This window comes from Cyanistes caeruleus, unplaced genomic scaffold (genome assembly GCF_971803275.1).
Source record: "Cyanistes caeruleus unplaced genomic scaffold, bCyaCae1.hap1.1 HAP1_SCAFFOLD_94, whole genome shotgun sequence".
In the NCBI taxonomy this organism is placed as follows: Eukaryota; Metazoa; Chordata; class Aves; order Passeriformes; family Paridae; genus Cyanistes; species Cyanistes caeruleus.
Window position 1 is genome coordinate 1,195,016 of NW_028255897.1, and position 61,985 is coordinate 1,257,000.

At 51.9% G+C, this 61,985-nt stretch overlaps 3 protein-coding genes across 3 annotated transcripts; 2 read left to right on the forward strand and 1 right to left on the reverse strand.

Annotated features, from left to right (window-relative positions):
* The first annotated feature begins 11,192 nt into the window (after window positions 1-11,192).
* LOC111945038 (olfactory receptor 14J1) lies at window positions 11,193-12,158 on the forward strand. The gene is given in 1 exon segment (XM_023947736.2): window positions 11,193-12,158. A coding segment is annotated over 1 exon segment (966 nt).
* A 10,162-nt stretch (window positions 12,159-22,320) lies between these two features.
* On the forward strand, window positions 22,321-38,023 carry LOC147646549 (uncharacterized). The gene is made up of 5 exons (XM_086873361.1): window positions 22,321-22,436; window positions 32,217-32,371; window positions 35,695-35,773; window positions 35,960-36,961; window positions 37,410-38,023. The coding sequence occupies exon 4, from the start codon at window positions 35,974-35,976 to the stop codon at window positions 36,937-36,939; it is 966 nt and encodes a 321-aa protein (XP_086729487.1). The 5' UTR covers window positions 22,321-22,436; window positions 32,217-32,371; window positions 35,695-35,773; window positions 35,960-35,973; the 3' UTR covers window positions 36,940-36,961; window positions 37,410-38,023.
* Window positions 38,024-42,322: 4,299 nt separating this feature from the next.
* Window positions 42,323-46,097, reverse strand: LOC111946084 (uncharacterized). Its single transcript, XM_086873375.1, has 6 exons — window positions 45,877-46,097; window positions 45,452-45,523; window positions 44,756-44,854; window positions 44,198-44,305; window positions 43,395-43,569; window positions 42,323-42,867 (listed from the first exon to the last, which is right to left on the reverse strand). Exons 1-6 carry the CDS (start codon window positions 45,971-45,973, stop codon window positions 42,624-42,626), a joined length of 795 nt encoding a protein of 264 aa, XP_086729501.1. The 5' UTR covers window positions 45,974-46,097; the 3' UTR covers window positions 42,323-42,623.
* Between the last annotated feature and the right edge of the window lie 15,888 nt (window positions 46,098-61,985).

Sequence of the window (61,985 nt, forward strand, 5' to 3'; positions counted from 1 at the left end):
AGCCTGATCCCAGTTGCTCCCAGCCACTCCCAGTCACGCTGAGTGCAGTTCCAGAGACGGCCAGTATGGTCCCAGCATGGCCCAACTGCTCCCACTGTGATCCCAGTAGGATGCCAGTTACCCTCAGCATGGTTCCAGTTGCTCCCTGTTCCTCCCAGCGTGATTCCAGTTGCACCCAGTTGCCCCTAGTATAGTCTCAGTCGCTTCCCAGATGATCCCAGCTGCTCCCAGCAAGGTTGCAGTCATTCCCAGCTGTCCCCAGTGCAGACCCAGTCACTCCCAGTTGTTCCCAGTTGTCCCCAGCATGGTTCCCATTGTTCCCAGTGTGTTCCCAGTCATCCCCAGTATGATCACAGACACACCCAGTATATCCCAGTTGCCCTCAGCATGTCCATAGACATTCCCAGACAGTCCTAGTAATCCCAGTTAGGTGCTTGTTATCCCAGTATGATCTCAGGTCCAGCATATCCCCGTCAAGCTGGGATTCACTCCCTGAATTCACAGCCCCCCCATCCATGGGATCAACACCCCCCTATCCCACAGGTTACCAGGGAGGGGGAGCTCGGCCCAGATATCCTGTGGGGTTCCTGGGTTGGGTTTTTGGGGGTGATGATTGGAGAATGAAGAACACCAAGGCTGAGAAGAAAATGTCCTTTAGGGGGACATTTGGGGTTCCCAGTGGCAGCTGCTGGCAGAGGCAGCCTGGAGGAGCAGAGCCCTGTGTCCCCCAGGACCCCAAAGTGGGGAGCCCAGAGAGGAGGAGCGCCATGATTCGTGGGACCCTCAATTAAATAGAGAGGGGCAGGGGGGATTCCTTGGACCCCATGCACCCCCAAGAAGGGAATAAGGGGAGCAGGGACCCTGGGACCCCAAAAACCCCCTGCATCCCTAAGTGGGGAGATGGAAATGGGAGGAAGTTTTCAAATTCCTGGCACTCACAGCAGCCAGAAGAGGTCAGGGACCGAGTGGACAGGGGACCCACAGTACAAGTGTGACCCCCAGCAGCTGGGACAGGGGTGAAAACCTGAACACCAAAAGGGAGAGAACAGAGATGGAACTAGAACTCCTGGGAGGCATTTTCTGGGCCAGATTTTGGTGGTGTACAATTTTTATGTACCCCATGTCTTGGGCTGCAATGCAAGATTCAACCAAAAGCATGTATTCTCTCATCATCTGTTAAAAACCAGAGGAGCAGTTTTCTTTATCTCTTTCATCACCCAGCCCTCATAACTGAGGGATGTCTTCTGTTAATGGGCCAGCTGTTAAAACCAGGTGGGGCAGTGTTCTTTATCTCTTCCACCACCCATCCTTCCTCCAGGGAGATATCTTCTGTTAATGGGCCATTGAGTCTCTCTGCATGACTGATAAAATGACATCATCCCATTGTGAGATGCTCCACCCAGGGGGAGGAGCCAAGTATTCCTGCATGGATATAATCAGAGCATCAAAGCACTACAGGCAGTCTTTCTCCACTGGATTCCCAGAGGAGAGACCAGACCCATCTACAGCACCGGAACTTCAGAGGTAAGCTACAATCTTCTACAGGACCACTGCTTCAACAGAACCACATCAGTCACTCCAGGAGGACTGCAGCCACCATTTAATCAGACTGCTACCAGCACCCTGACCAACAGGGTATCAGGTTGTATTCTGACTCTCTCAGAGTGCTGTTTTTTTGTGTTTTTTTTTTATTGTACTGCTGCATTTTCATTTTAATTTCTTTAGTAAAGAATTGTTATTCCTATATTTTTATCTGGGATCACTTTGAAATCAAGATTATAATAATTTGGAAAAGGCTGTTGCTTACATTTTTATCAATTTCAATGGAGGCTTCTCCTTTCCTTAGTAAACACCTTTCCTTTTAAATCAAGACACCCCAGATTCCCGGTGACTTCTAGAGAGGGACTTGGACAGAGGGACTTTCAAACTCAACGTGCTCATTCTTTGTTTTCTCCCAAACCAGGATTTCCCATTCCCAAACCTTGGCTGGATGGATGAGAAGGCTGCAAGGAAGAGGAAGATCTCCCAGGACACCCAGGCAGGTGAGGAGGAAGTCAGTGCCCCTTTCCCCCTCTCTCCTGCTCCATCTCCCAGCCCAGCCTGGCCCCCGGCTGCAGGACAACCCCGCTGCCGACGCCGTCCTGCCGGGGACGCACTGGGGGGATCTCCTTCCCCTTCCCTCTGGCATGGAGGCAAATCCCATCCTCTCCTTGTCCTTCCTCCCCCAGACAAGGAGCTGAGGATGGAGACCAGGGAAGACAAATCCCCACGGCAGAACCTCATGGAAGAGGTCACTGTGAGCAGGTCCACAATGCAGGAATCCAACAGGGAGGAAAATCCCCAGAGATCCCACAGGAGGAGGGGCTCCAAACCCATCCCAGGGTGCTCTGAGGAGGAAAGACCCACCCTGTGCCGGGAAGGCGGCCAGAGATCCAGCCAGGGCTCTGAGCTGGTGGTCCATGAGCAGCTTCAGGATGGGGAGAAGCGCTACAAGTGCTTGGAGTGTGGGAAGAGCTTCAGCCGGAGCAACCGCCTGATCTGTCACCAGATGATCCACACTGGGGAATGGGCCTACAAGTGTGGGGAATGTGGGAAGGGCTTCAGCTGGAGGTCCCACCTCATCATCCACCAGCGCATTCACACTGGGGAGAGGCCCTATGAGTGTCCTGAGTGTGGGAAGAGGTTTCACAGCAGCTCCAATCTCCTCCTGCACCAGCGGATTCACACGGATGAGAGGCCCTTCCGCTGCCCCGACTGTGGGGAGGGCTTCAAGCACAACTCCAACCTCATCAGGCACCGACGCATCCACACTGGGGAGAGGCCCTACGAGTGTCCCCAGTGTGGGAAGAGCTTCACCCGGAGCTCTCACTTGACCAGACACCAACGGAGGCACCACTAAGGGAAGCCCTGTGAGTGCCCCAAGTACAAGAAGAGCTTTGTTCACTGCTCCAGCTTCATCCCACCTTGGAGGACCGACACTGGTAAGAGACCTGGTGATCCATGTTCCCTGGGATCCATGCTGGGAACACACCTGTACCTTTTCCTGCCCATGGCAAGGACATAATGTGAGATCAAAGAACATGAGAGTCCGACCATGGCCCTGTCATTATATTCAATCCCATCTCAGGTCGTTGCCAGGGGCAGGAAAAGGACTCCCTCTCCCTCACCAGAGGAGAAGAGTGTCCTTTCTTGGCAGGAGGAAATATGTGGCCAGGAAGAGCCAATAGGTTCTTTATTAGTTTTCCCTGTAAATAATTTGTCTTATCCCTTCTGTTATCAAAATTATTTCTGTTCATGTTAATTCCTCATCTCATGGCTGTTCTCAATAAATTGTTCTTTTCCCAGCATGGGATCTTTGCCTTTTGTGCTTTCCATGGGAGCTGGGAGGGAAGCGAGTGGCAGCAAGGTTTCAGCAGGAGCAGGAAATTGGGGAATGCCATTCCTGAAGCCCAGCCCGTGGAAACCGAGCATCCCAGCTGGTGCCAGGCCTGGTTGCCATGGCAGCAGCCTTGGGAGCGGGTCCCTGGCTGGGGGCTGCGGGAACCTCTTCCCTCTGGTGCCCAGGGACAGGAGTGGAGGGAGCGGCTGGAGCTGAGGCGGGCAGGTTTAGGCTGGATGTGAGGAAAAGGTTTTTCCCGCGAGGCTGCTGGGGCACTGAACAGGCTCCCCAGGGAAGGCTCCCAGCTCCAGGGCTGGCTGAGCTCCAGCAGCGTTTGGCCAGCGCTGCCAGGCCCAGGCTGGGATTGTTGGGGTGCCCTGTGCAGGGCCAGCAGTTGGACTGGAGGATCCCCATGGCTCCCTCCCAACTCAGCCAATTCTGTGGCTCTGGGATCCCATGAGCCTGGGGATGGGACTGGAAATGGTTGCCATGGCAACGGGCTCTGGCTCCAGGCCTGAGACAGGCACAGACAGGGGTTCCATGGAGACCTCCCAGGGGTTTCTGGGGATGCTGAAGAGCCGTGTGGTCACACAGAGTCACAGTAATTCCATGGTGACATCCCAGGCGACTTTGGGCTGCAAAGGCACCGCTCTGTCACAGGCACTCCCAGGGGCTCCACGGTGACATCCCAGGAGTCCCCAGGCTGCCAAAGAGCCGGGATGTCACATACACTCCCAGGGCTTCCTGTCACGGGCAGAGTGGGAGCTTCAGGCAAAAGCTTTATTTCTTTATTAGAGAAACTCCTGCTGAGTCATGAGGTGAAGAAATGGCACTTAACAGGCACCAGGGATCCTCAAACCCCTCTAGGCTGCCTAGACTTTTAAATTCTTTCTAAGAGAGGAGACTGGGAGCAGCTGGATTCAATCCCAGCCCCAGAGTTTGTTAAAGGTTTATGTGTGCTGATTGGACAGGTGGAACTGGACCGTAATGCAATTTTCCCCACAGGATTAACAATGGAATATCAGATATATTTATACAAATACAACTGTGACTGATTCTGGCATGATTAGACAGATTTATTTACACCACAGAGTAAATAAAGAAAAAGAGTTATTTACTCCACAGTAGAGGAGCTATAACAATTATTAGACTATAGTGCTCTAGGAAGCAATTTTGAAGTAAACAGGGCTTTGCTGGAGTTTTTGGAGCCCATTCCAGGCACAGCCTCCTGCTCCCGCAGGAACTGCCTTTCCTGTGCCATGGCCAGGGCAGATCCTGTTGCAGGAAAAGCCCCAGGCCAGCCCCAACCCAGGGAAGGGCTCGGGCACAAGTGCAGAGTGCCGTGCTGGGAGCTGTGCCAGGGAGAGCCTGAGGCACCAAAGGCACCTTGGCAGCAGCAGCTGCTTCCAGGCCATGGCCAGAAGGCTCCCTTGGCACCCCGGCCTGGTGGCCAGCACTGCAGAGCTGCTGCTTCAGGGCTCATTTCTGGCTGGGCTCTGAAAAGCCACTGCTGCTCCAGGAGCCTGACTGGGAAGCAATTTGCCCCAGCACCTTGGGGACAAGATAATAATGAACAAACATTTCATGCCAGCAGAGACAAGGCAGGGGCAGAGGAAAGGGGAGAGCCAGGCCCAGGGGACATGGCTGCAGTGGTGATGGCTGTGAGGTCAGTGCCACTGCAGCAGCCTGGCTGGCCCTCAGCAGACATTCTGGCCAGGAGGGTTGTGAGGGCACCCAGCACATCAGAGAACCCACACAACAGCAATTCCATCCTTGGGGAGGGGCTTTCACTGTGTCAGGTTGCACAGAGCTCCTGCTCTGAGAGCAGTCCTGGGATGGGGCATCCATTTCTCTGGAAAAACATCTGCAGTTTTGTGCCACTCTGATTGTAAATATTTCCTTCTTTTAACAAATCTAAATCCATTCTTGTTCAGCTTAATGATATTGATCCCTGTCAATGCAAGTCTTGGTAGAAAATAACTTTGACCAGTGTTTCCACTTTTACAGACCATGGAGAAGATCTAAAAATCCCCCAGGATGGGGTTTGGAGGCCTCATCACATAAGCAGCAGGTAGAGGCTGAGGGCCCTGGGCTGTGCAGCTGCAAGGCCCTGCCAGAGGCAACTTGTGTAGCCCTTTGGCCATGGCTGCTGGCCCTGGGCCTGAGGCCAGCAGGGGACAAGTGACCCTGGCAGCCCTGGGGCCTCATTGCCTCCTTGTCCCTGCTCAGCAGCCTGGCAGGGGCCGCCCCATGGTGCTGCCCTTGGCATTGCACATCCCCACATGCCAGTGGCCCGGGAAGAGCCCTGAGCAATGAGGGAGGGACAGCATCTGCCTTGCCAGGGGCTGGGGCTCAGCCCTTGGCCCTTGCCATTCCTGAAACACATCCAGCTTTGCTCAGCACCACAGACACCTTTCCCTTGCTTGTCCCCAGCTGCCATCAGGGCCTCCAGTCTTCTGCTCTGCCTGGAACCTGGGGACGCTTTCTCACTCGTGTCTCTCATTTCAACTACAAGAAACTTCAGTGTTTCCATCTGACTTGGAGCTCTTGAGGAGTTTCTGGAGCACACTCTGAGGGACTGAGTGTGATGCAAAGAGCCCCAAAGGCCCGAGAGGGTGATGAAAGTGCTGGTGCTGTGTCTGTGCTGCTGAGCTGGGCCGGGCTCCTGGCCCAGAGGCAGCTCCTGGCAAGGGCAGCGCTGCAGAGAGACAGCTCTGGCCAGGAGCAGCTCCTGAGCACAGCCCAGCAGGGCTGGGGCCCTGCCAGGGCAGCTCAGGGACACAGAGAGCAGGCCCAGACAGAGCTGCCAGGGGCTCAGCACTGGCAGGGGCTGTGGGATGTGCCAGAGGGGGCTGTGTCCCAGCAGCACCTCTGTGGCTGTGTCCTGGAGCCCCAGAGCAGCTGTGATGTCAGAAAGGGGCTGTGTGACAGCTCCGAGTGGGTTGTGTGTGGTCACAGATGGGGCTGTGACATCCCAGAGTTTGTTGTGTGAGGTCACTGAGCAGCTACGGTATCATAGAGGAGATCTGTGACATCACAGTGCAGGTTGTGACATTGTAGTGTGGCTGTATGACATCACAATGTGGGCTGGGTGATATCACTTAGTGGGTTGTGACATCACAGAGAGGACTATGACACTAGAGGTTAGATAGAGAATATCACAGAGAGGGTTGTGACATCACTGAGCAGACTGTGGCACCACATGGTGGTGATATGAAATCCTAGAGTGTGCAGTGACATCATAGAAGAGCCATGTGACATCTCAGGACAGGTTGTATGACATCACAGTGCTGACTGTGACATCAGAGAGTGAGCTATGACATCAAATGTTGCTGTGTGATATCACAGGAGGATATGTGACATCACAAGGTGGTTTTGTGGCATATAGGAAGAGATGTGACATCACAGAATGGTGGTGTGACATCCCAGAGCAGGTTGTGTGACACCACTGAGTGGGCTGTGACATCCCAGGTGGCTGTGTGACATCTCGAGGTCACTGGGGAGGTCACTCTGCCCCGACCTCCCTCACAGTTCCCCCCAGAGAAGTCCAACACTGCCCTTGCAGCAGCCTGTCTGCACAGAAACACTCCCAGGGCTCTCTGCATTTCCCTTCCCTCACTCTTGCCTCACTCACACACCTCCCAACAACCCACTTGGTGCTTTCAGCTGCAAGGAGTTCAGAGCTTGTCTGTCCTTCAGCAGCTGCTCTAATTCTGCCTTCAGCCAACTCTGGGGTTGTGTTTATTGTAGAACTCCCTGTGTGTCTGAAACATTCCTTGTGTGGCTCTGCCTTGGGGAAGGGGAACCTCCTTGGTGGCACCTTGGCCTTGGCACACACTTGAGGAGGGTGTCTGTTTTCCATGGGGAAACTCAGCAGTTTTAGATTGCTAAAATCAAAGAAGGAAAACCCCTCTTTGCCTGAGTGCAGCCAGTTCTGTGAGCAAAGCAGGTCCCAGGAGAGTGAGGAGAGACAGGATGGGGCTGGGGAATGTGGAGCAAGGTTGTCCCCACTGGGTCAGACCTCAAGGCACAGCTTCTCTGACCTGGCCAGACCTCCTTAGGACAGACCCTGGATCAATATCCATCACTGAATGCTGCAATCACCTCTGCTCTAAAGAGAACAGGAATAAAAGACACCTTTTAAATTGGGAATATCTATTTCCTAGAAGCTGTTTGAACTATTTCTCCATAACTATTGTAGGAAACTTTCCTAAGAACTGCACCAGACCAGAGGGAAATCAAGGCACAGCCATGGTTTGTTAGGATTTGCTTGATCCTAATGAGCCCCGTGGTGCATTTGGAGCTGAGCCCTTGAACCTCAGGGCCTGAGAGGAGATTGCACAAACCTTTCCAGGAGTCAAACTCAGAAGAAAAACCCAAAGTGTCTCCAAATATTAATGGGTACCACTGAGGTCCATCCCCAACACAGGCTCCTCATGGACTCCTTGGAGGAGAGAACTGGAGGCCAGGATTGCACAAAAACCTCTCAGAGACTCAGTGTGGGAAGGAAAATCCAAAGTAGCTGAAAAAGCCCTGAGTATCTCAAAGTATTGATGAGCCCCACTGAGTGTCAATGCAAAGCTCCCAAGGGACTCATTAAAGCAGATAATTGGGGCCAGGATTGCACAAACTTCTCAGAGACTCAGGGTGGGAAGGAAAAAGGAAAGTACCTTAAGAACCTGAAGTACCTTGAAGCATTAATGAGCCCCACTGAGTGTTGTTACTGACAAAGCCTCTCAAGGGACTAATTACAGCAGATAATTGGAGGCCAGGATTGCACAAAGCTCTCAGAGACTCCAAAGCAAAAGCCAAAGTCCTTTGAAAAAGCTGCAGTCCCTGGAGCATGAAGGAGCCCCCAGGGCCATTCCTGAGCAAGGCTCCCCAGGGACTCCTTCCAGCAGATCCCTGAGGCCACTGGCATGTGGGCTAGGGGGGATGCTGAGGGCAGGCCAAGGGGGTGACAGTGGCCAGCCTTGCTGGGGCTGTGCCAGGAGGCCCCAGGGCCTCAGGACAAGGTGTCTCCTCACAGCCCTTGCTGGCACAGCTTTGGCTGCTGTGGCCCAGGGCACCAAGCCTTGGCTTCTCTTTGTCCCCAGCTGTCATCAGTGCCTCCAGTTCTCTGCTCTGCCTGGGGCCTGGGGACACTTTCTCAGTCACATCCCTCACTGGGACCCATTAAAAGTGAAAGAAACTTTGGAGTCGGATTCTGACTTGGAGTTCTTGAGAGCTTTCTTTCCCTCCCTGTCAGGGACTGATGTTCAGGGCCTCAGCACAAAGCCTCAAGAGGCTCATTAAAGTCCTGCTGCTGTGTCTGTGCTGCTGAGCTGGGCCGGGCTCCTGGCACAGAGGCAGCTCCTGGAAACCAAGAAGAGCTTCAAAAGCACATTTCTCTTGCTGAGCAGCTCTTCTGCCAGCCCAGCAGGGCTGGGGCACTGCCTGCAGCCACCCTGGGCACAGCCCAGAGGCACAGAGAGCTTCAATCAGTCAGGGCTGGGAAGGTGCTGAGAAGTGCCTGGGGCAGAATCCCTGCCAGCCCTTGACACAGGAAGCCTCTGGCTGCAGGACAATGCAGCTGCAGCTCCTGGAGGCATCTCCTAAAGCTGGAACATGCCAGTGCCTACAGACTCTGTGAGTACATTCTCTGCCTGTCCCTTGTGCAGAGCAGCCAGTGGTGCCCAGGGCTGTCCTGCAGAGCAGGGTCCTGTAGCCCAGGGCGCTGTGCTGGGGCAGGGACTCTGCTGCCTGCCAGGGACAGCTCTCAGCCGGCCCGGGGAGCTGCTCCCAGCGCTGGGGAGAAGCTGTGGGGGGAAGGAGCCACCCTGAGCAGGGCAGGGGCTGCTGCTGAGAGGGGCTGTGTGGGGCAGGGCTGCTCCCAGCTCCAGTCCAGCCTGGGCACAGCTCCAGAGGACACTTCCCAAAAGAGGGTGAGACTGGAATTGCTGTAAAGATCAGGAGCTTTCCTGAGACTGTTTTCAATGTCTTGCTTTAAGCAGGGTGGGAAAGCTGGGATGATGACAAAAAGATTTTTGCTTTTTATATATGTTTAATATATTTTTAGATCTGTAAACTATTATTATATAGTTATAAAATGATAATCCTTAATTAACTCTATTAAACTACTATTATATACTTATATAACTATTATCATTAATTAATTCTGGTATGTTTCCTAACCTTTCTCTTAGATTTTAGAACTATAATCTCATCTTCTAAATAGATTTCTGAAATACTGTATAGTCTTATCATCAGGGAGAGGAGCTACAAGAAGAACATTTTGTTTTTTAACCAGAATATGAACAGTCATAACAGAAAGTGGGGCAAAGAAACCCTTGGACCTACTCCAGTGGGTTGACCCTGGGGTGTGTAACTGGGGCAGCTGAATCTCCTATTGAATGTTTCTGTTAAATATCCTAATTAATCAATCTTAATAAATTGTTGAAATAAGGGGCCGGGTGTGCCTCAACCCCACTGGGACACCTGGAAGTTTCCAATAAAGGTCTGGTTTTTACTTTACTGTTCTAACACTGCTGCAAAGGTTTGGGTTTTTTTTTTCTCTTTTGATTATAGACAACAAAGGGGATGAGAGAAGCAGAAGAGGAATTGTAATCCCAGAATCACAGAACATTCTGAGTTGAAGGGGACACACCAGGAACAGCAAAGTAATGTTGGAACATTTACAGAGATGTCAGAATTGTAAGTTTAAGTGCTCAGTCTCTGCTGGGAGCCTCCTAAACAGCCTAAATGCACTGCTCTGATATTGTCATTGGTACCTGGGGCTCTCAGGGAGGCTCTGGCATCTGCAGCAGCTGAGTCAGGCCCTGCCCTTGGGATTGCTGCCAGGCAGGTGTGTCCATGGGAATGGGGTGTCCCAGCTTCCCTGTGACCGGTGGGGCTGTGGGCAAAGCAGTCCATGGGAAAGGGGAATGAGCTGAGCCCCCTCCCTGAGATCCCATCATGGGCACACCTGGGGATCTCCTTGCTGTGTCCTTCCAAGCTCTGAGCTGCCCTCCTGGCTGCAAATCTGTGCCAGAGCCTCTCAGAGTTCCCTGAATGTCCCACGGGGAAGGGCAGAGATGCCACAGCTGAGGAAATGCTGTTGGCTCTGCCAAGGGAGCCGTGAGTGTCCTTGGCAGAGGAGGTGCTGAGCCCTTGCCCAGAGACCTATAGAGAGGGTGAGACATTCAGGGATCCCTCTGCTCTGGGCAGGGTCTGGTTTATGCCAGGGTGACAGAGGAGTGTGATTGTGCTCTGATTCCAGCCAAAGGTGCAAACCCAGGGCAGTTGGGATCAAGCCCATTCAGCCCCTCACCTTCCCTAAGCCACAGGGAATCCTTTGCCTCTCACATCTCTCAGTGGGAAATTCTGAGTGCAGCAGAAATGCTGGGGATTTCTGACCTCAGAGAATAGGAATGATCTCTGGGCAGTAAAACAATTCCTAAAACCAACTCCTGCTATACTTTAGAAGTGTGTGTGCAGATGGCAACAAGCCCTTCTGCATTAGGAGTGATTCTTCTGACAAATCCTGAATTTCCAGCCTTGTCCCTCTCCTGCATGGCCATAAACCCAAGCAGCAGGACAGGGATGGCTCCTGGAGAGCCCCCAGGCACGGGCCTGGCTGCTCCTGGCACACTCAGACAGTACAGCTGGAGCTCAGTCAGGGACCTGGGTGAAGTTTTCCCAGAGCAGAATCAAGGGTGGGTGAGTCCTAGCGGGATAATCTACAGGGAATGGCCCAAGTTTGGCTCAAAGCAGCCTCTCCTGACTTGCCACTGTCCTTTGTCCATGAACAGGTCCCCATGTGCAGCCACAGCAAATGTCCAACAGCAGCTCCATCAGCCACTTCCTCCTGCTGGCATTGGCAGACACGCGGCAGCTGCAGCTCCTGCACTTCTGCCTCTTCCTGGGCATCTCCCTGGCTGCCCTCCTGGGCAACGGCCTCATCATCAGCGCCGTAGCCTGCAGCCACCACCTGCACAGCCCCATGTTCTTCTTCCTGCTCAACCTGGCCCTCACTGACCTGAGCTCCATCTGCACCACTGTGCCCAAAGCCATGCACAATTCCCTCTGGGGCACCAGGACCATCTCCTACACAGGATGTGTTGCACAGGTCTTTTGTTTTGTGTTCTTCATCTCAGCAGAGTATTTCCTCCTGACCATCATGTGTTATGACCGCTACGTGTCCATCTGCAAACCCCTGCACTACTAGACCCTCCTGGGCAGCAGAGCTTGTGCCCACATGGCAGCAGCTGCCTGGGCCAGTGCCTTTCTCAATGCTCTCATGCACACGGCCAATACATTTTCCCTGCCCCTGTGCCAGGGCAATGACCTGGGCCAGTTCTTCTGTGAAATACCACATATCCTCAAACTGTCCTGCTCCAAATCCCACCTCAGGGAAACTGAGTTTCTTGTGGTTACTGGCAGTTTATTATTGTGGTGTTTTGTGTTCATTGTTTTCTCCTATGTGCAGATCTTCAGGGCTGTGCTGAGGATCCCCTCTGAGCAGGGACGGCACAAAGCCTTTTCCACCTGCCTCCCTCACCTGGCTGTGGTCTCCCTGTTCATCAGCACTGGTACATTTGCCTACCTGAAGCCTCCCTCCATCTCTTCCCCATCCCTGGATTTGGCCCTATCTGTTCTGTACTCAGTGGTGCCTCCAGTCCTGAACCCCCTCATCTACAGCCTGAGGAACCAGGAGCTCAAGGCTGCAGTGTGGACACTGATGACTGGATGGTTTAAAAAAACATTAAACTGCTGTCCAATTTCTCCAAATCACATGTAATAAAAGTCATGTTTGATAGTTCTGGCAGGTTGGTTTAATTTTGAAGGTTCTTTTTCTTTGTTTTAGGTTTTTAAAACTGTCTTCAATAAAATGTCATTGTCTGCACCATTTCTCATTTTGTTTCTTTCTACCTTCCCCAGGGCAACACACTGTATCAATGAGGGCCTGTGCTCTTGGTGGTTTTAAAGGAACTAAAGGATCTCCCAGCAAAGTTTTCTCCAGAGATGCCCCTTTTGTTCCCTTCTCTGGAGCTGCAGCAGCAGTGTCTGTGTGCAGAGCTGGGGGCAGATCAGTGCTGGCACAGCAGCTGTGCCCAGGAGCAGCAGCACTTGGTGTTGCCAGTGCTGCTCCCGTGCCACTGCCCCGCTGCCCTCCTGGCCCTGGTGTTGCTGCAGGGCCTGAGTGCTCTCGGGGCTGGGCACAGCCCTGGGGGTGGCAGTGCCAGGGCTGCAGCAGGGACAGGCCATGGGCACTGCTGGGGCAGCGCTGACGCCTCAGGGCAGGGCCTGGGGGCTCCAGGCTCCTTGCCCAGGCTCTCTCAAGAACACGGCCAGGCCAAAGCTCAGCACAGAAAACCCCCGTGAGCTGCCCCAGGGTGGCCGTGGGCAGGCTGGGGGCAAACAGCATGGCTGGGGCTCTGCAAGGTCCCTGGGGGAGATGGGAAGGAGCAGCAGAGCAGGGGCTGATCCATCCCCACTGCGCTGGACACCCCAGGGCAGCGTCCCAGAGCGTCCTCATGGAGCTGCCAACAACATCCCCCCTGTGCAGCCCTGGCCTCTCCCCCAGCTCAGAGAGGTGCCGCATCCTTGCAGGCACATGTCATGAATAAAATCTCTCAAGAAATCCACCCCGGATAAAATACTGTGTTTAGTTATGTACAGTTAATGTTCTTATCCCATTTGTAAACCTTGTACCCCTTGTTTGCTCCGATGGTTATTAGTAATGTTAATTACTTACCACTTTCTGAAGTGTTTTAAAGGTTCTTATGAGACATTCCTGTACCCTTTCCCCTTACTTCCCTGCTACCTTGTAACAGAGCTGCTCCCATGGGGGCTAAATCCAACTAACAAAAGCAACCCATTAGAAAGGTGTGCCACAGAACGAGGCAACTCCCATGGTCGCTGTGCCACACTAGAACAAAGAAACTCCCAGGAAGCTGTGTAACCGAGTAAAATGCAAACTAAGGCATGCAGGACACCAAAACAACGAGCTAACAGAGGAATAAAAGGACAAGGAAACATTCGAGCAAGCTATGACGCATCACCTAAACCTGCTTAGAAACCATCTTCCTGCATCACCATGACCTAAGGGGACTGGAAAGGACTGACAGCCCTAGACAGCAAACCAGGACGACAGGTCACTGGCTACTCTCATGAGGATGGAAGCCCCAGCTCTGCAGTGTGTGCTGCAAAGCTGAATTGTGTCTCCTCTTTGGAGCTGACAGTGTGGGAATGGCTGTGGTGCAAACAACCCCTTGGGCCCCCCAAACCCCAAGAGCTGAATCCTAACAAAGGCATCAAACAGGAGTCTTGTCTCCTGGCCAATTTCTTTCAATTACCATGTGCTGCACAGGCCGTGGCCGAGGGGGCCTGGACCCACCCGGAGCTCCTCCCGGAGCCCAGCGGACTCCAGCTCAGCGGGGCCGGCAGCGGGGCACAGCTTAGGCTCGGCAAGGTGTGAGCAGCCGTGGTCCGGCCCAGCCTCAGCCGGGGTCCCGCAGCCTCCCGTCCCCACCCGGTCACTGCTGGGGCCAGCCCGGCCCCGCCAGGCCGAGCCTGTGCGATTCAGCCCTTCTGGGACACAGGGCCAGAAAGACTTCAGCCCTGAAGCAGCAGGCTTTGAGTTCAAGCCTTGGGAAGCACTTGCCAAAGGCTTGATGGCAATTCATACGTTCATCAAGTCACTCCACTGAAAGTTATGTTTCTAGAATCTTCCCATGTCTCTCCCCCGATTGGTTGCAATTCGTCACAGTATTTTGCATCTTACTAACCCCAGTCTGTGTCTGGACCCATGCCCTCAGACTGCGCCCTCACACCTCCCCTAGATATTGTTGTGTCTGCCCCTAGGCCTGGTCTTTGCACTTTGCTCCTGTGCTGCGCAGGCTTTATGGGCCTCATCCCTACTTGATTTTCCTATTCCAGTTGGTTTTGGGGACTCCAGCGAACCCGCTCCTTTAATTTCCTCCTCGGTTGCCCGGGTGTCAGGGGACCCTGAAGCTTTAAGGATTGTTGTGGCCACTGTCAGCACGACTGCAAGGGCCGCAGTGCAGCGGGGCCCGGCCCGACCGGCAGCCGGGTACCTCCTCAAAGGTGGAAGCAAGAGAGAGATTTCCCTGGCTTGCCTGTATGCAAAATGTCAATCTCACAGAGGTGGATCCAGCTTTTTAAATGCTTTAATAGGTAGTCAGTTCCCACAGCTAGCCAGCTCTTGGATTTTGCTTGGCACAGAGGCAGCTCTCGCTTAGCAGCTCCTCTCAGTAAAATCATTTCCATGGGGGGCTTCTTCCCTGCTCACCAAATAGCAATTCATGCAAAAGCAGCACAAACTGTTCTTCCTGTCCTCCTATCTTTGCCAGAGAGTGCCTTTCAAAGGGATAATAATTGGGAGCGAGGGGGTTTACATTTTCCATTGCAAAGGAGCCTCCTGCCTCCCTTAGCAGGCCCCTGTCTTTCAAACGAAGACACACACGGTCTCCTTTTGCACCTTCACTTGGCCCCAGCCACTCCTGATCATTTGAAGGAGCGGCTCAGAAGAAGGGGCTGCAATCCCCAAGGCCTGGGCTGCTCCAGGCCGCTCCTGGTGCCTTGGGCTGTTGAAAAGGTGCCGGGGTGGCCTTTGTGACACAGGAACGGGGTGCCGGGGTGCCCTTTGTGACACAGGCACGGGGTGCTGGGGTGCCCTTTGTGACACAGGCACGGGGTGCCGGGGTGGCCTTTGTGACACAGGCATGGGGTGCTGGGGTGCCCTTTGTGACACAGGCACAGGGTGCCGGGGTGGCCTTTGTGACACAGGCACGGTGTGTCAGGGGCCGTGGTGACGCGGGACCTTGCGGTGCCCAAAGTCCATTGTGACATGGCAGAGCCCTGCCCCGGCTGGGGGGTATATAAAGGGCTTGTGGGGCCTGGGTCAGTCCCAGGACAGTGGCTGTGTCCAGGTACCTGTGTGCACCAGAGGACTGCAGGCACGGAGGAGGAGAAGGCGAAGCCCAAGTCCCAGCCCCCCAGGCCCTGGCCCGGCTCACAGAGAGCCCAGGCCTTGAGGGAGCAGCAGGAGGAGGCTGAGAGGGCAAGCAGAGGGAGGAGAGGAGCCGTGGAGTCCTGCGCTGAGGAAGAGCCAGAGCTCTGCCGAGGAGAAATGAACAAGTTCCAGCAAGGGACTCCAGGGGAAGCCTGCACTGAGCCACAGCTGTCCCCAGGAGAAGCCCAGAGCTGCCAGGAGCTCTCTGAGTGGGATGAAGGCCTTGAGCAAGAGCTGGTCCAAGTATGGGGGAGCTACTGGCATTTCCAGGACTGGGATGAGGGCAGGGAGCAAGAGCCCTCCCCAGTTGTCTCCGAGTGGGGCGAGTGCATGGAGCAGGAGCTGTGGCAGGCAGACAGCGATCACTGTCAGGAATTCTCAGATTGGGAAGAATCTCCTGAGCAGCGGCTGTCCCCAGGAGAAGGCACGAGCCGCCGGGCACTCTTGGACTGGGAAGCTTGCCGCAAGCAAGAGCTGTCCCAGGATGGCCAGGAGGTGACTGGAGGCAAAGCAAAGAGAAAATCCTCCAGGTGCAGCTGGGATGATGACAGTGATGGAGAGCTGGCTCAGGACAGCAAGGAATACTGCGACATCCTGTGCAGCCAGCTCAAGGCCTGGCAGCGGGAGGACGATGACTGGGATGAGGTGAGCGTCCTGGAGCTGCACGAGGAAGGAGAAGAGGCCAGGCAGCAGAGACGGGCAGATTTAGCCCGAGAGGGAATCCTGCTGCCTGTCCCTCGAGAAGCTTGGGTGGAGTGCCAGGAGCCCGAGCTGTGCCCGCAAGAGCAACTCTGTGCCGGGCCTGGCCCTCTGGCAGCACAAGCCACGGTGGAAGATGTCTCTGCTCCTGGGCAGCCGCTTCCCCACAGGAAAGGCCGCTCGCTCTTGAGGTGGGCACTGCAGGCACTGCTGGCACTGCGGGGGCTGCGGGGGCTGTTCCATTGCGGCACAGCCACAGGATCAGCGCCCGCTGCCAGCAGCGCCGGGCTGCAGATGGCGGCTGCCCCACGGCCTGCCCGGCGCCCCGAGGGAGCCGCATGGGCTGCCCCGGCCTGCGCTGGCCCTGCCGGCCGAGTCGGCCCCGGCCGCTCTGCGGCACCCCCGGGGCGGCTCCCCGAGGGCACACGGCAGCCCAAAGCGGCACCCAAAGGGGGACCCTCGCTGCCGGGGCTCAGCGCCGCATCCCGGCCCATCGTCCGGCCGGGAAGGCACCTGGAAAGTCATCGGCTCCCAGCGGCAGCCTGGCACCGCCAGCGGCACCCCTGCACCGGGTCCCCGAGGGCCACAGCCACACGGCTCTTGGCCCTTTGCAGGGACACTGGCTCCAGCTCCTCCCTGCTGGACTCCAAGGCCATTTCCTCTCCTCCGGAAAGGACTCCATGCTGATCCTGGGGCACTTTGGCCATGAGGAATGGACACAGACAGGAGGTGTTGCTCCCAGGACACAACGGCGGCCTGCTGGACTGCAACACACACAATTCTAACAAAAGAAAAGAAAGTTGTGTTTAGGAAGTAGTAGGAGGAAAGGAAAAAACCCCAACCCCCCCCGCCACTGAAACCTGCATAAGACCCTCCAGAAACCAAAAAATGATAAAGAATAAGAATAGGAATATTAGGAAGAAGAGGTAGAAGCTGAAGTAGATGAAGACGTAGTAGTACTTAAAACATGGAAAATTAAGAATAAGAATAAAATGTTGGAGTCTGGAATACAGAGTGTGTGCCCTTGTTTCTGATACTTAGTTATAAGATCCAGGTATAAGTTCCCCCAGGCAGGGCAGGTCCCTGGGTGCTGCCCCTGGCCCAGGTAGTTTTCAGATGGGAAAAACTATCAGAAGTAAGGTTTTAGAAGACAAAATGTCTTCCCTGCTGACAGCACCGTAAGGAATAGCTGCAGGGCAGAGTTTTAAAAACAGAGGTTGTCTTGACCTCTCTACAGCCTTGCATGGTGCTCAGCATGATAGATCAGGAGAAAAAATATTATAGTGGTGTTGTAGCGGCCTCAGGGAGACAAAGAGTTACATTGTCCCACCCCAAACCCCTTGAGAAGGGCGGCCCAGGAGTTCTGATTGGGTTTGAGTCCCTGAGGGGCTCTCCCTTGCTGTGCTTCTACTGGTCCCTGACCCTGAACTCCACCCTCAAAGGTGGAAACCCTCGGGGGTTCTGTCCCTCAAAACCCCTGCTGTGCCTCTGTTCGGGGCTCTCTGTTCTGGACCTGACTTTGTTCCCATGCTGAATAAATGGTTTCATGAACGGGAGCCCGTCTCGGTTGGTGTTTGATGCTGGTCCCCAGAATCCTGCTGCTTCCCTGGACGAGATCCTGGAGCTGCGGACTGCAACAAAGGGTATTGGATGAAATACACAAATTGACACATTGGGGGATGTAGGGTCTAAATGACCACTCCTTGAGGGAGAACATCTGCACAGGGGTTTATGATATAGCAAAGGCCATCACTCAGGGCTGTGTAACGTGTCAAAGGGTAAACCAACGAGTGATGACGAAACCCGTACCAGGGGGGAGGGAACTAGCGGAGAGACCCTTCCAAAATGTGTAAATTGATTTCACAGAAATGCCTCTAGGACAGGGATACAAACACCTGCTAGTGATCGTAGATCACCTGACCCATTGGCCAGAGGCTTTTCCCACTTGGAATGAAAGAGCGAGAGTAGTAGTCAAAATACTTTTGGAACATATTGTCCCCAGGTATGGGTTAATCAATAACATAGACTCGGACCAAGGCCCCCATTTCACTGCCCGTGTTCTCCAGGAAACCACTGAAGCCCTGGGGATAAAGTGGAGGTTACACACCCCATGGCATCCCCAGAGCTCCGGTCGGGTAGAACGGATGAATAAGACCATAAAAACGACCTTAACCAAGCTGACTCTGGAGACTAAATTAGATTGGATAAAATGTCTCCCTTTGGCTTTATTACAGATAAGAACCCGACCTTGAGCAGATTTAGGGGTATCCCCCTATGAAATGTTATTTGTACTCCCCTTCCTAATTACTCCTTACAGCACTGCCCACTATACTGAAGGGGAAGAAACCTCAAGGAGGTATTTGGAAACTGTTGTTAAAACTTTAGAAAACCTCAGGAAAAAAGGGTATCTCCCTCAAACTCCTCCCTTAGAGGTAGACACACACCATATCAACCCTGGGGATTGGGTATTGGTAAAATCTTGGGCTAACTCTCCTCTCACTCCAAAGTTTGAAGGACCCTACCAATTTCAACTCACCACACATACGGCTGTGAGAACCCGGGAAAAAGGGTGGACACACGTGACTCGAGTTAAAGGACCAGTGGCACCACCAGATGGGGAAGTAAACTCTGAAAAAGATCCCTCTAACTGGACTGTTGTCCCCAACACCAAGGACTTGAAAATAACCTTAAGAAGGAAACCCAGAGACTAAAGTCCTCAATCAGGAACTGGAATTACAACAGTTGTTGTTAAGTGTTCTCTTGGCTGCAACATTTGTGGTTAAGTGTTTCTTTAAAGTCTGTGAACTAATGTTAAGGTGTTTTCCAGTTGTGGTTAACTTGTAACTATTATTATTATTATTATTATTATTATTATTATTATTATTATTAGTTGAAAAAGTAAAAGAACCCCTCCCCCCCCGAATAAGGCTCCAATTTCCTAGCCAAGACTATATCCCTCCCTGGGCAGCTTTTCCCAAGACCAAAACCGACAACAGTAAAAAGGAGAAGGACAAAAAAAATAATAAAGCTGTAAGCCTTGGACCCAGACTCCCAAAAAAGTGTGAGGAAAACCCCAAGAGGCAAGACCAGGGGAGATCAAACATGGTTCCTGCTGGACTCTTGTGAGTCACGGACAGGAGGGAGCCTAAAAGGATCATCACAAGGCTCATGGTAGGTCTGGTGATAGCAATGCACCTCACCAATGCCATGGGGACAGACTCTTGCATAAAATGTTATTATCCCTTGTATGATGGGAAAAATCTAGGGTCCCTGGTAAGGGTCCACACAAATTTGAGTCCTTCTTGTTACAACAAATCACAATTAGAAGAATGCCAAGAAAACTGAAAAACATATTGGATTACCAGAAATATGGCCACTTTTAGAGAACGTCTTCTGGGAGACTGTCCCATGAGGGATACTTGGCTGTGCTTTGAAAAGAACGAACCAGTAAAAGGTGACCCTGATGTGGTAAAGGAGAAAAGAGTGGACATGAGCATGGGAAATGAAGAATGGGAAAATTTGAGTGGGAAGAACTTGTTCATTGATTCAGTTGAAAAGGAAGGAATCAAGCAAGGAATTAAATATAACTGATTGTTGGGTATGTGGGAGTACTAAAATGTCTGATATTTGGCCCTGGGAGGGAATTAGCTTAAAACCTCGAGAAATTTTAAGCTTAAAATGAACTGGGGAAGGCCAACGAACACCAGGGTATAGGAGAAGAGAAAAATGGGAATTAAAGGCTAAGGTAATTGGGGAAGACTGTATTCTACAAACTGGAAAAAGATATAGAACCCTGGTGGGGCGGATGGCATGCAAAAGATATAACGAAGAATCTAGGAACTAAATGGGTTCCCCCAGGAGCCCAACCTAAGATATTGATCCTTAGAGAAGAGGGAAAAAGGGTGCATTCATCACAAAGGATATAACCTTTATGAATGTGCAGAAAAAGGGATCAATCCCTTCTGGGGAATTAGAAGCCTATCAAAGCATTGGGAGTACCCCTATGAAGACAGGGAGGGTTTTTGGGAAGCCCCAGATGATTTCTTTTGGATCTGCAGGGATGCAGCTTATACACATCTACCAGGAGACTGGTCAGGTAGCTGCACGATTGGGGTGATAAAGCCAGCTTTCTTCCTGCTCCCAAAAGAGGCTGGCTCAGAGCTTGGAGTACCACTATATGACAACCTAAAGAGGCCGCTAAAAAGGAAGAAGAGGTGTGTAATAAGCACAGGAGGGACCCAGAATTGGAAAGGAACAGTCTGGACCCTGGAGGAAATAATAAGAACTTATGGGCCAGCTACCTGGGCCCAGGATGGGTCCTGGGGATATAGGACCCCAATATACATGTCAAACAGAATAATCAGGCTCCAAGCTGTAATTGAAATAACATCAAACAAAACAGCCCTGGCTCTTGATCATATAAGTGACCACCTCTCCCAGACCTGATGTACCTGGTGTACCAACTCCGACTGGCAGTAGATTACCTTCTCGCTGATGAGGGGGGAATCTGTGGGAAGTTCAACACCTCTGAATGCTGCCTAGAAATAGATGATAAAAGTGAAGTAATCTGGAACATTTCTAAAGAGATCAGAAAATTCTCCTACTTGGGGAACCAAGAATGGATGCCGATCCTGAATACTGATTGGTGGGATAGTTTCTGGTCCTTTAAGGGCTGGTGGAAAAAGGTGGCATTCATTGGTATAGCGGGACTAGCAGGACTGTTATTTCTTCCCTGCGTCATCCCATCTATGATCAGAACAATTACCTCAGTAATACAGTCTAGCAGCACGATCTACAACTCGTTAGAAATAACCCAAGAGAAGGGAAAAACTGAGATCCTAATGTTAGAAAGTTCAGAGCGGAAAGCAGCAAAAAGGGTATATGACCAATACCAAAGAATAAAGAAGTTTCACTACCAGGAGCCTGAAACAACAAATTGACACAGGCTGATGCCTGGTCAAATTAAAAGAGGGGAGATATTGTTATAAATAAAAATCCCAATGTTCAAATTATATGTTCATGTTTCAATCCCAGTTTGGGTCCCTGGATAAGGGGTTTTGGTGTTGTAAGTCCCAAAAAGGTTCACTGTTAAGGAGTTCATATTTGTTTTATTTCTTCTTGGTGTTGCAAGCCCTAAAAGGGCCCACTGTCAAGAAGTTTGTACTTGTTTTATCCTTGCATTTGTATCCCCATCCCTTACCCCCTCCCAACCCATCGGGTAATTTAGCCGCTGCTACCCAGGATAAACTTCCCCATTTCCCATAAAGACTTGCACATGGGTGCATATTAAAATCATATTACCACCTGGGAGCAAAGACAGCCCTGGACAACGAGCCACGCTCAGGGAACATCTGGAGGACCCCACTGTGGAGGCAGCGGGGACCTGGGGAGACTGGGTGTGCCAATCCCAGTCCAGCAAGCTGGTTGCCATGACCTGGGCAGGACTTGAGAGGGAAGACACCCCTAGACCTTTGAGCCTAAGACAGAGTCTCTGGGTGATCCTGGCGAGGATAGAGGCTCCGGTCCTGCTGACAGTGGATGATGACAGGCCTGCATGATCCTCCTCCTCCACATCGACCACAGGGAGCAGCGGCGGCGTGCACCCCGAGCCCCCACCTCTAGGCCCAGTTCTCTCTAATAAAGGCTTGTTAATGGGAGCCGAAGGTCTCCTGGCCCTTTAATTCACCGCACCTGCACTGCCGGGGTAGGAGGCACAGCTGGGAGGAGAAAGGGGTGGGGGGAAGCTGGTTTTAGGGGTATTAATTTACTTCTCATGATCCTGCTCTGAGTTTTCTGCCAGAAATCTCTCTCCTCCCCCACTCATCCACAGGGATTTGGGGCAGTTTTCCCTTTTTGGGAGAAATCCGAGCGATGCACTGAGGCACCTAATTAGAGGTGGGAGAAGTGAGGCTCCAGGGCTTCCCGCTGAGCCGGAGCCACCGAACACCCAGGGCAGGGAAAGGCGGGCTGGGAGCTGCGCAGAACTTTGTTTGTGTTGGGAGCTCAATGGCGGCTCGGGCCGGGCCCGTTCCAAGCCTGTTCCTCATCTCCGCCCTTCCCCTCACACTGCCCGGGGCGGGCCCTGAGAGCGCGGGGCGGGGCTGTGCCATGTGCAGAGCCCGCCACTGGCTGCGATTGGCTGCTTCTGCCGTCACTCGTGGCTCTGGCGCGCGCTGATTGGGCAGAGCGGGGACAAGCCCGGCCCCGCTGTCGCCCCCAAGGGCGGCCGTGGGGCAGGAGAGCCGCCATTGCCGGAGCGTCTGTTCGGGCCCGGTAGCGGCGGCAGCGGCCGGAGCCCGGTGAGGCGGCGGCGGAGCTCGGAGGCGGCCCCAGCCATCGCAGGTGGGAGCCGCGCTCGGTTCTGCGGGGGCTCGGGGCTCGCTGCGGGCCCGGGAGGGGGCGGCGGGGGGCTGTGGCGGGTGGCTTGTGCCGTGGCCGGCCCGTGTTGGCCCTGGCGTGAGGGCGCTGCGGGAGCGGCTGCCCGCGGTCTCCTTCCCGCTGGGGCCTCGGCAGGAGCCGGTGCCGGAGCAGCGCTGGCTCGTCCCGCTTCGTGTCGGTAGCCCGGAGGTGGCTGCGCTGTGCCCGGGGCTGGGCGGGCAAATTCCCGGCGCCAGAGGTTTGTGTTGCCAAAGGAGCCCGAGGAGCGGTGTGAGAGTGACTTTATTGCTGCCCAAAGGGAGAGGCCGTGGGGCATTTGCCGTGCGCTCTCTCCAGCTGCTGGAGGACGCGGCCTCGTTTTTGCCCTGATTTTCCCGGCCGCGTGTCCCTGTCCCTTTCCCCACTGGCGGAGGTGCTTGGAAGGTTCAGACTTCCCCATCTGCCTCCTGCATGTCCCGGTTAATATGTACCCCCCACTTTTGTAGAACATCCGATATTGATGGCTCTGTTAAGTCTTTGTTCTTCTGGAAGTTCAGGAATTTAGCGGGACTTTGTCAGAGCAGCGGTCCTTGTCAATTGGTAACATTTTCTGAAACTGATGCCTTCTCCCATTGTTTCCGTATGTACAAGTCCCTGGCCCTATCTGCAACCAGACTCACTCATTGACTCTGTTTTTTCTTCCTGGGTGTTCTTTGGTTTTGGGATTGCTCTCGGTGCCCTCATTCTCTGTCCTTTTGTAGCCGTTTGTGGCTCAGGAGGCCTGGCTGCCCCCTGCATCCCCTTGCTCAGCTGCTGAATGAGCTGCACTCAGCAAGGTGTGTGCATGGTGAAAAGGTGAGAGTTGCTGTAGCACATAAGAGGAGAAACTGCATTCCTTTAACCCATGGTCTGCCAGGGAACCACAGAAATGTTGCCCATTCCCATCCTTTCCACGTTTGGACCAGTACATGAGCTCTTTTCTTATATCCTTTGTTATCTGTTTCACCACTTTTCCTTTGTGATCTATTTGCCAGCAGCAGTTTGAGTAATTTAACTTTCCACAAACTCTGCCTCCTTTTCCTGCTAAAAGATAATCCGACCCCATCCCATGGTGAAATGTTGTGTTCCTCATCTGGGTGGATTGATTGTGAAGAAAGTCAGGAACTGGAGCTGTCTGGTTGGGTATTATTTTGAGGACATCATGTAATCTAATTATACCATGGAAATGATAAATTAGTTCTCTGGCTCCTGATATGAATTCATTAGGGTTCCCATGGCCTGGTCCATGGTGTTGCAGGATTTGTTCTGGTGGCTGTTCATCTTTTCCCCATTTTTGGGTGCTCCCTCCAGCCAGGGTTGCATCAATTTTTGGCTTTTCTCTAATTAATTCAGCACATACTTGGATTCCCAACGGATTTCCCTTAACTTGGAGCAAAAAAACCCCAGTGCTCTAATTCACCCTAGATAACATAGAAATTGAGAGCACAAGTTAAGGTGGGGACTGGGATGACTTCCCCCCATTTTTTATAGTGAAGTTTTCACAACATTCTCAATTAGCTGTTTTCCTTTTTAGCTTAACCAATTTCTGCTGCAGTCAGATATCCTCACCATGGGCTCTGCCTTCAGCTGTGCAAATTCCATCTGTGCCAGCAGGCAGAGCTTGGGGTGAGGGGCAGAGGAATTCAGGCCAATTCCTCCCCCAGGCAGGAACACCCTGGTACATTGTCCAGGCTTTGCCCCAGGGGTGTTAATTTGCATTTCTAAAGCTCCTCTGCTGGCTGCCTGGAATGAAGCTTCTCTTCCAGGGCAGCCATGGGATGACTCACATGGAGGGCTCCCTCCCCCATCTGCTTTTTTTTTTTTTTTTTTTTTTTTTTAACAATTTTTTATTAACTCTTTACATTTTAAAGGACCGCCTTTCAAACTCTTCTACTTTTCAAAATGCAGCTTAAAGGTGAACATGGAAAAACCCATACCATAACGTTGCCATCGCTACGAGCCACGCACAATCATAATAACAAAAACTATAAAGAAATCAAGTGTTTTCTTCTCCTCTGACTAAAAACTGATTCTCACACCCCTGTCCCAAACAGAACTGACAATAGAAAAGTAGAATTATTACGAAAAATTCTTCTAAGGGTGTAATCCATTCACTGAAACTGTGAAAAGCAAAAACTCTCCAACAGTGTCATTAGAGAAATAAAGCATGACTTGATTCTGAACAGAATCATTTCAACCACACATAGTCTGCATGTGCAGAGAAAATCATTCCATGACATGTGAGTTTTACTAGATCTTTCCTAAACTTTATTCAGTCTGAACCCATAGAAATCCATTGGTTTAGTGTTCATTGTTTCCAAGGTGTGGAGTCCTTAGTGTTTGGTTTCCTGTTGCACCCGGATTTCTGTGCCTCTGATGTGAATTAGGTCTGCACTCCTGGATTTCCTGCTCAGCCTTTTCCAGACCAGGTGTCTCCAGCTGTGCCAGGGCAGTGTCTGGGGTAGTGTCAGGTGCAACTTGTTGGTTGATGTTTGCTGCTGGGTATTGATGTTTTGTTGATTGTCGTTGTCTTTGTGGGAATCTTTTGGGCTCTTCCCAGTCTTTTGACATGTTAAGCTCATCTCTGCTGAGTGGTGGAACATCCCGTAAAAAAAACCTTTAAAATTCCTTTCCCCAAAGCAAATGCAAACCAAGCCTGACTGGAGAAATCAAATAAAGAATAATTTTACACCTGGTATATTTTCCAATACTCTAATCCCAGCCAGCCCAGAGTGTGAGTGTAATTGAGAGCCAGAGTGGAATTCTCCCGGTGCCTTCCCCAGCAGCTGTGGCGAGGGCAGGCACAGAAAGCCCTGAAGCTCCAGCAGTGCCAGCCAGGATTGTCCCGCAGGGGCTGGAGATGCCAAAGGAGGGTGCCCAGGCCGAGGATTTCAGCAGAGGGCCGCTGGGGAGCCCTGGCTGCTGCTGCCTTGCCTTCAGTGCAGGCTCAGGGGCGGCCTCCCATCCTCCTGCTGCAGCCGGGAATTCCAAATCTGCGGGGCTGCAGAGCCCTTGAGCCGAGGCTGAGGGGTCCCCCCGTGTTCAGCTGTGCTGGGGCTGTTTCTGTGCTCAGGGACACTTGGAATGGGCCGTGCCACTTGGCCACCAGAGCTGCTTCTTTCCTCTGCTTCGGCAGGACCCGATGTCCTGGTTGGATGTTGTGAACAGCAGAGTCCCAAGGCAGGGTCTGTGCCAGCCGAGCTTCCTGAGGGAGGGGTTCCACAAGAGACAGGATTCTGACCACTGACTGCTTTGAATATACATCCCTGATCTGCACCCTGCACTAGGTGGAGATTTACCAGGGTAAGGAATTCCAAAGATCAGTTCCAAGGGAGTTAATTGAATATCTGCCCTGGGTCTGGCTCTTACTCTTGCCAAAGCCAAAAGCTGTACCCATGGAATCTTGGTTTCTATCAGCAGCTTCCAGAGGTGTTTCTTTGTTTCTCCATTCATTCTTCCTACCTGACCTGAGCGCTGGGGGTATCGGGGGTTGTGGAGATCCCATTGTATTCCTAAAGCTGACATAACCCCCCTGAAGGATCTTTCCTGTAAAATGAGTTCCCCTGAGTCTGTTGCTTCCATAATCCCTTATTTTCTTGGAATTAATATTTTTTAGAAATCCCTTGATAACTGATCCAGTGATTGCTGAGGAAGTCAGAATTGCTTTTGGCACCCTGTTAGCTGCCCTGGTATCAGCATAAGATATTTGACCCTTCCAGCTGAGGGCATGTCAGTGCCAGGTACTTACAAGCACAGCCAGCTCTGCAGGTTGAGCTGACATGGGGGCTGTGACCTGGGCTTTGTCTAATTCCCTTTCCTTAACAATAGCAAGTCCTGTAATTCATTTCCCTTCTGCTGCCCTTGAAAGCCCATCCATAAACACATTTTCTCCCTTAGGCCAGGGAATGTCTCATCTCTCCCAGCCCGGGTCTGGATCTCTCTCAATTCAATGCAGGCATGGGTTTCTCCCCAGCCCCCTCTCCAGGCTGTTCAAACAGGAGGCTGGGTTAAACCCTTCCCCTGTCCTCAATTCTAAATCCTCCTGTGCCACTGAACAAGTTTCATACTGCAGTCACCGAGCTCTGCTCATCCATTTAGAGGCTCTGTTGGGGTACGTGGGAGAAGGTGAGGAGGGGTCCCCGGGGGTCGTGTCCCCCCCCAGGAACGCCTGTGACTCCCCCATGTCCCCCCCATGCCGGGCTCACCCCCTTTTGTCTCTGCCAGAGCTCCTGACCCAGCTCCTGCTGTGCCCTGGGAGGGGCTTTGGGGAGCCCCCCTGGGACCCCCTTGGATCCCCATTCCTGGGCCCTGGGACCCCCCCGCATCTCCTTCCCCAGCTCCGGGACCCCCTGCACCCCCTTCTCCTGCACCAACAGCGCCCTGCACCCCCTTTCCCGGGGATCCTCCCCTGCCAGCCCCTGGATCCCCCGGTTCCGTCAGCCCGGGGACCCCCGGAGCCCCATTCCCGGCCATCCCGGGGCACCGCACCCCCAGGCCTCCCTTTCCAGGGAAAGCCGAGCTGGGCACGGGGCTCTCCAGCCGCTCTGGCATTTCTGATCACCCAAAGGAGAGGGAGAGAGCAGCAGAGAGAGAGGGAAGGAGATCGGGAATCGGGGCTCGGGCTCCCAGCGCCCGCTCCTGCTCCGCCGGGGCTGGGGAGCCGCAGCCGCAGGAAAAATGGGATCTGCGGATCCCGGGGCTTCCCCCGCTTTGGGCCGAAGCCGGCGGGTTCCAGGCAGAGTTTGGGCGCAGGGCCCGGGAGTTCAGCCCAGTTTGTCCCGGGGGTCCCGCAGTGCGCGGCCGAGGAGGGTCCCGGGGGATCCCGGGAGGGGATCCAGGGGAATTCCCTGGAATTGCCGCGTCCCCTCCCCCCGCGCTCCCTCGGGCACTTTCGCTTCCGCCTTGGCCGCCCTGCGCCGCCGGGATCTGCCCAGCGACCGGTGACGTCACTGCAGCCTCGGGCTGCCACTGGCGGGCAGCAAAGAGCGGCGCCAATGGCGGGGCCGGAGGCGGCTCTGGGGGCGGGGCTGGGGCTGTGGGCGGGGCCGCAGCGGAGCAGCGCGATGGCTCCAGCGCTGGGGCCGGGGGCGCTCCCGGGGGGCGGCGAGAGGTGAGGGGGACCCCCGGCACCGGGACTCTTTGATCGGCCATTCCGGAGCGCCGAGGGGCCCCTAAACCCCCATTCCTGGCCGCCGGCATCCCACCGAACCCCCATTCCCGGCCGTGGGTCCCACCCTGCACCCCCTTATCCGGCACCAGGAACGCCTGCACCCCTTTCCCGGCCATCCCGCCTCCCGCAGCCCCCAGAGCCCCCTTCTCCTTGACCCATTTAGCCCCCGGACCCCTATTCCTGCCTCTCCCAGCAGCCAGCCCCTCCTTTCCTCAGCACTCAGGACACCCGGGACCCCTATTCCCAGCCATCCCGGCTTTCCCTGCCCTGTCCTGGCAATGGGGACAGCGGGGACCCTTGGAGCTCCCTTTCCTGGGTACAGGAACGCCCTGAACTCCAGCCATGCCACATCTAGCCAGCCCTAGCCTCCCATCTTGTCACTCCTGGCATCCCCAAATGCCCTTCCCGGCTCTCCCCGTCCCCCCTTTCCTTCAGCCGTGACCCCCCCGATCCCAAATCTCCAAATGTCCCCCCAGTTCTCCTCTCCCTGCGTTCCCTGCACGCGGCGCTGTCGGAGCCCGGCCCGGGCTTCCCGCAGTCCATGTCCATGGGGTCCCTGGCTGGGATCCCCTTCCAGCGCCGCCGCAGCGAGCGGGGCCGGGCAGAGCCGAGCCGGGATCTTGGGATAGCCAGGGCTGGGATCTTGGGATAGCCAGGGCTGGGATATTGGGATAGCCAGGGCTGGGATATTGGGATAGCCAGGGCTGGGATTTTGGGATAGCCAGGGCTGGGATCTTGGGATAGCCAGGGCTGGGATCTTGGGATAGCCAGGGCTGGGATATTGGGATAGCCAGGGCTGGGATATTGGGATAGCCAGGGCTGGGATTTTGGGATAGCCAGGGCTGGGATTTTGGGATAGCCAGGGCTGGGATCTTGGGATAGCCAGGGCTGGGATATTGGGATGGCCAGAGCTGGGATATTGGGATGGCCAGGGCTGGGATATTGGGATAGCCAGGGCTGGGATATTGGGATAGCCAGGGCTGGGATATTGGGATAGCCAGGGCTGGGATCTTGGGATAGCCAGAGCTGGGATATTGGGATAGCCAGGGCTGGGATATTGGGATAGCCAGGGCCGGCACAAGGAGCGGCACCGGCACGGGACCAGCGGGGAGCTGCAGATGCTGCAGCAGCGGCACAGCCAGAGCGGGGCTGAGCGGGGGGAGCCGGGGCTGGGGGATCTGTGGGGCTGCGATGGCAACTGTGGCACCGCCATGGGGATCCCTGAGATCCAGGCTGAGGGATTAACAAATTCCCTGGCTCACAGCTGCAGGGAATGTCTCCGGAAATATGTCAGATATGGGTGGGAGGCGCTGGAGTGTAAAGGTGGGGAGGGCAGAATTCCCATGGGAATATGGGAATGGGAATGTGGGATTTGGGAGGGCAAAATTTGTGACCGTGGGAATTCGCATGGAAAGTCCATGGATGGATCTCAGACATCCCATTCCCGTGAGACCTCCACGGATGGATCCCACTGCTGTCCAATTCCCATGGGAATTCTGTAGACGGATCTCACTGCCATGTCATTCCCATGGAATTCCATGGGCAGATCTCCCCATCCCACTGCCATGGGAGCTCCAATCCGGTTCCCCCCCAAACCCATCCTGGGGGTCACCCTGTTTTTTGCCCTCCCCAGCCCCCACAAGACTCCTGGGGGTCCCCCCATGACCCACCCAGCCCCCCCAAACTCTTCCTGGTCCCTCTTCTTTCGCCCATAATGGGAATTCCTGGGAGTCCCCCCGTGTCCCCTCCCCCAGGACTTTGGGGGTCCCACCCGACCTGTCCGTGCACCCCCAGATTTCTTCCACAGCCCCCCTGTGATGGTGGAGGGTGGGGGCCGAGTGCTGGTGCCCCCCTGCCTGCAGCAGATCCAGCGGTGAGGGCAGTTCGGGGGGTCCCTCAGCATTTGGGGTCCCTGGGATTTGGGGTGACCCCCCGGGCCCCCCAGGATCTCCCTGAACACGCTGACGCTGCCCGTGCGCAGTGAGAAGGTTCAAACCCGGCACGGGGTCCCCAGCACTGCCACCCGCATTGCCCAGGTACCCCCAAACCTGCCGAGAACCCCCAAAGCCCCCGGGACACCCCAACCTCCCCTGATCCCAAACACATCCCTGGATGCTCCAAAAACTCCCCAAAACGGCAAAACCCCATACAGCCATTGAGAAGGTTCATGCCTGTCATGGGGTCCCCATCTCCATCACCAGCAGGTTCCCCAAAACAGCCTTGGGACCCCCAATTCCACCCCCGGGATCGCCCAAATTCCCTCATCAGGACCCCTGTAAACCCCCTTGGGAACTCCCAAAAAAGCACGGTGGCCCCAAAACCACCCAGAACTTCTGAAAATCCCCAGGAACCCCTCACCAAGGTTTATACCCAGCATGGGGACCCCATCATCTCCATCGGCATCACCCAGGTACCCCCAAACCCCTCCCGGGACCCCCAACCCCTCCCGGGCTCCACTGCCGGAACCAACGGGAGCGGTGTTGCCCTTTTAAGAGGAGTTACAGTGGGACCCGACAACACCGGGGGCCCTTAAAGCGGCCATGGTAGAGAGAACCCCCAAAATCCACCCTGGGGGACAAAACATCCCCTACAGGGGCTTGGGGTGGGGACACCCCTAAAAATGTCACTTAAAGCCGTCATGATCCCCCCTCAAAAGGGGCTTGTGGGGCTGCGGCCGCACAAACACCCTAAAATGGGGAGGAAAAAACACCCCTGTAGTGGTGGGATCCCCCCCAAAAATACCTTAAAAAGAGAAAAACTCCTCTTGAGAGGGGCCTGAAGACCCTGAAAGGCCCTGGAAGAGGGACAAGATCCCCTCCTGTGCTGGGGCCTCCCCGAGCCGGGAACTCTCCCGTTCCTGCACTCGGGGGAGCCCCGAACGACGGCGGCTCCTGGGCTGAGCCCCCCTCAGCCGGGGCTGCGGGGGGAACTGGGGGGGCTGGGACGGGGCTTGGGGCTCCTGGGGTGAACTGGGGGACCCTCAGTGCTCCCACCTCCCCCTGTTCCCCTGTCCCGCCCCGTTCCCATTGTTCCCCCAAAGCTCCGCTGCCCCCAGCTCGGTTTGGGGGGGACCCAGCCCTTTCCCATCGTGTCCCGGCCCGGCCCCGCTCACCCGAGGGCTCCGAACCACGCCCAGGGACAGAGGAGGGACAGAGGAGGAGGAAGAGGAGGGACAGAGGAGGAGGAAGAGGAGGAGCAGGAGGAGGAAGAGCTGGAGCAGGCAGAGGAGGCTCCACCTGCGCTCCCCGCTCTCTGTATCTGCAGCTCCTTCGGGACCATCGCCCCCCATCCCGCAGGTGCCCGGGGAGGGGGAGCTCGCCCCAAATACCCCGGGGCTCCCTGGCTTTGGGGTTTTTGGGGGGGATGTTTGGGGATGGCAGGGCTCCAGAGCCGAGCCGCAGATGCCCCTCGGGGGCACCCCGGGGGTCCCCGGGAGGTGTTTTTGGGGGGTCCCGGTGGCGGTGGCGGCAGAGCCCCGGCAAAGGGGCCGGGGGGATGCGGGTCCGGCATGGCCGGGAAAGGGGTTCGGGGCTCCCGGTGCCGGCAGTGGCTGCTCCCAGCATTGCCCAGTTGCTCACCCCGTGTGGCTCCAGTTTCCTGTGAGCCCCACGATAAGCCAAATCACTCCCAGTCATTCCCTATTAGAGTACGATTTGTCTCCATTTTATCCCATTTTTCCACATTTTTATCCAATTTTTCCCCATTTTTATCCCATTTCTTTCCCATTTTTGCTCTATTTTTTCTAATTTTTATCCCATTTTCAGATAATTTTCCCCGATTTTAATCCTATTTCTTATTTTTCCCAATTTTTTCCCCATTTTTTTCCTTTTCCTCTCAATTTTCCCCTTTTTTATCTCATTTGTCCTCATTTTTTCCCATTTTTTTTTCCTATTTTTCCTCCATTTTTACTCAAATCGTCCCCCATGTTTTCCTATTTTTCCCATTTTTTCCATTTTTAATCTATTATTTCCCCATTTTATGCTATTTTTGCTCCATTTTCTCCCAGTTTTTTCCCCATTTTTACTCCGATTTTCCCCGATTTCTTCCAATTTTCCCCCATTTTTGCCTCATCTTTACCTTTTTTTTCCTATTTTTGTCCCAGTTTTCCCCATTTCCCCCCTCTCCCATTTTTATCCTGGTTTTATCTTACTTTTCCACAATTTTATCCCAATTTTCTTCCATTCCTTTCTCCCATTTTTCCCAATTTTTCCTCCATTTCCATCCCAATATCCCAAAATTTTCCCTATTTGTATCCAATTTTTTCCCATTTTTTCCCCCCATTTTGGCTCCATTTCTCCCCATTTTCCTCCATTTTTCCTGACATTTTTCTCACTTTTCCCCTATATTTTTGTAGTTTTCCCTAACTTTTCCCCATTCTTCCTCCATTTTTATCCTATTTTTCCCCTTTTCCCCCTATCTTCCCCATTTAATTATCCCAAAAATTGAAATTTGGGGGAAAAAAAATAGAAATTTTGGTGGGGAAAAAAGGGTGCTTTGGTGGCAAAATTTCATGAATTTAAATCACAGCTTTCCCATGATTTTTCCATGATTTCCAGCCAGAAGGAGGTGTGGGATTTATCCCAATGTTCTGGAAGCTGGAAGAGGACCAAGCCGTCAGTCTTCCAAAAAAACCTTGAGCAGCTCATCCGCAATTCCACCTTTCCCCAGTCCCTGGATTCTCAGGTCTGGAAATTCTTCTACAATCTCCCAGGTAGGCAATTCCTAAAATTCCATGGAAAAATGGGATAGGGGGATTTAATCCTGGTTTTTTCCTGATTTTTCCCATTTTTTTTCCCATTTTTTATCCCATTTTATCCTGATTCTTCCAGATTATTTTCCTCTTTCTTTTCCTCGTTTTGTCCCAGATTTTTCCAGTTTTTTTCCCAATATTTTTTCCAATTTTTTCACTCTTTTTTCCCCCCATTTTTTTCTGTTTTTTCCTAGTTTTTTCCTAATTTTCCCTTGCTTTTTTTCTGATTTTTTCCCTCCTTTTTCTCCCAAATTTTCCCATTTTTTTCCAGTTTTTTATCAAATTTTCCTGATTTTCCCCTGATTTTTCTCTCTTCCCAAATTTTTTTATCTTTTCCCCAACTTTTTCTCAAATTTTTCCCTGATTTTTCTGTTTTTTCCCAAATTTTTCCCTGATTTTTCCCAATTTTTTCCCTGATTTTCCCCCAATTTTTTAAATTTTTTTTCTGATTTTTTTCAGGTTTTATTCCCTTTTTCTTTTCCTGATTTTTCTCTCATTTTTCACATTTTTTTTTCCTGATTTTTCCCTCTGATCTGTCCCAATATTTCCCCATTTTTTCCATATGTTCCCTAATTATGCTTGTTCATTTCCTAAATATTTCCTGGCTTTTTCCCAATTTTTTTTAACATTTTCCCAGGTTTTGTCCCCCAGGTTTTTTTCCTCATTTTTCCCTTGATTTTTTTTTCTCTGATTTTTCCCAATTTTTTCCACCATTTCTTTTCCTGATTTCCCCCCATTCTTCCCTGATTTTTCCCTGTATTTCCTAATTTTTTTACTGATTTTTCCTGTTTTTTTCCCAGGTTTCTTTTTTCTCTCTTTTCTTGATTTTACCCATTTTTTCCCAATTCTTTTCCAATTTTTCCCCGATTTATCCCTTTTCCTTTCCCAATTTTTTCTGGCTTTCCCCATTTTCTTCCTGAAATTTTTCATTACTTTTTCTGATTTTTTACAGATTTTTTAATCCTTTTCCTGTTTTTTTTCCCTGATTTTCCCCTGATCTTTCTTTTTTTCACATTTTTTTTCTGATTTTTTTGCAAGCTTTCTCAAACATTTTTGTTTTTTCCTTGATTTTTCAATTTTTTTTCCGAATTTTTTCTTGATTTCGCCTGATTTTTCCCAGAGTCTTTTTGGCTTTCTTTTCCTGATATTTCCCTGATTTTTCCCACTTTTTCACTTTTTTTTTTTTTCCATGCCTTTCCTATTTTTTCCTGATTTTTCTATCTTCCTTTCCCATTTTTTTTCTAGCTTTTTCCCAATTTCTTCTCAAATTTCCCTGAGTTTTCCCTGATTTTTTCGGAATTTTTTTCCCATTATTTTTCTACTATTTTTAGATTTTATGCCTCTTTATTTTCCTGGTTTTTCCAAGTTCTTTCCCAGTTTTTCTCCTGATTTTCTCAGTTTTTTTCCAATTCTTCCTGATTTTTCCTTCTTTTCCTATTTTGTCCTGATTTTTTCCCCCATTTTTCCTGATTTTTTTCAAGATTTTTTCCACTTTCTTTTCCTGATTTTTTCCCTAATTTTTCCCATTTATTCCTTGACTTTTCTCTTTTTTTCCCAAATTTTTCCTGATTTTCCCTTTTTTTTTTTTTTATTTCATCCTGTTTTTTTCTATTTTTTCCCCTGATTTTCCCCTTCTATTTTCCTTTTATTGATCCTGCTTTTTTTCCCATTTTTTCCCCAATTTTCCAGTTTCCTTCACACTCCCAGTATCATCCCAGTCACTCCCAGTCTGATCCCAGTCACTCCCAGTCTAATCCCAGTCACTCCCAGTATGAGGCCAGTGGCCCCCAGTTGCTCCCTGGCAGTGCCAGTGTGACCCCAGTAGCCTCCAGTGTGATCCCTGGGACTCCCTGTCTCTCCCAGTATATCCCAGTCAGCCCCAGCACGCTCCCAGTCATTCCCAGCTCCTCCCAGTTGCTCTCAGCATGATCCCAGTTGTTCCCAGCCACTCCCAGTCAATCCCAGTATGATTCCAGTCACCCTCAGTGGGATCGCAGTCTCAGCCAGCAGGGACCCAGCTGCTCCCACTGTGATCCCAGTATGATCCCAGTTGAGTGTGATCCCAGAATAGTTGTAATTCTTCCCAGTTCCCACCAGTATGATCCCAGTTGTCCCTGGAATAGTCCCAGTCCATCTCAGCATGGTCCCACTCACTCCCAGTTGCCCCCAGTGTGGTTCCAGCTGTTCCCAGTTGCTCCCAGCCACTCCCAGTCACCCTGAGTGCAGTCCCAGTTGCTGCCAGTATGGTCCCAGTCTTGCCCAGCATGGCCCAGCTGCTTCCACTGTGATCCCAGTTAGATCCCAGTTGCCCTCAGCGTGGTTCCAGTTGCTCCCTGTTTCTCCCAGTGTGATCCCAGTTGCACCCAGTAGCCCCAAGTATAGTCCCATCCCCTCCCAGCACGTGGTCCCAGTCACGCCCAGTTGCTTTCAGTTGTCCCCAGCATGGTTCCCGTTGTTCCCAGTGTGTTCCCAGTATATCCCAGTTGTTCTCAGCATGTCCATAGCCATTCCCAGACACTCCCAGTAACCCCAGTCAGGTGCTTGTTATCCCAGTATTATCTCAGTCACACCCAGTATATCCCAGTCCAGCATTCCCCAAATTCACAGTCCCCCACCCGTGGGATCATCACCCCCCCATCCCAGCAATGACCAGGGAGGGGGAGCTCGGCCCAGATATCCTGGGGGGTCCCTGGGTTGGGTTTTTGGGGAGAATGTTCAGCGAATGAAGAACTCCAAAGCTGAGCAGAAAATGTCCCTTGGGGGGTCCTGGTGGCAGCTGCTGGCAGAGGCAGCCTGGAGGAGCAGAGCCCTGTGTCCCCCAGGACACCCAGAGAAGGGGAGCGCCACAATTCACAAGACCCTCAACAGCCTGGAGAGGGGTCAGGGGGGTCTCCATGGACCACCTGCACCCCCAAGAAGAGAATAAGGGGAGAAGGGACCCTGGGACCCCAAAAACCTCCAACATCCCTAAATGTTGAGACAGAAATGGGGGAACTTTTTGGATTCCTGGCACTCTCAGAAGCAAGGGGAGGGCAGGGACCGAGTAGATGAGGGACCCACAGTACAAGCGTGACCCCCAGCAGCTGGAACAGGGGGGAACCCATGAACAGCAAAGGGGAGAGACCAGAGATGGGGAACTCCTGGGAGGCGTTTTCAGGACTGAATCTTGGTGTTTAGGAAGGTTTATATGGACACAAGGTGCCCTGTGACTTCTAGAGAGGGCCTTGGGCAGGAGGAACACCCTAACCCAATGTGGTCATGAATTGTATTTTTCCCCAAACCAGGATTTCCCATTCCCAAACCTTGGCGGGAAGGAGGAGGAGGCTGTGAGGAAGAGGAAGACGTCCCAGGACACCCAGGCAGGTGAGGAGGAAGTCAGTGCCCCTTTCCCCCTCTCTCCTGCTCCATCTCCCAGCCCAGCATGGCCCCCAGCTGCAGGACAACCCCGCTGCCGACGCCGTCCTGCCGGGGACGCACTGGGGGGATCTCCTTCCCCTTCCCTCTGGCACGGAGGCAAATCCCATCCTCTCCTTGTCCTTCCTCCCCCAGACAAGGAGCTGAGGATGGAGACCAGGGAGAACAAATCCCCACGGCAGAACCTCATGGAAGAGGCTGTTTTGAGCAGCTCCATGGCTCAGGAATCCAACAGGGAGGAAAATCCCCAGAGATCCCGCAGGAGGAGGGGCTCCAAACCCATCCCAGGGTGCTCTGAGGAGGCAAGACCCACCCTGTGCCGGGAAGGCGGCTGGAGATCCAGCCAGGGCTCTGAGCTGGTGGTCCATGAGCAGCTTCAGGATGGGGAGAAGCCCTACAAGTGCTTGGAGTGTGGGAAGAGCTTCAGCCAGAGCTCATTCCTGATCCGCCACCAGATGATCCACACTGGGGAATGGGCTTATGAGTGTGGGCAATGTGGGAAGGGCTTCAGCTGCAACTCCGAACTCATCATCCACCAGCGCATCCACACTGGGGAGAGGCCCTATGAGTGTTCTGAGTGTGGGAAGAGGTTTCAGAGCAGCTCCCATCTCCTCAAGCACCAGCGGATTCACACGGATGAGAGGCCCTTCCGCTGCCCCTACTGCAGGAAGGGCTTCAAGCGAAACTCCCACCTCATCATCCACCAGCGCATCCACACTGGGGAATGGCCCTACGAGTGTGGGCAATGTGGGAAGGGCTTCAGCCAGAGGTCCCAACTGACCATCCACCAGAGGACCCACACTGGGGAACGGCCCTATGAGTGTGGGGAATGTGGGAAGGGTTTCAGCCAGAGGTCCCAACTGACCATCCACCAGATGATCCACACCGGGGAGAGGCCCTATGAGTGTCCTGAATGCAGGAAGAGGTTTCAGACCAGGTCCCATCTCCTCCAGCACCAGCGGATTCACACGGATGAGAGGCCCTTCCGCTGCCCTGACTGCAGGAAGGGGTTCAAGTACAACTCCACCCTTGTCAGGCACCGGCGTATCCATGCTGGAGATGGCCCTACAAGTGTCCCCAGTGTGGGAAGAGCTTCACCCAGATCTCTAACTTGACCCAACAGCAACAGAGGCACTGGTAAGGGAAGCCTCTGCCTCGAAGGTTGGGCCCTGCGAGCCCAGGAAGAAACTCCACCCTGGACCCCTCGTGGGGTGGCAGCCCAGGGATTTCTGATTGGGTTTGGGCCCCTGGGGTTTTTCCCTTGCTGTGTTCCCAGTGGTCCCTGACCTTGAACTCCACCCTGGTTCTCAAACCCCATCTCCCTGCCTCTGTTTGGGGCTGTCTCTGGATCTGAGTTTGTTCCTGAGCTGAATAAATGGTTTCCTGAGCAGAATCCCATCTCGTTGGTGTCCCCGACTGGTTCCTGGTAAATGTGGCCTCCGTGGAGATGATGTTGCGGCCCCGGAACGCAAGACCCCACAAAATTGAGACCTGCCCCCAGAGCCCCCCAAAATTCCCTAAAATTCACCCAAGTCCCCCAAAATTCCTTTAATTTCCTTAAAATGCCCTTTTTGTCCCCCTCCAGGACCAGGTGCCTCGGCTGGATCTCAGGGACAGCCCCAGGAATTTGGAGGGGGTCTCTCCTCCCCTGCCACTCCCAAGAACCTGCTGCTTTTGGGTAAAAAAAAAAAATTAAAAAATTCTTTGGATTCAAGGAGGGGTTCCCCCATTTTTGTCACATTTTTTGGGGGTTCTCCCCCAAATTTTATCCTTTTTTGTTTTTTGGGTTTTTTTGGGTTTTTTTTCTATTTTTTGGTGGCTTTGGCATTCTTCAAAGTGGGCTTTTTTTGGAGAGGGTTCCCACAATTTTTTTGAGGGGTCCCTCAATTTCTTTGGGGGGAATCACCCCCTCCCTCAATTTTTCCTCTGTCCCCCTTTCCCCAAAATGGGGTGGGGGTGGTCTTTTTTTTCTTTTTTTTTTTTTCTTTTTACCTTTTTTCCCTTTTTTTCCCCTCTTTTTATTTATGTGCATTTAATTTGGGGGGACTGGGGCAGGAATTTTGGAGAGGTGTCGCCAAGGGTGCTGGAAAAGTTGGGGGCACTCCCATCCCCAAAAATACGGGAAAAATCCCAGGAAATCTGGGGTTTCCCCCCCTACCCAAAGTGTGAAAAATGTGAAATAAAAAATTTATGTTCTCAGCTTTTTGGTGATTTTTGAGGAAAGGAGTTGCAATTTTGGGGGGCTTCTTGGGAGGGATCACTGGTTTTTTGCAGGGGATCTCCTGAGTTTTGGGGTGGAATTTGGGAAATTGGGGGGAATTTGGGGTTTTGGGGGGGAAATTTGGGGGTTTTGGGGAAAAATTTAGGGGGTGGGGAGAATTTTGGGGGGAAAATTTGGGATTTTTGGGAAAATTTGGAGTTTTGTGGGAAATTTTTTAGTTTTGGGAGGATCTGGGACTTTTGAGGGTGTATGGGGGGTTTTCGGTTTTGGGGGGGATTTGTGAGGAATTTTGGGATTTTGGGGGAGGAATTTGGTGGTTTTAGGGGGAAATTCAGGGGTCCTGGGAGAGGTTCTGATTTTGGTAAGGGGGATTTGGGGAGAATTTTTTTGGTTTGGGGGAATTTCCGTTGATGGGGAGGGGTCCTGCTCCCATTGAGAAGGGGCACTTTGGGATGGCCTGAATTTGGGGAGGGGTCTCAAGCGGGATTCCCGATTTTGGGGCAGGGTTTGGGTTGGATTTGGGGAGATTTTCCAGCGATGGGGAGGCATCTCAGGAGTGCGATTTGAGGAGAGGTCTCATCAGGGCACCATCCTGAGCTGGAAGCGAGGGGGATGTTGGGAGTGGAATCTGGGGAGGATCTGGGGGGAGATTTTCCAGGCATGGGGAAGGGTCCAGATCCCAGGGCGGTTCCTGAATTTGGGGAGCAGTCTGGAATTTGGGAGGGGTCTCATTGGGGCAGCAGGAGGGGATGGAAGCGGGGCACAATGTTGGCACAGCCGCTCTCCAGGGGGGCCGTGGGCAGCTCCTCGGGGGGTGCCGGGGGTCGCGGCCGCAGGCGCTGCAGCAGCGAGGTCAGGAACAGGAACAGCTCTGCCCGCACCAGCGCCTCCCCCAGGCACAGCCGCTGCCCTGTGGGGAGGGGGCGTCAGCACCGCCCCACCACAAAGGGTCCGGGGTCCCAAAAGGGTCTGTGATCCCAAAAGGGTCAGGGGGTCCCAAAAGGGCTGGGGATCTCTAAAGGGTCAGGGGGTCCCAAAAGGGTCGGGGGTCCCAAAAGGGGCTGGGAGCTTTGGGATTGGGGTCCCAAATGGGTCTGTAGGTTTCAGGGGTGGGGGTCCCAAATGGGTCTGGGGTCCCCACCCCAAAGATTTATGGGATTTAGGGGATCCCAAAAGGATGTAGGGCCCTCCCCAAAGGATTCATGGGATTTTTGGGATTCCAAAAGAATTTAGGGCCCCACACCAATGGAATTTGGGGATTAATGGGATTCCAGAAGGATTTAGGACCCCACCCCAAGGATTTATGGGATTTTTGGGGTTCCCGCTGGCTGAGAAGGGCACAAAGTCCTTGTTGTGCCGGAACTAACCCTTCTCATCCAGGAAGTTCCCAGGGTCAAATTTTGAGGATTTTTGAAGGATTTGGGGTTGTATAGGACTGAGCTCAGCAGGGGGTAAATGTCTGTGTCCTGTGGGGTCAGGTGTGTGGCCAGAAGTGTCATTTGGGGTCAGGTGTGGGGTCAGAGGAGTCCTTTAGAGTAATTTGGGGTTATTTGTGGTGATTTGGGTTCATTGGTGTCATTTGGGGTTACTAGGGTGTAAGAGACAGTCTGAAGTTTCCCTCATCTGCCTCACAACCATTGCAAGAACAGAGACCAAGACCCTGAAGACCCCAAGGGACTTTGTGCAGGGGTTCTGGCCTGGTTGAGGTGGAAGCTTGCCAGGTGATGGTTTGCAGGTGTGCTTGTTATGCTGTCAAGGTACACTGCCTTCATTCCTGCTGCTGAGCAGGGACTCGTAAGGAGCGGCCTGTTCTGTACCTTACACCTGCTTCCCAGAGCAAGGGGTCTCATCACAATAGCCTGGGAATTTCCCCACCTCTTGGCCAGCTGCCCCTTGCTTTGAAACAGACTGTAAAAGTGACTTATCCAAGTTACTTTCTTTGAGAGAGATCTCCCCATGGAAGAAGACACCAGTGACCCTGTATTGTCTGTTGGTAGCTATAACCCCCTCTTTTCTCTCTTTACATTGGCTCTTTACCCCTCTCTCCCTCTCTCCTTCTCTCCCCCTCTCATCTATCACACAACCCATGTTGCTGGCACTAAAATAAAGATGCGTTATTGCTGTTGTGATTTAAACTGAAATCCCCTGGTGTCCTTTTTGCACTCTGAGCTCAAACGAACCTCTCACGACTCCCACTTGTGTTAGGGGATCGTGACACTCGGCAGCGGGGTGACCCAAGGTGCGGCTTAGAGCAAATGCTCCACGGCACAAGGATATTGGTAGGCGCATGGTGGAGACAAGGATGAGGAGGAGACCTCCAGTATAGGTTCCAAAGGCTTTTACTCCACTGCAGGGTCCAGGGACTGAAGACTGAGAACACAACTGTGTGGGGGTTTTTATATGGGGGAGGCCAGAGGGAGGGTACAAAATTTTAACCAATAGGAAGAAGCTGTGGGAGGAGTGGAAGGTTCCATTCAACAATACAATAGGGGAAACAAGGGGAGCAGAGTGGGTCACATGGGCCAATGGGGCATTGGAGATCAGGGGATTTCCAGAGGGGTGGTTCAGGTAGGAGGCTGGCCTAAGGGAAGACTGACAAATGGGTGTAATGACAGATGGGGAACATGAGAAAACAAGGGGTGGGCTTGAGGCAGGATTGATAGGTGGGTAGGAAGATACAAACTAGGAGCAAACCAATGACTTAGGGGAATAATGGGAGAAACCATTCAAACAAAACACACCACAACAATAGAACTGTTAACCATTACAGGAGGTGGCATCTTCAGGAGGCAATGGATGTGAGTGAGCCCTTGCCACATTGACACTGATTGTTCTGTGTAGAAAGGGACACTGAGAACTTGCCTCCAGCATTCTCCATGGATCTCAAACTGCCATGTGCCAGGGCTTCCAGATAATCCATGTTCTGATCTCAGTCTAGAAGGGAGAACAAATCAGAACCCTTTCCATGGTGCCCCCAGCAGAGCTGCATCCGCCTTTGTCCAGCAGGAAAAGGGATGCGGGAAAAGCGGGCAGGTGCCACCCTGCTCTATTTGTGTGCCAGACCTGAGCCTCAAATGTTTCTGGTTTCTTAGCTAATTTCTCCCTGGCTCCTCTTTAACATGAGCAAAAGAAGAGCATCACGCAATCCAGTCTGGCAAATAAGTGAACAGCTGAGTGCTTCCACTAAATTAAAAACCCAATGTGCTTGAAAGCCGATCTTCTGTTCACTCAGGCCTCCTCACCTTTGTAGATTGGGTGAGTTTATAATACTGGTATGTGGGTTTTAGGAGTATGTGGGTTTTTATCTGTGATAGAGATGAGGAAGTGTTGAACTCGTTCCAATGAGCTGCCAAAAGCAGTGACTTTAGTCTCTCTTTGGCTGGGGAGCAGCACTGGCCTTGTTGAATGCCGGCAGCAGCACAAGCAGGACGCCTCCAGCAGCAGGGACACACCACGAGCCAGGAGAGGACCATGACACCAGAGGGGACTGTGGCACCAGAGGGGACCGTGGCACCAGAGGGGACGGTGGCACGGTGGCACCAGAGGGGACCGTGGCACCAGCCATGCCCAAGGTCTGAACAGGGTGGCAAAGTCAGGTGGCGCTACCCGGCTGCATGAGCAGCCCAGGCAAGGCCTGGTGAGGAGCCAGGTCTGGGGGCCATCCAAGGAGTCCTGTCAAGAGCAAATGGTTCTAATATTCTCTCTGGGATGAAAAAGGAGCAATCTTTAGAGTGAACTCGTGCTAATTAATATTTGCTCACATATGGTGGGGTTTCTCTGCAAATGGGCTTTGATGGGAAATTTCTGACCACATTTAGTTTTACTCTTTAAGTCGAGCACCTGAGTAGCTTTGTTGAGGAACAGAGAATTGTTTGTAGCTCAATATTTTCTCAGGAGGAGCCTTACATTTTAGCACAGGAGGAAGGTAAGGCAAAGGTTTAAAAGCTTTCCCCTCCTGAAGTGACACACTTTCTGAGGAGTCTGTGAGGAGAATTCCCCTCAGCCACTGCCAGGGCTGTTTGCCTCCTCTGCAGGCTCAGGATTCTGGGAGCTCCACGAGCCTCAGCTCCCACAGTATTTTCCTCTGAATATTTCTTGTTGTGCAGTACACAGAGAGAATATTTTGTGACAGATTCTCCTCTGGGTTTTGAGGTGAATCTCAGTAATTCTGTTGATTTTCCTGTCCAGATGAACTTTTGGTAGATAGGAAGGAAAAGGGAAGAAGTACCATGGAAAATCAATTGCTCAAAATCTGAGAGGCCCAAGGACAGCAAAAATGAAGTCTAAACGGAAGAATTTTTTTAATTTTTTTTTTTTCCCTTGGTAGGTGGGGTAAAATATGAAGTGTTAATAAAGTTATTTGAAAAGATTCAGCAAGCACCTAGCTATATGAAAATCAAAAGAGTGAAGGATGAGACAGGGCATGGGAAGAATCTTCAGCCCTTCCCTGTTGAAAGTAAAACAGTAGGAAAACTGCCTCTGGCTGTTACCCACAGGTAACGTGTTATTTGTAGCCAAGAGCAGATGGGCCAAGCTGTTGGTGGCCCAAGCCCTGCTGTGACTGGCCCACTTTCAGTCCTAGCTGGACCAGGGTGGCCGGCTCGGGAGGGGAGGAGGTGGGGGGATCTCAGGGGGCTTCTGCTTCACAGCCGGGCTGGGGGGCCGTGGAGGAGGCACGGAGTGCTGGTGTTCTGCTTTCTGGAACCATTCCTCCTTCTGAGGCCACGTCTGAGAGCTGTCAAACCGGACAGTCTTTGGGCTCCCTGGGGGCGAGGGAGAGTCGCGCCTTCTTGGCCGGGAAGCTGGAGCTGCAGCAGGGCGACTGTGGAGAGAAGAGGTGGCTGAGGCCCCCAGCTGCCGCTGGCACACAGGGACCCTCCTGCACAGCAGGGCCCAGAGCTGCCAAGGCTCCCCAGCACGGCTGCAGCTGCTGGCACAGCTTGGCCCAGCTGGACAGCTGCCCCTCAAGGCCCTGGAGAGCAGGGGATGGCTCTGGGCAGGGTCCCTGGCCAGGAGAAGGCCCCAGAGCACCTCTGCCTTTCAAGGACAGTCTCGTCCCCGCTCTTTCTCCTGCCCACCTTGCTTTGCCTCTGCCCGCTGCTCCTGGGGCTGCTCTTGGCCAGGCAGCCTCAGTGGCAGCCAGCACTGGCTGCAGCCCCAGCGGGCTCCCCAGGACAAGGCCCAGCAATTAAGAGGCCAATGAAAGGCCTGGGCAGCAGCAGAACTCTCAGCAGAGTGTTTTGGGCAACCAAGGACTAGCCACAAGTCCACAGCAGCCTCATTGGGAATGTCTCCTGACTATGAGCAGCCTTTCAAGAAGCTGGAGGGTGGGGATGAACAACAACTTACCGTTTCTTGTCCTTCCACCACCGGAATCCAACACAGCAGAGAACCATGGAAAGGGGCACAGTGAACAGTGTCACTACAGTGCCTATCATGCAGGACTTGCGCACATCCTGCGGGCAGAACACTCTTGGGGTGCTCGGTGCATTCTCAGCATTTATATTGGACTTGCCAAGCGCTTCTGTGGGAGCAATGGGCAGCATGAGCCTGTGCTGTGATCCACTGCTGAGCTGGCAGCACGGTGGATATGGCCAGGACGTTCTCTGTTTCCCCCAGATCTGGGGCCTGCAGGTACCTTGGCACCCCTTGGCACAGGCTGTGACACCCAACAAAGCCCAGAAGGCCAGGAGCAGAGCCCAGGGACAGTGCAGCTGCTTGGGCAGTGGCTCCTTCCAGGGACACGGGCCAAACCCATCCCTGAGCAGCCACTGCCACCCCTGACCCTCCCTGCTCTGTGACAGCTCCCCCAGCCCAAGGGGACAGAGCCAGGCCCTGTCAGGGGCCAGTGCAGCCCCTGCCCAGTTGGGAGCCAGGGCTGGCTGTGGCCCTGGGATCACAGCAGGGCTCCCGCTCGGGGCTGCTCCTGTGCCTTGGGCCTCTGGATGCTTAGGGCCAGCTCCAGGAGCAGCTGCAGTGGGATGGATGTTGGTGAATGAGTCCCATTTCCCAGGGGCTGGGAATGAGCTCCAGAGGCCTGGAAGCTGAGGCACCTCCAGCTTTGGCTGCTGCTCAGCCGTGCAAGGGCCAGCCATGGGGGAAGAGTTGCTGGCACACAGCCCCACTGAGGGAGAGCCCAGCACAGCAATTACCTCCTGTGCCTGGGCCTGGAATCTCCTCCTTTCCTGCATCAGCAGCTGGCACAGAGACATTGCTTCCTCTAGCATATGTCATTGTCTGCACAGACATTTCCTCCAGCACTTGAGAAAGGAAAAGGGACAGCTGGATAAGATAGAACTGTTTGCCATTAAGTGAGGTGGTATCTTCAGGAGGCAATACTTGTCAAATCATGGATAAGGACAAGGAAAACACGCAGGTTACTGAGGCTGGGCCAGGGCCCTCCCTCCTCCAAACAGCCCCTACACCCGATATAGCCCAAGACTGGGAAATTGCAGGGGATCTTAGGTTGTTTATGACCCATGGTGCAGTTTGGGCTCCCTGTCAGCTGATGCCAAATGCCCTCCTGCAGAGGCTGGGGAGAAGCTGCAGCCAGGCCAGGCTGGGAAACAGCCCTGCAGGCCATGAAAGCAGCAGCAGGGCAGCGAGGCTGACATGGATCCCTTCCTGCTGTGCCGGGCACAGTGTCCAGATGTGCAGAGAAAGCCCCCGGCTGCTGAGTCTCAGGAGAAGGCTGAGGGACATGGACCCACCACGGCGTCTCTCCAGATCACTCAGCATCTTGTCCAGAAGCTGGGATGCCTCCAGGGATTTCTTGTCTTCTGTGTCTTGGTTCTTCCATCTAGGAGGACCTTAATGGAAAGTAGTTCCATTTCTCCTTCAGGCCAGAGTGGCAGTGAGTGCACCTGGGTGACTGCTGCCCTCCAAGGCACTCCCTCCTCTCCACCTTCCACTCAGGAGCAGGAGCAGGGGGACCACGTGCCTGCAGTGGCCCCACACTGGGATGGAAGGAGCCCCTTGCATGGCAGTCAGGGGAGAAAGGACTCCCTGGAGCTGCCAGCAGCTATGAACTGAGCCCCAGGCAGGGCCAGGGCTTGGCAGCGGCAGCTGGAGCATCTCAGGTTCCCTGGGGCCAGAAATGAGCCACACAAAGCACAGCCCTGGGGCACAGCCCTGGGCCTGGCCCTTCCCTCTCTGCTCTTCTCCGTCGCTGCACAGAGCACACGGAAGGAGACACTGGCATTAAACATGGGAAGAGGATTGACAGCTAAATGCTCCTTCCTCCCACTGACAACAATGCTGTGGGATCACTCAGGGCTCCAGAAGGGAGCAGGGTGAGGTTTCCAGAATCCATCAATCTTCAGACTCTCAAGGGAAATGGCACATGAGTGAGCTCTTGCCACCTTGACACTGATTATTCTGTGCAGAAAGGGACATTGAAAACTTGCCTCCAACATTCTCCATGGATCTCAAACCATTATGTGCCAGGGCTTTCAGGTACTCCATGTCACGATCCCAATCTAGAAGGGAGCACAGATCAGAACCATTCCATGGTGTGCTGGGATCCCATTCTGTTTTAGGGAACTGGGCACTGCAAGGGGGTTTGGGTAAGGCCATGGGAGCCAGATGTCAGTGGACATGGCCAAAGCTGCAGAGGGGCCTGGGGAGCTCTGGGCTGGCTCTGGTCACTCTCCACCCTCTTTGCAGGCCCTGTGCAACATCCCTGGATGGGCGGCAGGACCTGCCCAGGGCCCTTGAGGCCTCCCTCCCACAGAGAAAACCCTCCCTAAAGCCCTGGGGAAAACCATCCCCAACACTTCCCAGGGAGAAGGAAGCACTGTCCCAGGAAAGGGAAGCCAGGCCGCCGGCTCACCTGCTCGCCCTGCTCGCCACGGAGCAGCCTGGGCAGCCCTGTCAGGCAGGGCCACTGCCAGGAGGAGCAGGAGGAGGAGGCGCAGAGCAAAGGCCATGGTGCCTTGCCCACTGCCAGTCCTGCAGCTCTTGCTGCCACCACTGTCCTGACACCGCTGTCCCAATGTCAGCACCGCTGCTGCCGCCGCCGCTGCTGCCACAACAGTCGTGGTCAAGGACTGACTGCTCGGTCCTTGTGGTGCTGGGCAACCACGGGGCTCTGGGACCTCTGTGACCTCAGAGCCTGCTGTCACCTCAGCCTGCTGTCACCCCAGAGCCTTCTGTGACCTCATGGCCAGGGTGGAATTGTGTGGGGAGTGGGATCTGCCTCCTTCACTAGGGAGCTCATCCTGCCCAGCAGCTCTGTCCAAGGCCTATGACAGGGTCCCAGCCCAGCTGATCTCACAGGCTGGGGGATGAAGGGATGGAGAGCAGCCCTGCTGAGAAGGACGTGTGGCTGCTGCAAGGAGAGAGGCTGGACATGAGCCAGCCATGTGCCCCCAAATGAGGGTGCCCAGCAGCTTGAAGGAGGTGATTCCACCACCCCTCTGCTCTGGTGTGAGCTCACCTGGAGTACTGCATCCACCTCTGGGTGCCCAGCACAGGAAGGACATGGTCCTGTTGGAGCTGGTCCTGAGGAGGGACAAAATGCTCTGAGGGCTGGAGCCCCTCTGCTTTGGGGACAGGCTGGGATAGCTGGGGGTGTTCAGCCTGGAAGTCTCCACATAGACCTGATTGCTACCTTTCAGTACTTTAAGGGGGCTTGTAAAATAGACAGGACAGAATTTTTAGTAGGGCCCATTGTGACAAGACTGAGGGGGAATGTTCTCAATCTAAAAGATGGTAGATTTGGACTAGACGTAAGAAAGACGTTTTTTACACTGTGGGTTTTGAAACCCTGGCACAGGTTGCCCAGAGAGGTGGGCATCCATCCCTGCTGACATTCAAGCTCCTGCTCTGAGCAACCAGATCCAAAGGTGTCCCTGCTCTCTGCAGGGCACTGGACTAGATGGCCTTTAAATGTCCCTTCCAAGCCAAGCCATTCTGTGCTGCTGTGCACCAGCAGAGCAGTGCTGGAATAATGCTGGGGTGATGATGCTGGCACCTGTGTTTTGGTAGTTGTGCCATTTAGCTGTTGGCCAGAAGAGGATTGATGGGCTGCAAAGTGAAGTCTGCAAAAAACAGTGTGCTCAAGGAGAAACAGGAGAGGAACATGGCTTCCAGTTCAGACAAATGCCAGCATTTTTCTGCCCATTCCTTGTTAAGAAATAAAGGAATGTTTTGAAGATCCCTTCAATGTGGTTGCACCATTGGCTGTATCAGTACTTGTGTTCTGTAAAACAGGTGAGTTGTTACAACTTCTTGCCCCATTTATCACTGGATAAAACCCAAATACTGCATTACTCCATGTTTACTTTCTTCCAAGTAAAGGCAGATTTTGTTCATTCTTGAGTGGGACATATTCATCTGTTGACAAGCAAATTCTTCTTGCCATTCACACCATGTTGATTTGCTCTAATTGGATTGTTATTAGGATCTACCACTCACTGTAATTAAGACTGATGGATTGTGAGGCGAAGTGTTGCATAATTTGCCCTGGAGAGAGTATTTCTCTAATTCAATGATACATGAAGACAGGTGTAGCCTACCATACTTGTGGCATTAGTCTCCCACTCTGTCCTTTTCTCTCACCCAAGGGGAGGATGGAGGTCTGAAGGTCTCATCTGTGCACAGAAAGAGTTCATATCTCACCCAGACCTGCAGATGCTCATGATGGTTTCTGCCGGGCAGTGGCCGAAGCAGTCACGGTGATGGATTTCAGGCAGCGCTGGGGCTGTGCCAAGATCTCAGGGGGCCCGGCCAGAACAGTCGTGGCTGTTCTGCCCACATGGCTGGTCCCAGGCCCCTGCTCCCTTCAATCCCAGCTGCGGGCCGATGGCTTCCCCTCCCTGTGCCCGGCAGCCGCTGGGGCCGTGAGGGCCGTGGTGAAGGGGCCTGGCCCAGCCGGGAGCCGCTCCCGGGGCCTGGCCCAGCCCGGCTCGGTGCAGGCCAGGCTGGAGCAGGGCCGGCCTGACCAGCACCCAGTTAACTCTTCACAGCTGGAAACAACAGAGAGCTTTCCGGGGCTTGCCTGTCTTTAAAATGTGGATTTCACACAGGAGGATACAGCTTCTAAATGGTTTAATAGGTTGTCAATTCTCAGAGCCAGCCAGCTATTGGTTTTGCTAAGCACTGAGGAAGATCTTAGCAGCCCCTTCCTAGAAAAATCATTTCTGTGGGTGACTTCTTCCCTCCTCACCAAGTATCAGCTAATACAAAACCAGCACAGACACTCAGGGTGTAATAGGAAGCAATTTTGAAGCAATTGTTTTAAAGCAAAATCAGTTATTGCACAGAGATTGATGTCACTCCCCCAGACCACTGGAGAGGGACAGTGACTCTGCCACCTCCCCCTGTCCAGCCCATTCCAATTCCCAATCAGCCTTTCTGGGAAGAACTCCTTCCTATTGTCCAGCCTAAACCTGCCCTGGTGCAGCTCAAGGCTGTGTCTCCTTGTCCTGCCCTCCAGCAGATCCCCACTCGCAGCCAGCTTGGTGTCATCTGCAGTTTGTGAGTGCTGGACTCGACCCCCTCAGCCAGACCCTCAGTGAAGATATTAACCAGGCCTGGGCCCAGCACAGATCCCTGGGGACACCACCAGCGACTGGACACCAGCTGGATGCAGCACCATCCCCACCACTCTCTGGGCCCGGCCTCCAGCCAGTTCTGCAGCCAGCAAAGAGTGCTCCTGTCCAAGCCGTGGGCTGCAGCTTTTCCAGGGAATGCTGCGGCTCTCCGTGTCCAAGGCCTGCTGAAGTCCAGCTCGACACATCCAGAGCCTTTCCCGCACCCACCAGGCGGGTCAGCTGGTTATAAAAGGAGATCAGGTTGGGCAGGCAGGACCTGCCCCTCCTAAAGCCACGCTGGCTGGGTCTGAGCCCTGGGCCATCCTGGAGGTGCCATGTGATGGCACTCAAGGGGATCTGTTCCAAAACCTCACCAGGCACCGAGCTCAGGCTGACAGGCCTGCAGTTCCCCAGAGCCTCCTGCCAGCCCTTCTTGGGGATGGGCTCACACTGGCACCTCCAGTCCTCTGGGACCTCCCCAGTGAGCCAGGACTGATGAGGAGAAATGATGGAGAGCAGCTTGGGGAGCTCATCCACCAGCTCCCTCATCCCCCTAGCATGGATCCCATCCGATCCCATCCACCTGTGAGCATCTGAGTGGCTCAGCAGGTCTCTGACTGCTTCCTCCTGGATTACAGAGGGCTCTTCTGCTCCCTGTCCTCATCTACCAGCTCAGGAGAACACTTGTCCTGAGGAAATCCTGTCTTGATGTTGAAAATTGAGGCAAAGAAGGAGTTAAGTACCTCAGCCTTTTCCTCATCTTTGGTTTCCATATCTCCCCCAATAAGGAATGGAGGTTGTCCATAGCCTTCCTTTTGCCATTAATGTATTTATAAAAACATTTTTATTATCCTTCACAGAAGCAGCCAGGTTAAGCTCTAATTGAACTTTCACCTCTCTGCTTTTCTTTCTGCATGACCTAATGACATCCTTAAACATTTCCTGAGTTGCCTGCCCCTCTGTCCAAAGGTGATGCACTCTCATCTTTTCCCTGAGTTCCTCCAAAAGCTCCCTGTCCACCCAGGCTGGTCATTTTCCTCACTGGCTCTTTTTTTGTCACAGGGGGACAGGCTGTTCCTGCTCCTTCAAGACTTTTTTCTTGAAGTGTGTCCATCCTTCCTGGAATCCTTTGTTTTAAAAGGCTCTTTCCCTTAGAAAAACTCAGTACCTGATTTGGTACTCCCCAAATCTGCAACCTTAATTGGCTGAAGTCTCTTCTTCCTAAGTCCAGTGTAGGAGTTTTGTTGATGCCCCTCCTTCTTTCACAGAATATTTCAAAACTCGATGATTTCATGGCCACTGTACCCCAGGCAGCCTCCAACCCCCACATCCCCCAGCAGCTCTTCTCTGTCTGTGAACAGCAGGAGACACAGCTTTCCTTGGCAGTGGCAAGTGAAGGAAACCTCCCCAAAGTGCAGCTTGGCAGGTTCAGCCTGGAGGGGAGGAGAAAGAAAAGTCCCTGCCAGGGTAGAATTTTGGTGCAGGAGGTGTCCCAGCGTGAGACTGGACCATGCCATGGCTGTGTGTGCCAGGAGCCGGCAGTCAGTGGGGCCCAGGGATGCTCCAAGGGACTTGGAGTTTTGCTTCTGACTCCTTGAGCAGCTTCTTCAACCTTTTCTCAGTGCCTGAGGGTGCTGGACTCAGCCCCAAATGCACCCTGGGGTTCATTAAAATACAGAAAGCCTCGGGGGCTCTTTCTCTTCCTTCCACTGTCTTCAAGTCCAAGGCTTGTGCAGCTGCTTGGAGTCAGTTTGGAGTTCTGTTAAGGAGGAAGATTTGAAAATCCACCACATTTTTTTTTTTTGATTTTTAAATCAAGGGTGTATTTTTTTATTTTCTAGTTGAGAGGTGTCAGAAGCATTCCCCAAGTGATCCTAATGCTGAATGTCTCCTGAGGAGGTCTGGTCACAGAGAAGAATGAGCCCCCTGTGGGCTGCCCCTGTTTGGACAACCTGCTCCTCACCCCGAGCCTCAGCATGTCTGACATCGCCCAGCTGGGACTGACATCCCAAAACATTGAGAACATTTATCAACTTTTCTTTATCATTAAAATCTAATTAATTAATAAAAAAATTAATTTTTATAATAATATTATTCTGTATTTTTATAACCTATTTTTTATATTTTTATAAAAGAATTGATACATTTTTAGGAACGAAACCCGTTATTGATCCTTGCTTCTAAGTACCACAATCCCCTTCTTTAATTAATTGACCACTCTTTCACCCCCTTTATGCTCATTATTCCTATTTTAGTCCTTTGATCATCATTTTTAAATTATTCTCAGACAGGGTAAAAGGGACCACTTTGGGGTCAATGGAGACTTTTCTGAGGAACATTTGGGGCAGTTTTGGGTCTGGGGAGGGAATTTAGAGAGAACTTGGGGGTCTGGAGGACACTTGGGAGAGCCGGGTGGGCCACTTGGAGGGGGACTTGGGGATTCTGTGGGACAATTCGGGGTTCGGGGGAGCACTTGGGAGTCCAGGGGGGCACTTGGAGGTCAGGGAGGGGAATCTGGGGGCCCTTCGGGGTCCGGGCGGGCACTTGGGGGGCTGTAACGGGGAATCTCTGGACCGCGGGGGATGATGGGAGTTGTAGGTGCCGGTATAATGAGGCTTAATGGGCCGCGGAGCATCACGGGAGTTATAGGCGCAGCTCCAATGGGTTCCAGTGAGGCGCGGGGCATGACGGGAGATGAAGTCCCGGCTGGAATAGCGCTCTATGGGCACCGCGGAGCATGATGGGAGCTGTAGTCCCGGAAGTGGCTTCGAAGGCGCGTTTGGCGGTGTGGGGAAGCGCTTGGAGAATATTTTTGCGTCCGAGCCGTGGCCGCAGGTGCTTGGGGTGAATGTACACGGCTCGGGAGCACTTGGGAGGAGCCTGGGGAGCTGTGACCGGGCTGTTTAGGGCGGGGGGCACGGCAGGAGGTTTGGGCGCGGAACTGTGTTGTGGAATGATGGGAGATGAATTCCCAGCAGTGGCTAGAAGGGGAATCTGTGGGGTTGGGAGCATTCGGGGATCCAGGGACACTTTGGGGGGTCCCGAACGGGCAGTGAGGGGGCACTCGGGGATCCTGAAGGGTCTGGGGGACACATGGGACATATGGGGGGCGATCCCGGGGTTCTGGGGAGCGCAGGGCATATTCCCAGTTCCTCACAGCCTGGTCTCAATTGCCCCCTGCAGGCTCCTACTGACTGCCAGTCTGATCCCAGTATGATCCCAGTATGATCCCAGTATGATGTCAGTACACAGCCAGTGCAATCTCAGCCACTGCCAGGATGATCCCAGTACAAACCAGTCCCTGCCAGTGCTGCCACTCCTGGGATCCCCCAGCCCTCTCTGCTTTCCCCTCTCCCACATCTCCCCAGAGGAGCCCCAAGGGCTGGCAGTCCCCAGCCAGGGTCCCCAGCCAGCCCCAGGTTGGATCTGCAGCCCCCAATTTTCCCAGTTTCCCTCTCCTTTTCCCCGGGCCAGGTTCCCCCCGTCCCCAGCGGGTGGGAGCAGCGGAGAGCCCCGCGCTGCCCATCCCGACCTGTCCCGGCTCCATCCCCGCTCCTGCCGTGGGCTGTGAGGGGTTTGGGAACGGGGCACCGAGGGTGTCACTGCTCCTGGGGGAGGAGGAGGAGGGATGGAAGAGGAGGGAGGAAGAAGGAGAGAGAGAAGGGATGGAAGTAGGAGAAGGAGGTGGGGTTAGGGAGGAAGAGGAGGAGGAAGGATGGAAGGGGAGGAGAGGGAGGAAGAGGAGGGACAAAGGAGGATCAGGGAAAGGAGAAGGAACCACAAGGCTGAGCACTCCTTGAATTCATAGCCCCCTCCTGTGGGATCATCACCCACCATCCCACAGGTGATGGGGGAGTGGGAGCTTTGCCTGGATATCCCTGGGGGGGGTCCCTGAGTTGGGTTTATTTTGGGGGGGGGGGGGATGTTTGGAGAATGTGGAACTCCAAAGCTGAGCGGAAAATCCTACTTGGGGGGACATTGGGGGGTCTCACCATCCCTAAGTGGGGAAATGGAAACAGGGGGAACTTTTCGGATTCCTGGCACTCCCAGCAGCCTGGGGATGGTAGGGACCGAGCAGACAGGTTGTCCCCAGTACAAGCTTGACTCCCAGCAGCTGGGACAGGCGGGAACCCTTGAACCCGAAACAGGAGAGACTAGAGATGGGGAACTCCTATGAGGCATTTTCAGGGCTGAATCTTGGTGTTTTTTGGAGGTTTTATGGACCCCAGATATCCGGTGACTTCTAGAGATGAGCTTGGACAGAGGGACCTTCAAACTCAATGTCCTCATCCCTTGTATTTCCCCAAACCAGGATTTCCCATTCCCAAACCTTGGCTGGATGGAGAAGGAGGCTGCAAGGAAGAGGAAGATGCCCCAGGACACCCAGGCAGGTGAGGAGGAAGTCAGTGCCCCTTTCCCCCTCTCTCCTGCTCCATCTCCCAGCCCAGCCTGGCCCCCGGCTGCAGGACAACCCCGCTGCCGACGCCGTCCTGCCGGGGACGCACTGGGGGGATCTCCTTCCCCTTCCCTCTGGCACGGAGGCAAATCCCATCCTCTCCTTGTCCTTCCTCCCCCAGACAAGGAGCTGAGGATGGAGACCAGGGAGGACAAATCCCCACGGCAGAACCTCGTGGAAGAGGCTGTTTTCAGCGGTACCACAGTGCAGGAATCCAACGGGGAGGAAAAGCCATGGAGATCCTGCCGGAGGAGGGGCTCCAAACCCATCCCAGGGTGCTCTGAGGAGGAAAGACCCACCCTGTGCCGGGAAGGCGGCCGGAGATCCAGGCAGAGCTCTGAGCTGGTGGTCCATGAGCAGCTTCAGGATGGGGAGAAGCCCTACAAGTGCTTGGAGTGTGGGAAGAGCTTCAGACAGAGCAACAGCCTGATCCGCCACCAGATGATCCACACTGGGGAATGGCCCTATGAGTGTGGGGAATGTGGGAAGGGCTTCAGCTGCAACTCTCAACTCATCATCCACCAGCGCATCCACACTGGGGAGAGGCCCTACGAGTGTCCCGAGTGTGGGAAGAGGTTTCAGAGCAGCTCCCATCTCCGGCACCAGCGGATTCACACGGATGAGAGGCCCTTCCGCTGCCCTGACTGTGGGGAGGGCTTCAAGTACAATTCCCACCTCATCACCCACCGGCGCATCCACACTGGGGAGAGGCCCTATGAGTGTGGGGAATGTGGGAGGAGCTTCAGCCACAGCTCCAGCCTGATCTGCCACCAGAGGATCCACACCAGGGAACAGCCCTATGAGTGTGGGGAATGTGGGATGACCTTCAGCCGGAGGTCTCAACTGACCATCCACCAGATGATCCACACTGGGGAGAGGCCCTATGAGTGTCCCCAGTGTGGGAAGAGATTTCAGACGAGCTCCACTCTCCTTCTGCACCAGCGGATTCACACGGATGAGAGGCCCTTCCGCTGCCCCGACTGTGGGGAGGGCTTCAAGCAAAACTCCCACCTCATCACCCACCAGCGCATCCACACAGGGGAGAGGCCCTATGAGTGTCCCCAGTGTGGGAAGAGCTTCACCCAGAGCTGTCACTTGACCCAGCACCAACAGAGGCACCGGTAAGGGAAGCCCTGTGAGTGCCCCAAGTGCAGGAAGAGCTTTGTGCACTGCTCCAGCTCCATCCCCCATCAGAGGACCCACGTTGGGCAGAGCTCTGATGACCCACATTCCCAGTGATCTGTGTTGGGAACACACTGGGCTGGTGGTCATTCTGGTTTGGTTCTATCTTTTGATTCATCTTCATCTCTTTAAAACAGACAAAATTGGAATAAAATTCTACAAATTCATCAAAGGCATCTAAAACCTCACATTTACTAATGCTTCAAGGGAATCTGGGAGATACTTGGGAGTATTCAGGGGTTGTGGGGTTATTTGGTGGAGTTGTCTCCATTTCTTGGCACTTAAGGAGACGAGAGGGTTCGATCTATCACCTCAAAACCACTCAGTGCCACTGAAATCTACTCAGTCCCACCCAAAATGACTGGATTCCGCAGCCCCTCGGGGTGTGTTGCCTTAAATTTTAGCTTTCATATCTTTCATGTTCTGCACTGCCTAGGTTTGTAGTTTTGAACTTCACATTAGGTGTCACTGAGCTCTCTTCACAGAGTAGGTAGTGTAGGTTTTCCAAGCAAGGCAAACACCCCAATTCAGGAGCCAGCACCGTGGCCTCCCCCCCTGGCCACCCGGCCAATCTACCCACAAGACATCAATGTGATGGATGGCAAAGCAATGGCGTTTATTGCAGGAGAATTTGACCTTTTATAACCTAGGGTCATTGTGTTACTCCCATCTGCTTACGTTACACTTGAGTGCTATTTGCTAATTACAGAAGGTTTTACTATCCTAACAGAGAGGGGTTTTTGCTAACTTTCCGTTACATCCCGAAATCTTCAGATCGCCAGGCCTTAAACTACAACAGGTAGACAAAACAATTCCTTTTCTAGCTTGATACCAAGGACAGTCGTTACAAGTTCCAAGCCCAAAAGCATAAACAAGGGTGGACTGAAGAGAGAAAACAAGAAGGATGGGACTTCATCATCTGAAGCTGTCACTGCACAATGAGCCCCAATGTCCAGATGGACCTAAACTTCTAAAAATGTGAGACCTCGTGATGAGTTGTCCATTTTTGTGGCCATTTTTGGTCAGTCCTGGGTGTAGCTCTGGCCAGGCTCTTGTACTGCCCAAGGTGTATCCTTTAAGGCCTTTTAATAAACTTTATTCTTAACTCTGTCCAGCCTCTGTTCTAGGTCAGCCTTCTGAAGGCATCAGGTGGAATGGGGTTGGAAGGGGATTGGGTGAAGTGGGATGCAGATCAGGAGGGGTGAGATGGGCATTGGGTGGGGCAGGATGGGTGGGATGGGGATTGGTGTAACTTTTCTCTTTTTGCTTCTTTTGGGCTGAATTCCCTGTGGATATAACTTTTCTCTAGTCTCTCAGCTTCCTTTGTGCTGAATTCCCTGTGGATATAACTTTTCTCTAGTCTCTCAGCTTCCTTTGTGCTGAATTCCCTGTGTATATAACTTTTCTCTAGTCTCTCAGCCTCCTTTGGGCTGAATTCCTCTGGGATCCTCCCTCATGGGGAGTCCCACTTATCTCAGTCCTTAACATTCGAAGAAAACTCCCGGGCTCATTAGATTCTGGTTTCTGGTGTTTATTGAAGGTTCCTTACAGAAACTTGTCAGGTCTATCCAGACGAGCTGCACAAGCTTAAATCACCACAGCCTGGCTCATCTCGTTCTAATGATACAAAATGGCCCCGAACCACGCGGTCTTTTCACCTTTATACCAATTTTTACCCTATTAACTACAGACACGTGTATTGTTATTATATCTCAACAAACAGGTTTTCTAGATCTACTCATGTAATTAAAAGTGCGACTAACTCTAAACCGATCATTCTTTGTGCTTCTAAAAACTGCAGAAGCATGGAGAAGAAGGAAGAAGAAGGATTAAAAACTACACCTTTTTTCTTTCATCTTTACTCCACATGTGAAACCCTCTAAAAATCTATATTTTCACCTCAGTGTTAAAAGAAACATTTTTCTACTTTCTATCATATTTCTAACAAACTCTGGCTTGCTCAGGGATATTTGGAAGCCTTTCTGTCAATATTATATATGATTCATATATTCTTTAAATAATTGAATAGACAGAGAAATATCCCTGCATTTCTAGACTCCTACACGTTTCCTCAAAATCCCACAAAATTCCAGGAAAATCCCACAAAATTTCATAAACATCCCACAAAATTCCCTAAATCTTCTCAAAACCCTACCATATTCCAGAAACATCCCACCAGATCTCTAAAATTCCACAAAATCAAGAAAAATCTGTCAAAATTTTTCAAGTCTCCACAAAATCCCATAAAATTCTGGAAAATAATCCCACCAAATTGCAGAAATATTCTCAAAACCCTACCAAATTCCAGAAAAATCCCACAAAATGTCCACAAATTTCCACAAAATCTAAGAATAATCCCACAATATTTGTCAAGTCTCCACGAAATCCCTAAAGATTCCAGAAAAAAATCTCACAAAATTCCCTTAATCTTCCACAGCCCTACCAAATTCCAATAACATCCCACAAAATCCCCACACATTTCCACAAAATCTAAGAAAATACTTCAAAATCCTTCAAGTCTCCTCAGAATCCCACAAAATTGCAGAAAAATCTCACAAAATTGCAGAAATCTTGTGAAAACCCTACCAAATTCCAGACACATCCCACAAAATCTCCAATCTACAAATAATCAAAAAAATCCAAAAAAATTCCAGAAAAAAACTCCAATACAATTGCAGAAATATTCTCAAAACCTCACATTACACTAACATCCTACCAAATTTTCACAAACTTCCACAAAATCTAGAAAAATACAACAAAATTCCGCATATCTCCTCAAAATTCCTAAAAATTCCACAAAATTACCACCAAATCTCCTCAATATTTTACAGAATTCAAGAAAAATCCCACAAAATATCAGAAAAATCCCATGCAATTCCCTAAATGTTCTGAAAACCCCACCAAATTCTAGAAACATCCCACTAAATCACCACAAAATTCCAAAAAATCTAAGAAAACTCCCACAAAATTCTTCAAGTCTCCTCAAAATCCCTCAAGATTCCAGAAAAAAATCTCACAAAATTCACTAAATCTTCCCAAAACCCGACCAAATTCCAGTAACATACCACAATATCCCCACACATTTCCACAAAATCGAAAAAAATACCTCAAAATTCTTCATGTCTCCTGAAAATCCCTTAAATTTCCACAAAACTCCTACAAAATCTCCCCAGTATCCTGCAAAATTCAAGAAAAATCCCACAAAATTCATTAAATGTTCTCAAAACCCCAGCAAATTCCAGAAACATCCCGCCATATGATCAAAATTCCACAAAATCTAAGAAAAATCCCTCACAATTCTTCAAGTCTCTTCAAAATCCCTCAAGATTCTACAAAAATCCCACAAAATCACCTCAATATCCTACAAAATCTAAGAAAAATCCCACAAAATCCCCACAAATATCCAAAAAATCTAAAATAATACCTCAAAATTATTCATGTCTCCTCAAAATCTTTCAAGATTCCACAAAACTCCCACAAAATCTCCTCAATACACTACAAAATTCAAGAAAAATCCCACAAAATCACAGAAAAATCCCACACAATTCCCTAAATGTTCTCAACAACCATCAAATTCCAGAAACATCCCACAATATCCCCACAAATATCCACAAAATATAAAAAAATACCTGTAAATCCTTCACGTCTCCTCAAAATCCAACAAATTACCAGAAAATTCCACAGTACCAAAAAATCCCACAAAATTCCAGAAACATCCTACCAAATCTCCACAAAATTCCACAAAATCTAAGAAAAATCCCTCACAATTTTTCAAGTTTCCTCAAAATCCCACCAAATTCCAGAAACAACTCCAACAAAATTGCAGAAAGATTCTCAAAACCCTACCAAATTCCAGTAACATCCCACAAAATCCCCACACATTTCCACAAAATCTAAGAAAACACATCAAAATCCTTCATGTCTCCTCAAAATCTTTCAAGATTGCACAAAACTCCCACAAAACCACCTCAATATCCTAAAAATTCAAGAAAAATCTGACAAAATTGAAGAAAAATCCCATACAATTCCCTAAATGTTCTGAAAACCCCAGCAAATTCCTAAAACATCCCACAATATCCCCACTAATTTCCGCAAAATCTAAGAAAATACCTCAAAATCCATCATGTCTCCTCAAAATCCATCAAAATTCCACAAAATTACACAAATTACACAAAAGCAGTCCAATATCCTACAAATTCTAAGAAAAATCTGACCAAATTGCAGAAAAATCCCATACAATTCCCTAAATGTTCTCAAAACCCTACCAAATTCCAGAAACAACCCGCAAAACGCCCACAAATTTCCACAAAATCTAAAAAAATCCCTCAAAACCCTTCATGTCTCCTCCAAATCTTTCAAGACTATACAAAACTCCCACAAAATCACCCCAATATCCTACAAAATTCAAGAAAAATCACACCAAATTGCAGAAAAATCCCATACAATTCCCTAAATGTTCTGAAAACCCCAGCAAATTCCAGAAACATCCCACAATATCCCCACACATTTCCACAAAATCTAAGAAAATACCTCAAAATCCTTCCTGTCTCCTCAAAATCCTACAAAATAACAGAAAATTCCACAACAGTACAAAAAAATCCCACAAAATTCCAGAAACATCCTAACAAATCTCCATAAAATTCCAAAAAATCTAAGAAAAATCCCTCACAATTCTTCAAGTCTCTTCAAAATCCCTCAAGATTCTAAAAACATCCCACAAAATCACCCCAATATCCTACAAAATTCAAGAAAAAACCCAAGAAATTGCAGAAAAATCCCACACAAATCATTAAATGTTCTCAAAACCCCACCAAATTCCAGAAACATCCCACAATATCCCCACAAATTTCCACAAAATCTAAAAAAATACCTCAAAATCCTTCATGTCTCCTCAAAATCCCACAAAATACCAGAAAATTCCACAACAGTACAAAGCAATCCCACAAAATTCCAGAAACATCCTACCAAATCTCCACAAAATTCCACAAAATCTAAGAAAATCCCTAACCATTCTTCAAGTCTCCTCAAAATCACACCAAGTTTCCAGAAAAAACTCCAACAGAATTGCAGAACGCTTCTTAAAAACCTACCAAATTCCAGAAACATCCCGCAAAACGCCCACAAATTTCCACAAAATCTAAAAAAATCCCTCAAAATCCTTCATGACTCCTCAAAATCTTTCAAGATTCCACAAAACTCCCACAAAATCTCCTCAATATACTACAAAATTCAAGAAAAATCCCACTAAATTGCAGAAAAATCCCACACAAATCATTAAATGTTCTCAAAACCCCACCAAATTCCAGAAACATCCCACAATATCCCCACACATTTCCACAAAATCTAAAAAATACCTCAAAATTCTTCATGTCTCCTCAAAACCCCACAACATTCCAGAAACATCCTACCAAATCTCCACAAAATCTATGAAAAATCCCTCACAATTCTTCAAGTCCCCTCAAAATCACACCGAATTTCAGAAAAAAATCTAAAAAAAATCCCTACATCTTCCCAAAACCTTACCAAATTCCAGAAATATCCCACAAAATCCCACAAATTTCCACAAAATCTAAGAAAATACCTCAAAACCCTTCATTTCTCCTCAAAATCTTTCAAGATTCCACAGAACTGCCACAAAATCTCCTCAATATCCTACAAAATTCAAGAAAAATCCCACAAAATCGCAGAAATATCCCACACAATTCCCTAAATGTTCTCAAAACCTCAGCAAATCTCCAGAAACATTGCACAAAATCCCCACAAAAGCCTGGGCCTGAACTCCTGGCGGTGATGTCACAGTGCACGCTCCAGCTAGAACTTCCAGCATCCAGCAACGGCCACAACACAACCCTTGGCTCTTTGTGCCAGCACGCTCTTCATTCACCCTGCTCCAAGCCTACCCCTGTCACCTTGTTGCCACCTGCTTCCTGATTCCCCCAGCAGTCCCCAAAGCTCCCCATCGCTTGGATTTTGCTCTCCATCCCTGCAGGATGTCTGCATTTGTTCCAAAAGAGGTATGGTACTATTCCACGGAGGCGGACACCCCGCAGCTGCCTGGCTGGGCTGGAGCTCTGTGGGACAGGGTGGGAAAGGGACCCCACGCTGAAATTTTGCTACCTCTGCAGGCTGGCACAGACGGAGAGGAGGAGACGGACGTCGATACACAGACTGATAGAGAAGAAGCCATGGAAGTGGACGGAGAGGATACTGGAGAGGAAGAGATGGATGTGGATATGTACGAGACAGAGGAAGAGATGGAGGTGGAAACGAAAGATTCTATTGAAGAGATGGATATTGATCTAAAAGACAAGGAGGAAGACATGGTCTTGGGATGAAGACCGATGCCAGCAGCAGAACAGGCAGGTGCTCCCCACAGGCAGAGTGGGTCCCCTGCTGCCAGCCTGGGGCCGGGCTGGGCACTCCCTGCTCAGGGACACGCTAGCCCATGCACTGGATTTTGCTGGCCATCCCTGGCCTGGCCTGGGCTTGCTGTGGGCCACACAAGCCCTGTTCCAGTGCCTGGGCCACAGCCCCCAGCCAGGCTCCCTTCTGGCAGCAGAGTCCCACTGGGCCAGTGTCCCAGCCCGGCAGCACATGGAACACCCTTCCGTGCCTGACTGCACTGACCGTGCTACTTGTTTTTCTTCCAGGACTTAGGGACATCACAGACACAGATGCCACCCTGCTGTACATACGTTTTACAGTTGTTGTGTTCAGGATAGAGGTTTTAGAGTTTGTTTAAGTTGTCTGTAAATACGTTTCATAGAGTTTTGTTAGATCTGTTCTCAGGTAAATAGGTTCTATAGTTTGTTGTTGTTGTTGTTGTTGTTGTTGTTACCAATATTCTTACAGTGTAAATATGTGGTGTAGTTCATTCTTGTTCCTTTTCTTCTACAGATAAACAGTCTTTGATTTTCACACCCCAGTTCTCTTTGCATTTTCTTCGGGCACATTTGCAAAGCTGTGGGTTGTTTGGGGAACAATGCTTGCAGGACTCTAAAAAGAGTATCAAAACCGCTCTGCCACACTCTCAGCTGCTGCTGCTGCCCCAAAAAGCGCTGGCTGGCTTTGCTCACAGAATCACAGTTGTGGTGGCATTTCTACCACACCACAGGACAGCGATGTTTTCCCTCTTCTCCTGGAAATACCTACAGCACTTGTGGGTAGCAAGGCAAACATGAGCCTCTTTTAGTGGCCCTTGAAACTGGACATGTGAAATGAGGTACACAAAGCCACAGGCCAGCTGAACCTGGCATCTCTGAATGGGTCTTTACATTCTTCCCAGGAAGATGAATGGCAATCACTATTTTGGCAGGGAGGAAAGTGCATCAGCTAGCAATTTGCTGTAGAAAATGTGCTTTCTGCTCCTCTCACAGCCAAAACTCCTACCCATTTCTTGGAAGTCCTTCTTAGATAAGGACCGTGTTCAACTGAGTGACAGTGAAGCCAAATGGCAATGCCGCAATCAATTGTCCTGTACACAATCTCCTTCATCCACGTGGAAGGTTACTCACGGGCACACAAGAGGACGGAAGAAACCCAAATGCATCGTTGGACATCATAAAGTCAGACGTGTTGAGGGATGAAGAAATCTTGCAGAGATATGGAAAGCTGCCCTGAAAACCCAGTTTGGGGAGAGCCTGAGCTCTTTTGTGCTTCTAGGCCTGAAGATGCTCAGCGCCTTTCCCAGATGCTCAGCAGGCAGTAGGATTGTGCCTGAATCTGGCTCTGGAAATGCCAGTGCCTCAACTGAGAGCTGTGGCAAGG

Excerpts from the sequence above, each read along its gene's own strand:
- LOC111946084 (XM_086873375.1), bottom strand. The coding sequence starts at position 45,973 with ATGGCCTTTGCTCTGCGCCTCCTCCTCCTGCTCCTCCTGGCAGTGGCC. Across the intron at positions 44,306-44,755 it reads TGATCTGGAGAGACGCCGTG|TGCTGGAGGAAATGTCTGTG; the intron begins GTGGGTCCATGT and ends TCCTTTCTCAAG. Across the intron at positions 42,868-43,394 it reads TGGTGGAAGGACAAGAAACG|TCGCCCTGCTGCAGCTCCAG; the intron begins GTAAGTTGTTGT and ends TTCTCTCCACAG.
- LOC147646549 (XM_086873361.1), top strand. The coding sequence starts at position 35,974 with ATGGAGACCAGGGAGAACAAATCCCCACGGCAGAACCTCATGGAAGAG.